This window comes from Nesoenas mayeri (assembly GCF_963082525.1).
Source record: "Nesoenas mayeri genome assembly, chromosome: 3".
Classification (NCBI taxonomy): Eukaryota; Metazoa; Chordata; class Aves; order Columbiformes; family Columbidae; genus Nesoenas; species Nesoenas mayeri.
In genome coordinates, this window is record NC_137544.1 from 109,653,438 (window position 1) to 109,723,809 (window position 70,372).

The following is a 70,372-nucleotide window of genomic DNA, read 5'->3' on the forward strand; positions in this document are numbered from 1 at the left end:
GCTCTTTCGATCTCTGTCACACTTTAGCTGGCTCTGGCTCTGGGCTTAGTTGGGTGCAGTCAAGTCCTGTCGAGTTCTGTTGGGCTCTTTCAATCTCGGTATGGCCCTGTCAGGCTCTGTCAAGCTCTGTGGAGATCTGTAAGACTCTGCCAAGTTGTGTCTGGCCCTGTTAGGCTCTGTAATGCTTTGTTGAGCTCTTTTAGAGTGTGTCACACTTCTTCAGCCTCTGTTAGGTCCTGCCAAGCTCTATTTTTCGCTACCAGGTGTTGTCAGGATTTATTTGGCTCTGTCAGGCTCTTGTGGGCTTTGTTGGGCCCTGTCGTGCTCTGTCAGGCCCTGTCAGGTTCTGTCAGGATCTGTCAACATCTGTCGGTCTCTCTCAGACTCTGTTGGGCTTTGTCAAGTTACTTTGGGCTCTTTCTACCCTACCTGGCTTCTTCAGGCTCTCTAAAGCCTTGTCATGCTCTTTCAGGCCTTGCCAGGCTCTGTTGGGTTCTATAGGGCTTTGTTGGGCTCTGTCAAGCTCTATCAAGCTCTGTTAGCCTCTGTCAAGCTCTGTTGGGCTTTCTCAGGCCCTGTCAGGCTCTGTTGGGCTCTGTAAGGCTTTGTTGGGCCCTGTCATGCTCTGCTCTTTATTCTCTGTCCAGCATGTTTTCTTGTATTTCTCTTTTTGATTGCTGGCTTAGCGGTTGTTTGGTTTTTTTTTGTATGACTAGGTACACCAAAAGATCGAGATAGCGTAGGAAAATTTGCCATCTACCTTCTTCAGTGCTTGAACCTAGTTGCTGTCCCTTCTCTTTGTCCACGTGCACACATAGGATTCCTCACCCAAAAACATGCAGAAACCTTTCCACAAGCATCCAAGTATGTGCACCCACCACACCATGAATGCATACACAGCTAGAGAAAAGCACGCACATTTTCACACACTGACATATTAAGAAAACCTGTGGCCACACACATGCACACTTCCGCAAGCACGCCCTCTCGCATCTATTTACAGGAGGACGTACATGAAAAATGCACTTTCATGCTTGAGGGTAAACACGTCTGTTGATGGCTGGGATAGTGCACACAAGTTTAAATGGCTGCATGAGAATTCACTTTTGGAGGGTACCTGAGATATGAGCACGTTCTTGAACGACCCTGTGTGTGTAAGCATCTGTGCTTATAAATGCTTGTCTGTCCACATGCGTGTGCCTTGTTGTAGGTTCCTTTCATGTATAAGCTTGAGTGGGTGTACAGTTTCCACGTATGTCTAGTTGCACAGTCCTGCATTTCTCCTGTGGACAGATGCAAGGGAGCTATGCTAGTACAGAATCAGAGACAGACATCGGCAGAACTGAGTGCTGTGCCATGGTACTTCTCTCGCATGGCAAACACTTCACTGTCACCCAAGGAAATATGCTTAGCAATCAATCTACAAGAGAAATGAAAAAAAACCTTGTCATAATGAGCAAGAGCAGCAGAGCATCCCTTCACAAGCTTGTCCCGATATATAGCTGAGGGCAAACACTTGTGTGCTTGTGTGAGAGCCAGTGTCTTTCTTGTCACTGTCTGGTAGTTTTGCACAGTTACAGGTGGTGGCACTACTATTAACATCTAGGATACCTGCAGGCTTGACCCAGTGCAGGTAGAGACAGTGTCCCTGAAAGCTGGTGTGCAGAAGCACCTGCCGAATCTATCCTTGTCTCCTCACGCATGTGAGTACATGTCTTTCTCTCCACACGCATGGGTGTTAATTTCATTGCCTATGTGCATCTGCACTGGTGTTGGGCTCAACTGAGTCCTTTTGTTGACACTTTGTGCGTGTTGCTTGTGTCTGTGTGCAGCAGAACAATCATGACACCTCAAGTGAACAGAGAAAATGGGAATCATCTAGGTAGAGGCAACAAAAGCAAAACAAGGCAGATTTGAAGTGTGTTTGATGTAGACGGTTTCCCTGCGCTGACTTTTCACAGTCATACCAGAAAAAATCTGAGAGGTAGATCTACCCGAGAAACGCTTCCAAAGAGGTCATTTAGCGAAAGACCAGCAGAGCCTGTGTGATATGGCTGCATGTGTAGTCATTCGTGTATCAAACATCTGCATAGAAATGTGTCAGTCTGCACAGACATACATGTGATTGTATGTTTATTCATGATGGTAGGGGTGCAAACTTTTGGACATGGTCCTGTGTTTGTACACGCTTGTGAGACCTTCCATGGGGTGTATAGGCTTGTGCGGTTTTTTTGGAAAGTTTTTTATACAAGTGCTGTAGCATGTGCGCAACTGTGAGTTTTTAGGGAGGAATTTCTGCATATATGGAGCTGACCTCTCCCCTGCTTGCATGTGGACACAGAAGCAATATGAATGGCAGCTGCTAAAGCAATGTAGACTGTTGATGAGGTACAAAGGACTAACCCATCATTAACCAATGACAAGATAAATGCTTTCTAACCACCTGCCTAACGAAGGGATATTTTTCAAATTTTAGATCCTCCCGTGTGACAAGCTGGACACAGAAGATTAAGTTGTATAGAAGCAGGGTTCTTAGCTTATGTTTGACTAGAAATTAAGAGATGTATTTTATGTAATGAACTAATCATTTACTCCATGTGTGTACCAGTTGCGCTTCAGAGGAGAACTGCCAACGTGGAGAGGTAGATCATCAGACAGATGAAAAGAGACAGAATCTCCGCCGAAACAGACTGAATGTTCTACAATTGACGCTAGATGGAAGCAAAGATCGTGAAATAACTAAATCTGTCTAACCCCGTGATACAGGGAATTCACCATTAATTAACTAACAATTAACTTACTAACAATTAAAGACACTTAGACAGTTAACCCTTTAACCTACATCACTATTGCCTAGCCTTGCTTAGTTTTGTGTAACTTATTGTACAAGAAACAGGACTTCCCTGGTGCCTTGCAAAGGTAATATTCCTTGGGTGCCTCCTTGGTGCATCCTTGGGTGAAGAAGAGAGAAACTTGGGCACAGGACAGGAGATACGCCAGTTTTAACCAACTCAGCAGTCTGAGATCTAACCAAGTCATCACAATGGACCAAAGGTGAATGTGTACAGAGAAAGTGATCATGGGTTCACCATCATTGGGCAGCTCCAACCAGGGGGAGACGGAGGTGTAGACTATTTATATGGTCTCCCGGAACTCATTGTAATATGAACCACCTTCTTGGGAATAGGTTATGAATATGTATAGGTGTTCCTAAAAACTTTCATGAGTATGTAACACTTTACTGTATTCAACCAAGCTCACAACTACTGTAAAACACACACGCATTTTGAGTGAAGCTATTCCCTGTGTGTGTACGACGTTGTAAAATACATACCTTCCTTACAACCTCAAGGGTTGTAAGGTCATTTCCACGCCTCATTTTGGTGAGCCAGCCAGGAGGGCATTGTGCTTGGCTGCTTGGACAACTGAGGAGCTCGTCTTAGGCGTGCCCCAAGGTTTTTTTTTGAAAGATCTCCACCTCTGTTGTTTATTGTGGGAGCAGACAAAAGACCCCCGGCCACGACAGCAGTTAAGGTATGTTGTAATAAAATTGCATTTAATTGCATGTGGCGGGGAGCCAGTAAACCGTAGAGAGACGTCTCATGCGTGGCCAGAGTTTCCGCAGTGGGAAAAGTACCTGAGTGGGAGCTGCTGTCTGTTTGTGGGCCAGCTGCAGCTGCTAGGGTTGTAAGGTCATTTCTGCACCTCACCTGCTTTATGTAATTCTTTCTTACTGTAGGTGATTTGTATGTTAAAAATTGCCCCAAATTAAAATGAATATGCAATAATTGTGTGAATACAAGCATCGCAAGAGCGTCCATTCCTTGGAGCACTTATGGAGCGTGACAAAGCCAGACTGAGCCTGACAAAGCCTGCCAGAGCCCAATAGAGCCCAAGAGGGCTTGACAGAGCCTGAGAAAACTCGACAGGCCCCGACAAATCCCAACAGCGCCTGACAGACACTGAGAAATTGCGACAGACACTAAAAGAGCTCAGCAAAGCATTGCAGAGCCTGACAGGGCCTGACTCAGGTTGGCAGAGACTTATAGATCTCCACAGAGCCTAACAGAGCCCAAAAGGGCCAGAGAGAGATTGAAAGAGTCCAACAGAACCTGGCAGGAATTGACAGGGCCTGAAAGAGCCTGATAGGGTCTGAAAGAGCACAACAGGGGCTAACAGAGCCTACCAGAAACTGAGAGAACCTGCCACGGCATGACAGAGCCCAGCAAAGCCTGAGAGAGACCAATAGACCTCACCCAAGATTTAGAGAGCCCAACGGAACCTGAGAAAGCCTGGCAGAGCTCAACACAGTCTCAAAGGGCCCAACAGAGACCAACAGAGCCTGAAAGAACCCGACAGAACTTGACAGGGCCCGACAAATCCTGACAGCGCTTGACAGCAAACAACGGAGTCTGGCAAAGCCTGACAAAGCACGACAGAGCTCAACAAAGCGTTACAGAGCACGACAGGGCCTGACACAGCTTGACAGTGCCTTACAGATCCCAACAGAACCTGACAGAGCCTGACAGGGCCCAACAAAGCTTCAAGGAGCCCAACAGCACTCAGTGGGGCCTGACAGAGCTGCATAATATTCAATAGAGCCCGACAAAATCCGACAAATCCTGACATGGCCTGGCAGAGCCCAATAAGATCCCGAGAAAGCCCGACAGAGCCCAACAAAGCCTGAATAAGGGCAAGAAAGCCCAACAGAGCCCAGCAAAGCCTGACTGAGTTCAACACGGATCAAAAGAGGCCAACAAAGCCTGATACAGCTTGACAGGTATTGACAAGACCTGACTAAGTCCAACAGTGCCTGACAAAGCTTGACAGGTGCCGACAGAGCCAGACAAATCCTGACAGAGCCCAACAGAGACTGACAGATCTCCACAAAGCCATAAAGAGCCATCTCATTCAGGCCCTTTCAGGCTCTGTCAAGCTCTTTTGGGATTTGTAGGTCTCTGTTAGGATTTGTCGGGCTCTGTCAGGCCCTGTCGAGCACTGTCGGGTTCTTTTGTGATTTGTCTGACCCTGTCAGTCCTGGTTGGGTCCTGTCAAGTACTCTTGGGCTTTTATGAGTCATGTGTCGATCTGTCTGTCTGTGTCGGGCTCTGTAGGGCTTTGTCAGATTTGTCAAAAATTGTAAGGCTTTTTCGATCTCTGTTGGGTTTGCTGGCCTCTTTCAGGCTTAGTCAGGTTCCAGCTGGCTCAGTCAAGCTTTGTCTGTCTCTGTCAGACTCTCTCAGGCTCTGTCCAACTCTGTACGGTTCTGTTAGGACCTGTCATGTTTTGTCAGGCTCTGTTTGGCAATGTGGGACTCTGTCCAGTTTTGTTGGGCTCTGTAGTACTCTGTCAGGCCCTGTCACACTCTGTCGGGTTTGTCTAGCTCTGTATGGCTTTGTGGACATCTGCCGGGCTCTGTCAGGATTTGTCTGGCTCTGGCTGGGCCCTGTCAAGCTTTGTCAGGCACTGTTGGGCTTAGTCGGGTTCCGTCAATACTTTTCAGGCTCTCTTGGGCTTGGTACAGGTACCCTGTTCCTACATCCACAGCCATCATATACAGCCATCAGTCCTGCACACATCAGAAGTCACACAGCATTAGGACACTTCTTTGAAGGTCGCAGGATCGTTTTGAGCCTTTAGCCACTATATATAATGAGCACTACTTATATTGTTATACTACTAATAATATGTAATATATATATAATATTATTACAATAATATATATGATATTTTTTATTCTTTATTTAGAAAAGGCAAGCAAATCCACTACATGGAGCTTCGTGTGAAATATGCTTGTGTTGATCACATTAACAGGGTCACAGGCATAGAAATACAGGCATAGTTACACACTAGGTAATCTGAATCAGAGACGAGGTTGATTCAAGGAAACTCAAATATGTTTGTAGCATCAAGCTAGGTTAATGTCCCATTCCATGGGGACAGGATGCATAAATACTTTTGTGTTTACTGGGGTCTTAGCTCCTATTTTTGCTAGCTCAACTCACAACCCTCAACCAAACATTCAGACTTCTGGGAACTAAGACCATATTTGATGCCAAACCCTGGTTCAAGTTTAGCAACAATATATTTAGGTTGTGGGAAAGACTGTTGTGAGAGAGCCTTTAAGCTAAAGCAATGCCAGAGAGGAAATCTAAAAATGTAAAGTAAAAAGGAACAAGAAAAAAAAAAAAGCAAAGGTAAAATCGTTGAAATAATGCCACTGTGCAGCACAAGAACTCACAGACAATACCCTCAAAAAAAAGCAGTAGAGAAATTGAGGTGACAACTGAGCAACAGGAGAATGAGCCTATTTCAGGAAGCCACAGAAGCCGACAGCAACTTACCAGAAGACGTCTGCTGTGTGCCTGCCACGTGGCTGCGAGTTTATGAATGTTTGGACAAGTAATGTGTTTGAGCCCTGTACTGCGTACATCAGGCTACAAACGACAGCTGTCTCCTTGTAGGCTGTGTCTAGTCCTGCCTGCAGAATCTCCTGTGTTCAGTAAAGGTACCTAAGTGAAGGTGATGAAAGCGTATGAACTTACCAATTGATGAAAATGAGCTTTCACGGCTACCCTGTTTCCCCTTCCACCAGTCCTTCCCAAACTTGGTAAGAAACTATACTACACATACCTGAATGTGGTCTGCACACAATAGCCACCAGGCAACGTGCACATGGTGAAATTACTGTTGTAGGAGTGTAGTCATTATTACTAAAAATGAATCCTGCCAGCAACTGCTACCCTAAAGACAGGTAAATCCTCTCAGTTTTGGTCAGTCTGCTCCTCTAACAAATGTAAGAGTAACTTGCAAAATGCCTAATCATGAACTACAAAGAATACTGTCCTTGCAGTGCAGATTGTCTGGCGCCAGCACAATTAGTTGAGTCTTAACATGTATCTCAAAACTCTTAGCTAAAGTGTCATTTAGCTGAACTTTGCTCATTCTATGCTCATTATAATGGCCAAGAATTTTGCCATGCAGTTGAACCGGATCATGGTTCCTCGGTCGCAGTTGTACATTCTGTTTGCAGTGTGTAAACATTCTGCAGCCGCTTTCATAAAGAATGCAAAAGAAGACAGGTAGAGAGATTTAGCCTTGGGAACCAGTCACATTTTCAGGCAGGCAGTACCAAGGAGTGAAGTCGTGTTTCCAGGCCTAAAGACTTCGTCAGACTGTGCCAGAGGCAAAAGAAAATGGCATGGGTGCACCAGATACAATGTTTCTGAGTGTAGAGTCACATGCTATCATGTTAAAAGGCAATATACACAAATCATCCGTGTTTCCAGCTCCAATTCCTGCCCAGAGAAGCAGCAGCCCAGGTCCCAGAGCACAGCAGTGTTGCTGACATTGGTTTTCACACACACAGGGCTCCTTGCCTAAAGCCCCGCGGTTCTGCAGAGCTCCTCACACCATCTGCAGGCGACAGTTCAAGAGCCTCTGCCTTGCAGCCCTACGGTCATTTAGCCAAGCGCTGAGTGAACATCAGCCCCTGCGTCCTTGCAGCGACCCCGTGTCAGACCTCAGCCTTGCAGCCTCCTCTAGTTTAACAGCTAAGACGAGTTCTCAGCTTGGTACCTAACAGGAACCCACCTCTGGATTTGTTGTGGCAGCTCCCTTCCTCCTTTTAGCACAGAGGGCATCATCAATACATACTTCAAACCTGCTTACCAGACATTTGCAGCTCCAAAAATAAAAGGGATAATGTTCTTCCTTATAACCTAGAGCACCAGTCTGCATGATAGAGGGTCTGCTGCATGAGTTGGTGGACAAGTCTGCCTCAAGCTTTGTAGAAAACCAGGAGGGCTTCAAGCCCCCAGCCAGAAAGGGACTGACCTGCAGGGAGTACACAGTGACTTCGAAGACAAGATCTGCTTGAGGAGGTAAAATTAGGGACCAGGGGAGAGGAGAGTCATGGTGTACAAACCACTGTTATTTCCTGGGATCCTGGCTATGCTTGGGGTCACGGTTCACCACAGTGTTGCAACCAGGGCTATTCTCTGGCCTCACAAAGATACCAACCCCAATGCACATGGAGATGCTGCCAACCTGCCTTCAGGCCAACTGGCTCTGCTGTTACAATCAGCATGGTCCCAGCCCCTTAGAGTACAGCGACAGGCTGAAGGAGGGCAATACCACCATTCAGGGTTCTGCAGGAGACCATGGGAGCCAGCACACAGTGAGGCCATGGGCACCCACCCGGGACCCGTAGATAGGGAAAAGGGCCTGTACAGGAGCCCAGCTCACTGCTTTGCATGCAACTGAGTAGCTGGCAAACAGACAGAATCAAAGGTGGTTGCAAACTCCCAGGTGCTTTGTGAAACTAGCCTAGTGCTACTAGGGCATATGTATATAATGAGCACTATTTATATTGTCATAATAATACATATGATACTCTTTACTTAGAAAAGGCTAGCAAAGTCTCCTGCCTCTCACATATTCCAAAGACAACTGACTCAGAAATGTTTGCTACTGAAACACAAAGACTCCCATCTCAACAGAGCATTTGCAGTATCTCATGATAACTGGCAGTCCCAAAGACACTTCTGCTCCCAACACACAACCCCACAGTGCTCCTCCTCTCTGTTCCTACCACCCATGTACATGTATGCACAGACGCAGGCACGGTGGCAGCCTGTCTCAGGGGTCACCTCAAAACGCACACGAGCACAAGCATCTGCAGTTAGCCATGACAGATTCTGCAGCAAACACACTCATGGGGAACACATGTAGCGTCAGGCTCTTCACAGAAATTCCTGCAAACATGGAAAAGTGCTGAGAAGTCTGCTTCTCCTCCTCTTACCCCAGTTTCCTTTATTCCTCCTAGCCATTTCCTCTGCTTTGGTCAGCTCAGTCTTCTCTTTGATCTTCTCTTCTTTGCAGTGAAACAAGGATGCAGCTAGACACCAACAGCAATGTTTGAGCAGCCTTGTGTTTCCTCAAGGCTTGACGGAGCTTGCACACTATGTTTCATGGGCAGGGAACAATAGGGTTTTGCATCTCCTGCATTTCTGTGATGTGACAGCCCACCAAGTCCTGTGATGCCATACTAAATTGTCTGGCATACCTCAACCACTTAACCCTAACATCACAGACCTTGTCCCCTGCTGTCCCTAAAAATGATCTCCCATGTTTTCTCCAACTAGGGCAGGTGTCCTCCAAGCCTCCCTGCAAGTTGGGGTAAGAAGAAGAGAGGACCTGGAGGAGTTGTTGACCCTTTTGCTGGCCAGTTTAAACAGTTATGTTAACAGAGAGCATCACTGCTGGTCCACATGCCTGCCAGAAAATCCCTCCAGAGAGACACGCAAGAGGAATGGGAACTTCTGCAAGCAGGGTGTGCTGTGCACCCTGATGTCAGGCGTACCATGGGTTCACACTCACCACTGAGCAACTGAAGGGCAGAACCTTGAAAATCAGAGCCAGGGAGGAGATCCAGAGCAGCACCCACAAGGCAGGGGCTTTTCTGTGTCCCTCTGCTGACACCTGAAATAAAGATCCAGGCACCACTTGCTGCAGCACACTGACAGGGCTGTTAGCAGGGGGCTTGCAAGTATCCCTCTGACCACGTCTGCCAGAAAAATGCAGCTGTGTGGGACACCTCTTGTTACCAAATTCTTGAAGTCCACTTGACTGGAAGAGCCCAGCACTGAAACTCCTGTAAAAATAACGTCGGTGAAGGAATGAAAGAGGCAATGTGACACCCAACCAGGATCACAGCGTCGCTTGCTACTGGGAAGGAGAGCAGGTCTGGACACCCAAGCCTGTGGGACACAGGGGGACAGTCAGGCCCTGCAAGAATTACCCTTAGAAGCCTTTCAGTAGTAACAGCACCTGGTACCTCCTGCACAGGCTGTCTGGGGAGGAATCATTGCTGCAGTCAGTCAGCTTTCACTTCCATCACAGCTCTTTCTCATCAGAAATAACTGAGGGAGCACGCTGCTTTTGACACACTCTCCTGCTCCCCTCTGTGCCAGGGACAGCAGGGATGCAGGACTGTGCTGGATCAATGAGGCTGGTAGCACAACCACAAGGAGAGACAACTCATGCCAGGCCCAGATCTCTGTGGAGCCAGCTGCACCATTAGCCCAGCCCTGTCAAACAACACTAGGAACAGATGATGTTTTCTGTGCTGGAAATAATTCACTGGCTTTCTGGAATCTGTTCAGATGTCCACAGAGTACCCTGTTCTTGCAGCCACCCCATCACAGCTCTCATGCTCCTTTCCCCAACAGTTCCTGTAGATGTAAACAACTTCAGGATTCCTCAGATTCAATGGCCATCAGTGTAACTCTTTGTATATATGTTCAAATGAATCAAGGTTATTATTGTCCAGACACCCCTATCAAGCTTTGTTGTCTGCAAAGAGTAAATATGCAACTGTGGGGATGGGTGTACAGAACAGTCGTATTTTTGTTCTGCCTTATGCAAAACATCTTTTAGGCAAGTCAATGGTGCGGGATCCAAAGTATTTGGGTCTGGAGTGTTTACCCCTGCAAGACATTGAGAAAATTTTGTGGCTACAAGATCTCACCAAGCTCAGACAGGTATTAGTCACGCTGGCTTTCATTTTCAAACATTCTTAATTAGTCCGGGGGCTAAAACCTTGGTTAATTTATTTCTAGCGGAACACTAAGCTTCTGCTCTGATAATATTACTTGAAGAATACAGCCCTTGCTTTTACATTCCCATTGTTGTGTGGAAGAGCTGAGCACTGGGAAACACATAAACGTGACCTCCACAACTCAACCCACTGTACTCTTAGACAGAAACGCACAAGGTTCCCATGGCATGCCAGCAAACCTCCTCAGAAAGCAGCAGCTTTTGCCTGTGCTACAGGATAATTTCCCACCCTTCCCTGCAGGGGAGCTGTGGCTGAAACCACAGTGCCAAAATTCACAAACACCAAGATCATGACAATAATAGCACAAGGAATTTAGGTGCAAGGGGCACCTAAGCCAAAGGCATCCAGTGACTATTTGCATCTTCAGCATGGAGCTGTGTTTGGTGGACTATAGTCCTATGGCAACAACCACACTCAGGTCGAGAGGAACCACGCATGTTGGGAGGTATGGTCTCCACAGATCACAGTTTGGTATTGGAGACAGAAGCAGCTGCAGTGTGCTCCCTTCTACATCAATTAGCAAGCACTCTTGATTTCCCAGCAAGCTGCCCATACCGCCCTACTTCTATCTAACTATTCACCACAGAGGAATCTACTGAAAGAGCAGCCGTGTCGCTGAGCAGAAATGCCAGATGGCCTCCTCTGTGGGACACACTGGAGCAGGTAGCAAGACCTGCCTGTCTCCTATTCTCACCTGCAGAGGCATCTCTGGAAAGAAGACCCCCTGCTCCAGCCTGCCCCTGCTCTTATCTCAGCACACAAGGATGCATTCATCCTTCTTGGCTAAGCTGGTGACAATCCTTTGCTAACACAGGTGACAGGAAGTGAGCCAGCACTCAGGTAGATGGTGGAGGCCAAGGCTAGCATTTTCCCAGACACAAGAGAGGAGGGATCTGCTTGCAGAACAGGAGCCTTCCTGTCCAGCAGACCTTCCTCTCATCATCTCTGCTCCTCTTTCCAAAGCCAGGGTTGGTGTTGGTGACTGGTATTGCTAGAGAGAGGGGAATGCCTGGGGACGGAGGGGACTTAGGCACTAGGCAGGCTGCCTGGGTTGCTGCTTGGTGCTGTGCATTAGCAAGCGTGAGCTGCAGGCTGGATGTCTCCCTTGAAGAAGGTTCTGTGGCTCACATGCTCTCAGACCCTCGGGAGCTGATCACAACTGTGTGGGGTGAGAGTGTGTGAAGCATTGAACTACAGCTACTGCTATACACTTGTGGGTCCAGCACGGAAGGCTGTGCTGCAGCATCTCAGCTGTATACTATATGCTGAAGTTACCCAGGGCTGGCAGAAGAAGACCATTATCTGGCAGTTGCCTTACTCTCCAGGGACACTTGCTTTCCTTTGGTTGCTGGACTCTGAGTCTGGGTTTTTGCTCTTTGTTGCTTTTTGGCCACACCAGGAGAGGTCAGGGAATCCCCTGTCAGCCCCAGGGCCTGAGCTGCACGCTGAGGGGGAAGGAGAAACGCGCTGGAGAGCAGTCCCTGGCTTATGCTTTTGGCAGGGAGAAGAATTTTCCCTCCAAGGTGGCAGCAGGCTTCTGGGAGAAAGCACTGGGGTTTCTTGAAGGAAGGACAGGGCTCTGAGGGGCTCTGAGGGGAGATCCACAGCTGGACCTCCATGAGCTGCTCCGTGGAGGAAGAGAAGTGGAGCTCAGTGAAGGAGGAAGCCGACTTTGTGTCTGTGTAGCTCGCCGCTGGTTTGGGACACTTCCAGGTGGTCTCTGTGCCTGAAGCCTGCAGAGGAAGAGAAAAGGGAGGATGAAAGGGAATTTCTGCAAGGGGTTTAGGGCTCCTGGCAAGTTTGGCATGAATGTTGCTGAGCAATTGTAAGAAGTCTCCAGCACCAGGATGACAGGAGTTTTGCTGTGGACAAGACAAGGCACTGGTTTGAACACTCGTGCTGTTAACTAGTGTTGGCCCCGATGCTCTAGTACTCTCTGAGACAATGCACAGGCATGGTTTGGCCAATAGCACATATCTGTGACTCTTCTTGACATGCAGCATGGATGTAGCAACTTCTTTCAAGGTAGCAGGTACAATCTGGGAATGTGGGGATGAGCTGGATTGCACCAGCTGGCCTCTGACAGTAACTACTGGTAGATAAACCAACCCACAGGGATGCCCTCCTTTCACCCCACACCTCTGAAAGAGCAGAATTTGCTGGACCTGTGGCAGAGCCACATCAGCATCTCTGCTCCTGGGCTGGACTTCCAGACCCAAGTTCAGGAAGAAAAGCCAAACACTGCAGAATTCAGAAGGCTCACTTCCCCTTATATGTCTATGCTTACTTGATAGAGAACAAAGTACCTACAAAAAAATCCCAAGACACAGGGATATGTAGGAACTCGGACCATGTGGAGGTGGTCCGCGCTGTTCTGGGTCACTGACAGAGCCCATGCACGTACATCTCCCTCTATCCACCTCTTTGCATGCTGGCCATCTTCTGAGGCAATCACAATTGGCAACCTTGCGGCCCTTGGAGCTCTTATCACAATAGCCAGGTCAGTCACAACTGTGCCAAGTATGCTGCAAAACTGAGAGCTCAACATGGGAGGGCTCTGCTATTAGCAGGATCAGACCAAATGAACGAGCTTGTGGAACGGAAGAAGGCCTCAAAGCCAGGGCAAGAGAAGAGGGCTTTGGCCCTTTGGCCAGACTGAGCCAAAGAAGGCAGAGAGGTGGCAATTTCACACATCAGTGAGCTGAAATTACTGTAGGAAACAGGGATGGACCGCTTATTCAAGCCAAGTGAAAGGTAAAGCAGTAGGAGGTGAGCAAAGTCCTGGCTGCACCTCCTTAACAAGTCCAACATTTTGCATTGCTCAGCATTTTGGTCTTACCTGTAGGCAAGAGCTGCATCCTGTGGGGAGCTACATAGCATGGCCATTGCAACAGCCATGGAGCTCTCAGACTTTGCCGCCTCTAGCGTTGTTTTCACTGGTGTGATGGGCCGAGGAATTCTGCTCTTTGTGCTTATGGGTCTTTCTTCTTTCCCCAGGGGGGCAGCCTTCTCTTTCCCAGCCTTCCTTGGGACTGAGTCATCAGAGTCATGTGTGTCCTCCTCAGAACCAGTGGCTGAGAGGGTTTCTGAAACCCGCTGCCTCTCATCGCTGGAGGACGCTGAGGAGGAGGCCCCTGAGGCCAGCCGAAGAAGGCAGTTTTGCCTCCTCTCCGTCACGAAGCGAGCCAAGTCAGGTTGCTTTGCCCTCTTATAAAGCCTCTCTTTGGTAGAAAGCGATGTTGAAAGGTCTGAGCCAGTGTCCTCCTCAGAGAACAAAATAGGTGTTCGACCTCTATACCTGGAACCAAGAGGCCTCCTGGGGCCTTTATGCTGTGTGTTGAAGAGGATCTCTGCTCGTTTCAGGTGTTCTGCCACCAGTGCTGACTTCTCAAGGTCAGGATCCCTTGTCACCACTTTACCAGGCTCATCCAAATCCAGCGAGAGTGACACTTTGTCAGAGAGCTCTGGCTTGTCTTTGAGAGGCTTTGCTTCAGCATTGGGAAGGGGCAGCTGCTCCCCTGCTGTTTCTGAGGTGGTTTCAATGTGATTAGCTGAAAGCGCAGAGCTCTCTGTCTGTGCCCCTTCCAGTCCTGAATGTATGCTTTCATTCTCTATCTGCACCAGGTTGTCCTCCAGCTCTTCTTCAATAATGACCTCCTCAAACTGGCCCGGAGGGCAGTTTTCCTCATGCCTCATCAGCTCGCCACTGGAAGACATGACATGTAAGTGGGTCTTTTCAGCAATATGAACAAATGTGCGCTCAACTTTGGTAAAGGGGGAGGAAGCTGTAGCCACTGTCACAGGGGGCTTTGATTCAGATTTAAGGACTGAAGAGAGGGTCACTGGCTTGGATACATCCAGTTGGCTACCCATAGGCTGTGGCCGCTCACTCTGAGGAGTCAGTGCAGCAAGAGTGCCCAGATCAACTTCTGGAGCCAAGTCTGTGGTCACTGGAGACTCTTTCAGATCACCTGGCGAAAATAGCACTAGTGTTTTGGAGCCTTCCTCCAGCTCCAGGTCCCCACCAGCAGTGGAAGCACGACCCTTGGATCCCTTCTGGTCATCAGCCAGGAGTGTGGAGGGTGCACACTCCTGGCTGCGCTCTGTGCTTTTTTGACTCAGGCCACTGCTGGAACCATTGTGCATATCAATCTCATCCCCTTCCTCCTCTTCCTCTTCCTCGTCTTCTTCCTCATTGTCTTCTTCCTCCTCCTCCTCTTTTCCATTTATTTCCAGATAAGGTTCCAGAGGTTTGCAAGGAGCAGTCAAAACAACATTTGAGAAATCAACTTTCTTTATCCGCTGGGATACCTTAGGCTTTTCCCAGTAGTCTGACATATCTTTTCTGAAGTCTTGATAAGGCAAACTTAAAGGCTCTGCCTTGGGCAGACCATTCATTTCAAATGACTTCAGCATATATGCCTGCAAGAAGACACATGTGACAAAAGAAAAGGGTTAGTATTCAGACATAGCATGGACACAGACATCAGAATCAAGAGCAGTGGGAAGCATCAGTCGAAAGGTTCTAGTCCATGACACTTTCAAAATACATGCCTGAGCAGTGATCCCTCAATCATTTAATTCATACAAACCTTAGAGAGATTCACACATACTCATAAATGAAGGCAGAAAAATGTGCCAAAGGAGTTCCTTTGTTAGCAGCCTTTACCTGGACCTAAAAGAGATTTTTGCAAGCAATTCTTCAGGATTTTTTTCATGTTTACCAGTCTTCTTCAGTATTTATATATTTATTGCAATATTTAAATATTTACATATTCACTTCTTCCTTACTGGAACCATTCAGCAACTCTCTTTCATTCCTAGGCCATGGTGAACTCAAGGGGCCCCTCAGGGACAGCTACATTTGCTGATGACTTTCCCATATTATCCACCATTGTCTTGGGGGCAATACCCTTGTAGTGCTCCTGTGTTCCCCTCTATGCTATTCATCCCTCGCTCCTGCTCTCACATCCCTCCAGCAACTCATACTTCTGACTCTTACAGGCTCCTTCAGCTTTCACTAAAATGCTTAGCAAGTTAAGTCATGAAAGCTGACATATAAAGTATCATTATTAGACTCTGGGGTGTCCAAAAACTAAAAGCAATGGGAGGACAGAACAGCTGGTCTTTCTTGAGTAGCAGTCTGTGGTGGAGAGATGGCCCATAAGGCACCAGGGGTAGGTTGTGAATTGATCACAAGACCAACAGAAAAGCAGCAACTCACATACACATGCACACACTTGAACAAATAAGCAAAATAAGCAAAAAAATCGCAAAATAAATAGGCAAAATAAATGTCCATTGAAGTTTAGCCTAATTAACTATTAGTTGCAAATTAAAACCACAGAAGCATCACTCTGTAAAATGGATTAAAAAACCAAACCAAACCAAAACCAAATCCCAAAACATTTAAGTCACTCTTCTTTAAGAGGGCTGGGAAACAAAAGCCTCTCTGTAAACTCAACCAATCAATAATGCATCAGGTTACTTTTCAGTCCTAATTATGAACAGCAGGCTCCAAACATCGGTGTTTGCAAGTGGCATTTGACAGTATCAGAGGCTACGACTAAACAAGCACCCATTTAACTACCTGGGCTACAGAGCTGCCATCAGCCAGCACATTCATCTGGCTATGGGAACAGAACATTTTGTCTCTGAGAGGGAAAGAAGCCCTCAATAGCTTTTCAGTCCAATGACACAATTTCAAATTGTGCTGTAAACCTGCATGTTATTCTGTGCAGAGCAACTGCCTTATTAGTATGCCTGAAAAATGTAAGATCTCTATGCTCATGTATAACAGGGACATTTCAAATAGCTCAGTGGGCAGCATCAAGCTGTTATGCATGGTGAAAAATTGTTATCTATTTAATATTTCTTTTTATATCGTATAAATTAAAACACAGGCTGGTGTTGGCAATGCCTCTGGACTCAAAATCATTGTCTCTTATTTCATTAAAGCTGAAGTCTGGTGCTGAAGATGACCCTGTTAGTCGATTTAGTCTTTCACTGACCCACTCTACCTTTTCTCTTAGGATGACAGATTTGGGTCTTGAACTGGTAAGAGGGACTTACCACCCTTTGCAAAGGAAATTACCCACTTGACTTCCTCCCTCAGGCATTTTTTTGGACATTAGCAGCCTAAAATTGGCTTCTGCTTGTTGGCTGGATGTGGTTTTCCCAGGACATATACCTGCAGTGCTAGCCTGGAGTCTTAACCAGACACGCTTCCTCAGTGGAACTGGGACCTGATTAAAGAAGCCCTGACCAACATCTTGCCTTGTGCTGAGCCTCCCACTGGAAGGAGTACCTGATCCCCAATAACAGTTCACCTGCTGCTCTACTTCATCCCATTTTCTAGATGCTGTGATTGATGGTACAGCTTTGTGATCGCTGGTTTCTCTGCATATGTAAACTTTCATACATCCCGTCAGCTCCTACGAGCTTGTGTCATCTCATCTATTTCTGGTCAAGAAGAACTGAATCCAGTCCTGCAGTGTACATCCTCTGTAGGTCAGAGATACGGTTTATGTGTCCTGCAGTCTGCCCCACCAGCAGCCCTGTCTCCAGCAACCCCTCTTTCCTCAACAGCTCTTACCCTTGCAAGACATCAGAAGTTTTACTGAGATGAGATTCACATGAAGCAGTAAGATATGACACAGAGCTGGACATCATGATGTTGCTGTAATAAAAATAATGCTTCTTTCCTTCTTCTGCTCTGGTACCCCTTTGCTGTCATTCAGTTGTGCAGTAGATACCTTTCTAATCATAATGTACTTCCACCTCTGGCTGTACAAATTCTTTGTGGTATTTAGCAAATGAACTGCCCTTCTGTCTGTAATTCCCCATGTATTTTCTATTTCCCTGCATGGACATTGCACCCTAAGCACAACAGTGATTGTTTGGCTTCTGCCTACCTGTGGGAGACTTGGACTGCTTAACCTGTTGCATGCAATACCCCAAAATTGTCAGAATGCTTTCCTTAAAGAAGCCCGAAGCTGTTGTTGTTTTGCTACTGCAAATGCACCATGGAGAAAATCTGAAGAGCATAAATATGCCAAAAAATATGGAGGACAGAAGTTACCTACAAACTCAACTAATTTAACACATATTTTATTACCTTCATTGCTATCGTCACCTGAGGCTGTTAACAAGGAAGAATGTCCTAGGGCATCAAAGTATGAGATTGGCTTCACTGTTGAGTTAATGTAATCAGCAGCTAGCTGTAAGCAAACAGCCTGCCGGACCAGGTGTTCGCAGTTTGTCCTCTCTTGGCAGTCATCATGTGTCTTCTGTACTACAGGTCACTCAGCTGCTCTAGGACTTTTTCCCAAAAGCTGGAGAAGAATTTTTCTGTTCTGCTGTGCCAATGGGGAGGAACTGTGGGAAGATGCCAGAAGATCAAGAGTGGAGAGTCTTAGCTTGCATCTTAAAATTGTAGAATAAAAAAGGTGTAAGGAATCTCTGGAGGTCTCTGCTCCAGCCACTCCTCAAAGCAGGACTAACTCAGAGATGTCTGCTCCAGGCCCTGTCCAACTGAGTTTTGAGTATCTTCAAAGACGGAGATCTCACAACCTCTTTGGGACCCTGTCCTAGAGTCTGAGGCTTTTCATGCTGAAAAAGTTTTTCTTTATATCTAATTTCTACATCTAATTTTCCTTTTACCCAGCTTGTGTCCATCACATCTCATCTTTTCATTGTGATCCTCTGAGAAGAGTCTGGCATCATCCTTCCATCAGGTGATTCAAGGAAAAAATAAGATCCCACCCCAACCCTTCTCTTTTTAAGGCAGAACAAACCCAACTCTCTCAGCCTCTCTGTATGTCATATGTTCTAGTTCCTCATCATCTCGGTGGCCCTCTGCTAGGCTCACTCCACTATGAGAAGGAACTATGCCATGAGTTGAGGCAACCATCCCATTTTAAAAAGCTACCAAGACTGTGAGTGGGCAGAGCTACCCTGGATCTGGACAAATCTGAGTCCAAAAGACTGCCTTTACCTATAGCAAGCTCCGATCTCTGCCTATGTTCCTCACTTTCTCGGAAGACACATTTGCCTGTCTTTGGGCAGTGAACCATTTTTTTCCAACTTGCTTGGGCTTAGATCTTAACTCCTGGGTCTTTTGACTTCCCAGTCAATTGTCCAGGAATGCATATGGCTGTTAATTAGTCTGAGCATGTGTGCCCCACAAAGTCTCTGCATTTCACGTCTGTAACACTCTGTCTTTTCACTGAATTTAAATTAAATTTGGCTAGTAACTACTTTGGGCAACAATATGTGTTTGGAAGGCAATAAATATGCCTGCTTTGCACAGAGGCTACAATTAGAATATGAAGAGGAAGGAGAGTCAGGAGAGAAAAAGATCTACCTGCTTGTATTTGGTAGAGGCAGAAATCAGAGCCTTCAAGTCCATCTCTGTCCCCGTGCTCATCAGCAGCTACATGGAGTCTAGGGATTTGTCTTTAAACTGGTGGGGTTTCACATTAGCAGGATCATTGGCAATAGGACATCCTCAGAGGAGACTCACATTACCCAATATGGCAGCTGGAAAGTTTCTACATCCCAGTGATGCTGCAAATACTGCAAAAATCAGCAAAGGTGCAGTCTCCATGGAATTACAGAATAGTTGGGGTTCAAAGGGACCTCTGGAGATCATCTAGTCCAACCCACCTGCTAAAGCAGATTCAGCCAGAGCAGATCACACAGGAATGTGTCCAGGTGGGTTTTGAATGTCTCCAGAGAAGGAGACTCCACAACCTCTCTGGACAGCCTGTTGCAGTGCTCTGTCACCCTCAAAGGAAAGAAGTTTCTCCTCATGTTTACATGGAACCTTCTATGTTTCAATCTGTGCCTGTTGCCCCTCATCCTATTGTTGGGCACAACTGCAAAGAGTCTGGTCCTATCCTCTTGACACTCATCCTGGAAATATTTATGAGTCTAAATAAGGTCCCCTCTAAGCCTTCTTTTCTCCAGACTGAACAGACCCAGATCTCTCAGCCATTCCTCATAAGAAAGATGCTCCAGACTCCTAACAATCTTTGGAGCTCTCTGGTGGACTCCCTGCAGTAATTCCTTGTCCTTCTTAAACTGGGAAGCCCAGAACTGGCCACGGTACTGCAGATGTGGCCTCACTAGGACAGAGTAGAGGGGGAGGAGAACCTCCCCTGACCTGCTGGCAACACTTGCCACAGCAAGTTTACAACCATACATTAGAAGTTCCCAGGTCCTCTTGTCACCAAGAATGTAGCCAGATGTGTTCTTCTCAGACAGCAGCACAGAGCAGACTCATGCTGGTGAATTCAAGAGCAGTACCAGCATCCAGACTGTTAATGTGCTCTTCTGTGTCCTGCCTCATGCCAAGTCACGCACACTCTGCCCAGGTCCCTTTAGCAATATGGAGTGATGACAGCACTTGCCATGCCTGTATGGCTTTCTGGTGATCTTACAGCTCTTGAATACATAGAGAAAAGACCCTATAGCTTGTCTGTGCCTACACTCCCACAGCAGAGCAGTCTGTGGCACCGCACAGAGTGGGCCTGGCATTCACCAGAAAAGCCTGCCGTCTCCAGAAGCTCTGCACTGACATGGGGGAAAGGGAACAGTTTCTCAGGTGAGCCTAATCAATTTTCTCTTAGACTGTAGAATTTCAGATTATCATTTTTCTCCCATCTCTTGGTTTTAAACATTTTAAATGCAATAATTTGTGAAACAAAACCAAAACCAAAGCAAACCAAACCAAAACAAAGCACTTTGCGAGTTTTAATGATCTCTTGTAGGGATTTATTTTGTCCTGATCTTCTTGCCTCAAAAACAACATTAATTGCAACAAGATTCTATTTTCTGGACACTTTTCCGAATAACTTAAGTTTTACTGCAGCCACCATTGATTACAATATTTTACAAGATCCTCCTTCCTTATAATTCCGAGTGCTTTCCTAAGTTTTAAAACACCTCCTAATACTCATTTTTTAGGAACACTACTGAAAACAACTATTCCTGACCCCATCTTGCAAGTAAAAACCTTGAGAAGGAGTGGGGGGGGGAAGGGGGAGGAAGGCACAGGGCTGCTTGCAGTGAGAATGGGAAAAGTGGGAGAAGGTTTTACAGTGCACTTAAAAACAACTAGTAAAACAATTAACTCACATTCCTGACAAGCTGCTTGATTTTCAGAGACGCAATACACAGGAGCACATAAAGTGTACTGTAAAACTCGCAAATAACACGTTGATAGCAAACATTAGCATTCTCTACTGCTAATCTCAAGAGTAGTGCTTCCTTAGCTTCTAAGTTTTCGGCCTGCTTATTGATGGTGTCTTGAAGATGGTCAATAAATTGCATGTAATTCTCATTGGGACCCTGATGAATAGTTGTAAATGATTTGGCTGCTTTGTTGGATTCAGTCACCTGTCTCATAGCTTGATATGCCAGATCTGTTGACTGTCTCAGGATTTCAGAAACTTATCGTGTCTGTAGTTGCGGTGTGTCAATTAGTGTCTCTTCCAGGAGTTTTGGGATACCTGCCCCCTTCAACGAATCCCCATTGTTCTGTTCTAAATGATCTATAGCTGTTACATTTCACACAGTTCTTTTGACAAATTATCTGACTCCAGTTCCTTGGACTGCTTGGTCTCCTTAGGGTCGTGTGATGGTATGGAAGGCCATCCACTCGGTAATTTTCCTCCCCCCGCCACAAACTGCTGTATCAGTGCCGCCGGCACAACAGGGGATGGAGTGGGGAGGGGGTCAAAAGACACGATCCGGGTAAACTTCACAGTTATGTTTAGGTTTGTTATCAGGCTGCAACGTTGGAAAAATTCTGGCAACGGTAGCCCACTCAGCCTTAAAGACTTTTAAGGTGGAAATTTTAAGCTTCCATTTAGTCACTAGTGATTTAGTTGCTTTATCGTCTCCATTGCTGACCTTATTCCATAATTTCTGCCCTTTATCGTCCCGAAGTTAACGTTTAAAAGCCTTCCCGTTTTCTCCCGAGTAACCATTAATTCTATACCGAATTAATAGTCCACATATGTTACTTTCTTCTTATTTAAGTCCTCTCATAGAGAGAATAGGCAGGAGGAGTTTAACTATGGCTTCTTCCTCAAAGGATATATTTTGCCCCATAGCTTCACTCTTCCCTCCTCCCGCTCCCAGCCGCTCACCATTTACAGTGACTTCTTCAACAAAATGCGGAACATTCGTACGCCTCCGCCCGGTTTTCATTCCAGCTGATCCGCCTCCGGCTGGGCCGCTCTAGGCTTTTCCCCATCTTTCGTGGTACGCCATTCAGAGTATCATGTCGGGGTCACCATATGTAGAGGGAGATAAGGACTAAGCAAAACAAGTCGATTCAATGTGAATCACGCTAAGCCATTTATTACAGAAACAAGTCTCCTTATATACGTGACTATATTCTAATCACGCGTCCACGCTCCAAGCATGGATTTGTTAAATGAGTATCGTGGGCGGTCCGTGCGCTGGAGTCTCACTGATGATACGTCCGATGATTCACGTCACGCCAGGACCCTGCTGATTGAGGAAAGCCCCTCTTTCTCACAGCAGGCTCTGCACTCAGCTTCTCGAAGCGGCCTTGAAATACCTTTGAGCCTGACTAATCCAGCAACAGATCTTTATCTATCAAAACCCAACCACAATATCTCTCGTTGATTCTTTCCTAGCAGAGCTCCCTTGCGTCTGTCCACATGAGAAACGCAGGACTGTGCAACTGGACAGACGCAGAAGCCTTCCAACAAACACCACAGCTGTACACTCCTTCAAGCTTAAACGTGAATGGAACCCACAGCAAGGCACACGCATGTGGACAGACAAGCCTTTATAAGCCTTTCCCACACAGTTTCATCCCCAAACAGGAGCATATCTGCGCTTACCCTCCAAATGTGAAGCCCTGTGTACGTGTGTGTAGTGCCTCAGTCTTAAACCGACGTGTTTACCCTCCAGCATGAAAGTGCATTTGCCGTACGTCCTCCTGTAAATAGAAGTGAGAGGGCGTGCTTGCAGAAGTGTGCATGTGTTTGCTTATTATGTCAGTGTGTGAAAAGATAGGTGCTTTTCTCTAGCTGCGTAGGCGTGCCCCTTGTGGTGGGCGCATATACCTAGGTGCTTATGGAAAGGTTTCTGCATGTTTTTCGGTGAGACTCAGCACAGTCACAAGTGCGCAAGAGAACAGAGAAAAGGAAAATCTCCTAGGTAGAAGCAACAAAGCAAAACCGATTCAGGATTGATGTTTGCTCGACAGAGACGGATTCCCCGCGCTGACATTTCACAGTTAAACGAGAAGAAAGCTGAGCGGTACATCGACCGGAGAAATGTTTCCTCGTAGGTGATGTCGCGAATGAACAGCAGTGTGCGCAGCAGTCAGGACTGTGCCTGAAAAGTGCCAAAACCAGCAGAGCCTGTGTTCAAAAGCTGGTGGCGATGTGACTCTCATACTGAAGCACTTTAGGGGGAACATCTTTTTCCATATAGATTCTAAAGAAATATTTTTGCTCCAACCTAATGGCTTCATGTTCTGTCTTTAGATCTCGAATGGATTTACCTGGCTCTCCATCACGGCTTGTATGCTCCTCCCAGCCAGCCCAGATGCTGTCCATTGATACTGGCCAGGCTGATTGGCAGGCAAGTGGTAGGATGGATGTGTCTGCTTCGGTGGAACATGAAGCCCTCAGCAATGCCTTCCGCTCAGTACCACTTGCAGAGGAGGAGGACTTTGATAGCAAGGAATGGGTTATCATTGATAAGGTGACAGAGCTGAAGGACTTTCACCCAGGTGCTGAGCCGAGCACCTCTGGAACCACAGATGAGGAGCCTGAGGAACTGAGACCTATTGAAGACGGTGAGGAGAGAAAGCGCTTAGGAGGAGATGCTGCAGTCAGGCCAAAGGCGCATGATGGACGAGGTCGGGGTATGCAGCCTGTGACTGAGGAGGACAGTTCCCACAGACATGAAGGACCTTCTCAAACAGTATCTGACAGTAAACATGAACAGCAGATGGGAAGTCCAGCCCACTCTCCCCTACATTCAGCACCAGCTTTCCGACAAAGGAGATGAGAATCTGAACCTACTGGTCCTCAGAGACAGGTAAGATCCCTGGGTCTGTATTTTGTTGACTAGCATAGCATCATCTTAGAAAACCTCAGCTGTACTGGAGAAGTCTGTGACTCAAGCATGGATGCTTTTGTGAAACTGCTTCTAACAGTGCTTCTAAATGTTGTGAACATCTTAGAAGTGCTCCCTATAGCTCGTAACATCCCCTACAAAGGACACACTCTTATCAAGATCTTTCAGCTGATTTGGCACAGTGACAAGAGGAGAGCACAGCTGTGGTTGTAGGTATCTTAAATCAGTTCTCTTATTGCTCTACCACAGTGTTTTGTTAATAACCACTTAGCTGTATGCAAGTGTTGCCAGCCAATCTTCTCCACATAGTTTCTCAGCAGCAACAGCAGTGTCTGCCCTCTATACTAATCACACATCAGCACTGGGCACAGCAATGCAAATCATGAAATAACTCCCTGAGATTAAACTTTTCTCTAAATACCTAATAAAAAGCTCAGAGGAACCAGCACACACATCACATCAACATTACTTCTGTGATTGACATTGTTGTTACCAGAACTCACAGAAATGTTCTTTACCTACTCTGTTTGTTCCAGATAGTTGTAGAGGGCTTTTTTCTTTTGATTTTGCTTTTTTTCTGTGGTCCTCTGAAGATACAAAGAACTTCAGGCTGTAGTGGGAGGCAATTTATTAGATGACCTGGAAAAACATTAGATACTGTTGGGCTCCGAGTTCCTCTGTCATGTCTAATCTTCGTTTCTCAGACGTTCAGAAGAAGGCTGTCCCAGAATGTTTACTTCAAGAGACAATAAAATTGTTCTCCCGAGGGCTTTTTGTATTTGTAGGTTAATGAATGTGGGATCCATAAGAGCAGACAAGTCTCGGGTCATGAACACAGTGACATCCTCCTGTGGCAGGCGTTTGGGCAGCCTGCTTGTTCCTCTCTGGAAGCTGGTAATTCCATGTCCTATTCTCTCTTGAGCTTATTCTCTAAAGGAGTGTTCACTGGACTGGAGCATGTTAAAAGAGCATCCTTCTGTTCAGGCCTTGACCAGATTCTTCTCTTCTCTGGATCTTGGAGAGGTACAAGAAAAAAGTGCTGTTAATTTGGGCAGCAAAACATGACTGATGCAATAAACTATATGAAAAGAATCAAACCAAAGTGTTCCTTGCTGAGGTGTATGAGGCTGCAGTACTTACAGGAAGGACAGAAATACTGATAGCAGGCTCCAGTGGGACTGTCCTGCTGAGCATGGAATAATAGTAGTACATGCTTCTCAGGAAGACTGCATCCAGTTGCAAGGTTCCTAGGTGGAGGTGTTTGCTTGTAAGAAGCCAAGATGTTGGATGACACAGATATCTGGAGCTTGCACAGGCAAGATCAGCATAATTGAAAGGGTCTGTGTCTGATTTTGCTCTGTCTGAACACTTATTAGGCTGGTCAGTGCAAGATCTGCAAGTTGTGATGAACACAGCAAGAGCCAGCTGGTAAGAACCAGCCGTAGGAACCAGCAGGAACACTTCACTGATGTATTTAGCATAGCTAAAGAAGGCTGGAGATGCCTTCTTGGCCACCGCACCTAATACAGTTATAAGAAATGACTGGGCGAGTTGGGTATGACATAGTATGAAGGCTGCTAATTCCTGCACGGCGATACTTAAAAAGCAGGCAAAAAAGGTAAATTAATGGGATTGTGGATGATTACTGCTAATATATTAGACAGCCTTGGCTCTCCAGCTGACTGAACATTTTTTTGCTCCTGTATTTTGAAACACCCTCTGGTTACTCCTGGACCTAACTTTGTACATATAGACCAACACTGGACTTCTTTGGCTGGCCAGGATTCAGTTGTGCATCCTTTGAGTTCTGGACCCTTCAGTTGCTTCTATATACACAGCTTTGCAGTGTCATTCCTCTTTTTCCATTTGCTGTCACAGAGCCAACTGCCAACTCCGAAAGGAAGAATTACTTGGTGCCTGAAGGAAAGCATCAGCCTGTTCTCCTTAGGTGCGGCAGAGTTGGAGGGACAGTTGTTTGGGATGTTAATGATTTGACCAAGGAATTAACTAATGAAAATACTGAACGCCTCACTAGCAATGAGAGATATTTCCTATAGCTCAGGCTTGGGCTTCCTCTGGGTTTGATTGAAATTGTGAACAGATAGTGTGTGTGTGAGAAAATCTTCCTTACCTTTGGATATGAACTGAGCCTTTAAAATTATCACTAAATGCAGACCTACCATGATTAAGGTCCTAGGCCCTGTTGTACTGATTTGGGACCTCATTCTGGTCTCCCAGAAACTGGTGATCATCCATTGGTATCAGCAAAGTACAAACCGAGAGCAAATGGGTAATCCCTCCTCTCATGCTTTGTTCTGTTCCTCCATTCTCTGGCTCCAATATATAACCCATTACTTGTTGCTGGCAAAAAGACAGTCACCTCTGGCTTATCATAGAATCACAGCATGGCTGAGGTTGGAAGGGACCTCTGGAGATCTAGTCCCACTCAGGATTGCTCAGGAGGGCGTACAATCAGAATCTCTCTGAGGATGATGACTCCGCAACCTCTCTGGGCAACGTGTTGCAGTGTTTAATCACACTGATGGTAAAAAACCTTTTTCTTATGTTTAAATGAAATTTCCTGTATTTCAATTTCTGCCTATTTCTTCTTGTCCTTTCACTGGGCACGACTAAGAAGAGTCTGGGTCCATATTCTTTTTCCCATCAGGTATTTATAAATGTTGGTGAGAACCCCCATGAGCCTTCTCCAAACTAAACAGTCCCAACCCTCTCAGCATTTCCCCACATTAGGCCTCTTTTATCCCACAGGCAGCCTTCCACAGCCAGGAGAGTGCCACAAATAGAGTTATTTGAAGTTGTGCGTGTCTTGACCCTGAGAGGGCAGGAGCTGAGGAGCTTATGAGCCCTTCCCAGCCATTCCCCGCCATTGACTTCTCTGCTGAGAGATCAAGCAAGGATGCTCAGCATGAAGACCTGTGTTGGTAATGCCATGGGTAAGGCAGGAGGCAGTCAGAGGCACATTGCACAGGCTGCCTGGGACAGATCATAGAATCACAGAATCATAGAATGTCCTGAGTTGGAAGGGACCCACAAGGATCGTCACATCCAGGTCCCGTCCCTCCATTGGACAACCCCAAAATTGACACCACATGTCAAAGGGCATTGTCCAATCACTTCTTGAATAGTGTCAGGTTTGGAGCCGTGACTACCTCCCTGGGGAGCCTGTTCCAGTGTTCCACCTGGGAGTCCAACTTGACCTCTAATCACTGTTTTTCTTCCATAAAAATCTGTGCTGAGACCCTCACTGAGCCAAGAAAATATTCTCAGTTCAGGTGCTGAGCCCATGGGTGCCCCCACGCTCCTGACCTTCATCATTGCCTCATCTGAGGGATGCTATAGTTGTGATGTTGCCCAATACCCTTGGGAGCAGCACGGCTGGTTAGAGGATGTCCACTTCATTGACAACAGTATTGATGCTGTTCTCTTCCTCTGTTGGTTTGAGTTGGCGATGATTATTCCTTGGAAAAAGACACGTAGACACAGGAGAGGGCTGCCTCACAACAAGGACAGGGCTCAAGCATTTTGGGTGATCTGTAGAGCCTCTCTCTCATGTGTTGTAGAGCCCTGGATTGGCCCAGGTCTCTTACCTGGCTGAACTCTGATTTGCACTGATGACTGAAAGCTGAGCAGGGCTTTCTCTCGGTTATATTTTGGGCCTGGTGGCCTCTGTGTCCCCAGACACTGGAGCAGTGATAAGGGAAATCCTTGTCACTCCCAGAGTGCTGAAAGACAACAGGAGGAAAGGACAGAAACTACAAATTCACTGGCTCCAAGGCAGAAAGAAGAAAAGCTGGGTATATAAATATTATTTATACATGTTTATAGTATAGAAATATATGTATCATAGTATATTAATATGTATTGTGTCTAAATAATCAAGCAATGGATAGAACCAAAACACAGCAGGCTCTCAGGTTCATAACCATGGGCAGAAGAGGCAGGCTGGGGAAGAAGGCAACAGGAAAAATGCTATATGAAAAGGTGCTATGTGTCTTGGTGTCCCATTGTCCATGGGCTGCTCTGAGGAGACCTGAGGTACCATTTCTCAGTGGTGAGAAATGGGCGTTTGCAGAAGGAGACAGACTCTCATTGCCCCTCACTCAGTGTCTTTCCTGTTGAGCTGCACTTGGTGCCTGTTGTAGATTATGTGATTCTTTGATATGCAGCTCTTCCAGCTTCCATCCATGTGAGAAGAGCTTGCCAGCTGATGGAGAACGATCTGTGTAGAGTTGTCCTCTGTCCCTTAGGCTTTTTAGATTCAGGGTCCTTGTCCATCCATGTGTTAGGAATAAAGGATCAACAAAAAGTGATACTGTAAGAGAAGTAATTCTTATGTATGATCCGTATATACATACAGGTCATAACAATCGGAACTTCAAGCTCAGTAGAAATTCCTAATTACATTTTAAATCTTTTACATCTATGGAGGCCTATCAACATCACATTTTTCCAGGACTTCCCATGCTGCTCCTGTCCAAACAGAGCAGGATAGGCCTGATGGAAGGTGGTCCAACCTGATTTCTGCCAAGGGCAGAGGGATAGAAGGGCACAGCACCTCCAGCGTCGACTGTGCAATTTAAGCATGTCTGTAACCTGAGCTTCAGCCAAGAGGCAGCAATACCTAAGTGCGCTTGCTGATGGAGCACTGCGATCTGCCCCTTCGTGGCCTGGGCAAGGCCCTTGGTACTGTGCTGTGAAGGAGGTCCATCTGGGTAGCTGGAGTGATTAATTTTGATCTGAGAAGTCTTTACCACGTTGAGATGATACATTGGAAATCATGAAGTATGCTGAGCCCAAACATGGAGCAAAAAGTAATAAGAACAATTCTGGTATACTTAGCTGTGCAGCCTCCAAACAGTATACCCAGGACTGAATTTCTACAGCATCTATGGAGAGATTATTTGCTTTATGACAAATTATAGCCGCTGTCTAGAATTTCTTTGTCTCTCTCAAATACTTTGTATAACAGTATTACATCATTATTATTATCTGAGAGTCTGACCTATGCAGTGAAATGCAGTACATTTAGGACTGTAAATAATTGTTCTTCACGTTTAATGCCCACCACAAACTTAGGAATTTAAGATACCTGCCTCAAAGCACTGCAGAGATATTGAAGGTGACAGGAAAGAGATGAGACTGGATGAAGTTCAGTTCTTTTTCTCATATCATTTGCAAAGGCAACATCTCTAGTAAGATAAGGAGAACTGTTTTGGATGAAGAAAATACAATATTGCCTTTTCACATTTCCCAGTTACATTTTGAAACCTACAGAGACTGCCTGAAAAAAAAAACCAACCAAAAAACGCAGCACAAGGAAGGGAATGGATTTGAAAGGAAAAAGGTAATTCTAGGAAAAATGATCTGTTTTTGGAAACTGAGGTTGCTGACCCCTGTGAAAGTGCTAGTTTCATAGCAGAGGCAGAAAGAAGAGGAAGGACTTAGCATTTTCAGGGTGAAGAATCTGAAGTCATTCCTGTAACGTCTCTGTCTTCTAGTCAGTATGTAGGAAGGTAGGGACTGCAATCTCATCCTTGCACAAGTTGTGCTCTGTGAGTATATTTTCCTTGTTCTCCTGGCCATCCCATGATCACAGAAACAGAAAAGGGACCTAAGAATGCATCTTCTCCTCATGTCCTCCTGTGGCTCTGTGTTTTGTATTTCTCACTGAAAGAAGAATTATACTCTGCCAGCCTTTCCAGCTGCTGCCTTTCCCCGGCTTATCAAAACTAGAAGCAGGTACTCAATATAAAAGTGTATCAGGGGACCAGTAGTTTAAGTGTCAGAAAAGAAAAGTCCACCAACAGCTCCCGAAGTTACCTTCCCAAATCTCTGGAGCAAGTTTTATAAGACTTATTGGAAAAAAAAAAAAAAAACCAACTAAGAATCGTTCACTTTTAAATACACATAATCATTTTAGCACCAGCTGTTTCACCATTTCTCTTACACCTGGTTTCCAGGTGTGTACAGACTTTGACTGTTACCTGTTTGCAAGATGTATGAGTAGCTGAATGATGTGTCCAGATGAGTGATGCCAGAGGAACAGAGAGGTGAGGCAGGTAGCCTGAAGAGATAGAGAAGGGGACTGACATAGCAGAGCTTGACACTGCTGGTGTCGCTTGTGTCTGCATGTGGCTGGGGAGAGCAGGGCAGGCCTCCTGTAATGGCAGACTCCTATGGTGCCCATACGTGCCCTGGGAATTTACAGATGCAGAGCAGTAAGTAAGCCCCACTTAGGCATTTTACATCTGCTGGCGAAGATGCCTGCAGCATGCGCATCACAAACCAGGGGCGAGTCAAGTCTTTGCCTGACACCTTTTCCTCCACTCTTCTTGGTCTTTTTCAGTTGGAGGAGGACAGGCCTTCTCAGCACTCCCTCCCGAGGTACAGCCCCCTGAGAAGACTGGCGTCCTCCATTTTTTCCTCCTCAACTCTGGAGACAGAACACTACCCCCACTCTGGTGGCACTTTCATACAGCGCAGCCGTTCGGCGGAGAGCAGCCCCGTGCGCATGCCCCACCGCAGGCACATGCCCCTCACGGCAGGAAACCACAGACTCATGCCTTCCGTCCTTCGCATTTCCAGGTCCCAGCTCCAGCAGGTGTGGGCCCGCTTCACACACAAAACATAGCCTGTTCAGGGAAGCGGCAGCCTCCACAATGCAATAATAGATCCCCACCTGCCCACAGTGTGTCACCACTTAATGCAATACTGAATCCCAGACAACACCGGCCTAAGGTACTGTTACTTCCAAAGCCCTGGCAGCCAAACCCCACAGAGACTGAAAACATCTGGTTTTCTAAACCTCCCAGCAACCTGGGTGAGAGGCAGGAGCATGGCCGAAGATGAGAACACAGATGGTGAACATGTGATATATATGAAAGAGCTGAATGCCAGGGCTCTTCTCAGAGACTCGCTTGCATGTCCTGCAACCTTGGGGTAGAAAGTGCAGGGCTGCCTTGCCGAACACGTGCAATCAAGCCACAAACATTGTCAAATTATGACTGGAGTGGAGAGACTGTGGAGGTATCAGCAAGCGTTACCTTCACTGGGCGAATTGGTTCAAGCATCTTTGTTGGTGTCTTACTCTGGGCCAAATCTGTAGGCAGTTTTACTCCATGTAGAAATAGGCAGACTCCTACTGGAAGCTCACCTGAGGCAGGACCTCAGGATTTGTCCCTCTTATGGAGTTATGATCATGTATCTCTTTGTTGCTTTGGCTTTGGAAATCTCCTTGCTTTTTGTTGCAGTTTGGTTTCCATACAGTCACCACAAATTTCTGTCTGTCTGGTTTTGCCTCTGTTATGTGACAGTGGACCCATTTGTCTGCTCTCCACTCCTAAGCTGGATAGCAAGGATTTTCTTACCGATCCAGACGTATATTCCTTTGTTTCTAAATTCCAGAAATTTTAGGCACCTGCAGATTTTCAATGGCAGAGGAGCCCTGCATCATGGCCTTGCTTGGAAATGCCTGTGATAACAGATCTCACTTGAGAAATAAGTGGCCTAAATAAGCAGTTAGTATACAGAGCCCCTGTCTAAAACTGACTTGAGTCTCAAAGGAAAAGGGAGATCAAAGTTAATATAAATTGTTATAAGTATCCTTATTTCCCCAGATTGCAGGGCTATATTGCCCTTCTCAGTATAGCTGCAGTGTAAAACACCAGGTTGTATGAAGACCTGTAATTAAGTGAATGTAGTAACCATTTTCTACTGAAATGAGCCTTAGGACCAGTTTTCTGGGAGAAGAGGCAGTATGGATGTTAAGGTTAAAGAAGAAGGGGTCATTGCTGGTGCTCAGGGCTTTAGGAAAGTGCAAGTCCAAAATAAAAAATTCTGCAGGAAGCATATAAGCAGAGGATACAGACAAGAAAACATACAGAAAGCTCAGGCAAATGAGAAAATGGCATGGGATAAGTATGGGTGTTAGAAGAAAGTTGTGACATGGAGGTGTTACTGCATAAGTATGGTATTTCCAGTGGAGTTACAGTCTTCCTTCCAAATACTGACTTTTGTAGGTACATCTACCCTGCCTGAGGCTCCCTTAATCTTGAATTCACCCTTCTGTAAGCAACCCCAGAGAGTGCAAGCCCCTGACAGGGTGGGTGGTGCTGGCCGAAGCTCGTAGGACCTGGCCTGGTGGGTCTGTGTGCCGCAAGATGTGCTCAGGCACAGTCGTGCCACAGAGCATCCTGCTGGGTAGAGGGATGGAGATGGAGAGGGCAACACACCCTCATTGAGAAGGTTCAGCGTAGGCATGACTGGTCTCTTCCCACAGTCATTCTTGAATTTAAATTTATTTTGATTTGCTGCAAGAACATGAGTGAACAGGGCACTTTACTGCCCAGCCAGAATTTTTACCTGCAATTTGTTGATCAGTTTTATTTTTAAAAAACCCACTGGGCATTGCCAGAAATATGACTGAATTTACCAGTAGCCTAGTCTTATTTGGCAGTTCTTCTCTTGTCAAGCACAGAAACCAGTGTGTGCACAGGCACGTTGCAAGAAGAGCCAGAGGCCATGAATACAATTGTAAAGAGCAAGCTTTATTTTAGTTACTTCTCTGCTGGAGGATCTCCGAAGTGGCACCTAAGCTCCCATGCAGAGGTGAGACAAGCAAGGATGCAGGCGCAGCAGTGATTCAGCCCAGCTAGAAGATCACTAGACCGGCTGCGCTTGCCTATATTTCAAGGCTGAGAGCAGACACAGCCTCTTGCTGTGCTCTGCTCTTTCTCAAAACAATGCAGGAATCTCAGACATTATAAGGTGCCATAGGGTTTCTCTCAGGCCTGTGTTATCTAATACAGAGTTTCTACTTGTCAAGCACACAAGATCACCAAAACAATTAGCGTGATGTATGTGCTTTCTTTATACCCCAGCTGCAGGTCACTTGAGTGTGTTTATATTTCTCCTCCTCGCTCCATCTTCCGCAATTCCCACACACCAGAAAGAGCAGGGCTTTGCCTTTCTCAAAGCGACATGAGAAGGAATGATTTCCTTGAGTAGACTCTGCTCTAATGTTATTTTTTCCATGTTCAGTAGGGACTTAAATAGAACAGCAGATTCCAGAGAAAATGGAGTTTGTGAAAGAAGCAGATTTAAAATCAGTAAATTTAATAACTTTTAGTTCGTAGTCTCCAAAACACTAGTGTTCACTTCTCCTGATAAATTTTAAGGAATGAAGATTTCTGTTGTTTTATTTTTTAAAAATCCATTTTTAGTTTCACTAGCGAGAAAAGGCAACAAACTCTAAGCTGCCCCTTAGACAAAAACAATGACTAGCTGATAAGTTGCTCCATACATAAAATTTAAAGGGCAGTAATCTAATGCTACTCATTGTGTCTATATATAAAACTGTTCTTGCCAAGTAAACTTGAAACTCTTCTAAGTTTGAAAGTCTGATTGATAAAGATGGTTGATTTATATTGACTTCACTAAGACTTTCTTCTAGTTAAAGTTATTAATAAGTTGAAAACCAACTAACCAAACAAAATATGCTTATATGTTGCTATCTCTCAGAAGTGGTGATGTTTCTCATTAGGACTCCTGATCTCCTGCCCTTAGCTCAGCACTATTCTGTGCCTTTAATGGTTGTCAAGAAGAGAAAAGAAATCACTAAGGAGAAAGTTCGTAGTGGCAGGAAAATGGGTGGCTTCATAAAATAATGCAGGCCAGCTCTGCATAAAGGTCTGGATCATTTGATGAGTTGCATGCATTCAAACTGATTATTGCATTTAGCCAGGGACAAGGTCATGTTTTGAATACGAAGAATATGGGTCACATGCTCAAAGTAGGAGAAACTGTGCCCTGGGAGGTGCTGTCTCCCAAAATGAAGTGGGAGTTACTGGAAAAAATTACCTGCATGTAAGTTCTCATTATGTTGCTAAAGCAAAAACAAAACAAAACAAAACAAAACAAATATATATATATATATATATATATATATATGTATAAGCAGGAAAATTAAGATATGAGCAGAGAGGAGATCTTTTATACTGGTGAGCTCTCTACCAGGCATCGTATCCAAGTCTTGTATGGAAATTTTTTAAAAAATATTTTCAAAACCTAAAAAAGGAGAAGTGATGCAAAAATTTTTTGATTCTGTAAAACCTGCCTTGTAGAATGAGCGTGAAGAAATGCAGTCTGTCATTAAAGACAAAACTAGAAAGTGACATGGCTGGTGTTAAGAGTTACCTGAAGAGAGCAAGACCATTTTTTAATCTGCCAGGCAAAGATATGGGTCTAGTTGCTGGAAGAGAAAGTAACAAAGGTGTAGAGGGTTAAGATTGCAGGGTGACAATAAGACCCTGGCAGATGTATTGTTAACTCCCCCACTTCCCCTTTTTGCCCCTCCCTCTCTCCCCTTTCCACTAAGGAGAGGCAATTGGGAGGAAAAGAAGAACAGAGAGAAGATAGTTGCCGGCGATGCACTGTCGTGGTAGCAGTTGGCACTTGCTGATCGTCAACCATCAGCAGTCCTACAACAGAAGGATCATCTGAAAGACCAGGCAAATCAGACAGCTGTTCAATTTTCTCAGTGTCCACAGCTGCTATACTAAATGCCCACCTATACCCTTTTGGGTCCTTAAAATACCCTCTCTTGAGGTAGTCTATGCCAAGGATGCACGGAGCATCTGGACCAGTCACAATGGGATGCTTTTCCCAGTTTTTTCCAGTTAGGCTCATTTCAGCCTCTACAACAGTCAGTTCCTGGGATCCCCCAGTCACTCCAACAATATTGATGGATTGCGTTCCTTTATAATTAGAAGGAATTATTGTGCACTGAGCACCAGTGTCCACTAAAGCTTTGTACTCCTGGGGGTGTGTTGTACCAGGCCATCGTATTTGTACAGTCCAATAAACTCTGTTATCCCTTTCCTCCACCTGGTTGGAGGCAGGGCACCTCTAATTTCTGTTTTGCACAGTCTCTGGGTGTGAATTAGAGGTTCCTTCAAGAGCATCAGAATCTCTTCTGCTCCTTTTGTAAACTGGAGCAGCCACCTTCCTAGGAGTTTTTCCTTTGAACTCACGTACTCGTTCTTGAAGTTCTGAGGTAGGTCTTCCATGCCACTTATTCATATTTTCTCCCTGCTCATGTAGGAAGAACCACAGTGAATCTCTTTTTGTGGGCTGCCTCTGTCCTCTCTCTCGAGATTGGAAATGCCTTTTCCTAACAGCTGAAACATAGGTTTGTGCAGGTCGTGAATGGTACGTGTCTTCTCTGAGTTCTTTGATTTATTGCAATAGCTTTTCAAAACGGTCATCAGATTTTTCACACAGTTTCTCCACAGCAGAGACACAAGCCCGTAGAGAACCAGCAAGGCCGTCCTCAAAGTCACGGAGCTGCTCAATCACTTCAGTAATATCTTGTCCACCTCTAGATGACCAGAGCATTCCTGCCAATGACTTAGCATATGCAGGTGATGCACTTTGTACAAATTTGCGCCACAGAGGTCGTGAACAATTGATTCTATCTGGGTCTGTTCCCTCTTGGCTGTTTGGTCCAAAATAGATGATCTCTTGCACAGCTAATTCTCTCAGGAACTGAATACCTTTCTCCATAGTATTCCATTTCCCTAACTTGGATATACAATCTTCCTTGTAGGGAAATCTTACTTTCATAGCTGCCAGGAGTCGGGTCCAGAGAGTAGTGGCGTTAGACTCTCTTGAAATTGCCCTATCAATGGTGGAATCTCTTGACAGAGATCCCAGCTGCCTGGCTTCACCACCTTCCAGTTCAATTGTATCTGCCCCATTGTCCCAGCATCGGAGCAGCCAGGTTAAAATATTCTCGCCTTCACGACAACTAAAGTCTTTTCGCAGATCTCTCAGCTCACCTGGAGAAAAGGACCGAGTGGTGGTCACTTCATCTCCTCCCTGTCCTGATGGTGCCCCTTGGGTTGATGTTGGCCCTGTGCCATCATCTGCTGCACGGGTAGTCTTTCTAGTGACTTTCTTACAACCAGCAACTGATGCTGATATGGGTTTACCATCATTTGATTCATTTCCAGAGTCTGAATGACTGTCACAGTGATCGCTATGGTTACAGCAGCAAGAGTGCCCAGTGTGTGAGGAAGGGGGGGCTGCCTTTGAGGCTGCAGAATTAATGTTATGAGCAGCGACCTTGGCAGAGGAACTCTGCGGAGGAGCTGTAGCTTCAGCCTGCGAAGCCGCCGTTGGGGGGGCAGTGGTTGCTTTCGCTGTTTTGCTCTTTCTCGAGTGGCTCGGAGTGCTTTTTACTAAAGCTTCCGAAGACGCACCGCAAATCTCAGGACTACAAAGAGACGCAAACCTCCTGTTGAACGCCATTTCTCTTAACAGAAGCACAAACTGACACACTTTCAGCAAACCAGATAACACCATCATAGTTCTATCAAAACTCCAAGGATATTCAAAATTCTCTAAAACATTTGCAAACTGTCCTAGCAAAAAAAATGAAAGTATTGTTAGTCAGCCTTTCTAAAGATTCGCTTGACCAATTAGCAAACACAGAGCCGTACTGCTCTTTAATCTCTCCTGGAGGCTTTTCAAGGTAAAGCAGAAGCGAGTAGAAATTCATTAGTGGCTGCAGTATAATGAAACAAACCAGTGACAAACCACACAGTATGATCATGACCATTGTCCAGTTCCTTCTTGTTATATAATGAATACTTCAATTTAAAAAGAAGGCCCAACACAGATATGGAATCAGTGAGCACAATGTGGAAAATAACTGATACAACTTATGTCATAACATCTTTAAATCAGTGTAATTCACTTTGCCTTAATACAACCAAATAATATCCAAAGCAAACAGACGCGCGAGTCTCACAACTCTATGAGTTGGCACCATGCCAAGAAAATTGAAAGGTATGTCAGAGCAGTAGAAAAGCCAAAAAATCTCCAAATTTACCCCTTTCTCGTGCCACGTGTCGGGCGCCAATTTTCTGTCGAGGGTTAAGACTGCGGGGTGACAATAAAACCCTGGCAGATGTATTGTTAACCCCCTCTTCCCCCCCCACTTCCCCTCTTTGCCCCTCCCTCTCCCCCCTTTCCACTAAGGAGAGGCGATTGGGAGGAAAAGAAGAACAGAGAGAAGAGAGCTGGAAAAAATTAAAGATGTTTTACTAATGCTACTAATAAAAATAGAGAAAATAATACAAAATATACAAAACCAATCTTGAAAGCCTCAGCAACTGCAGAGCCGGCACCCAAAGTCCTGGATTAGACTCCACAGCCAACCAGAGCTGGATTCAGTCTCTCACTAGGTCTCAGTTCGCAGGGACGACTAGCAAGGTCCTCTCCTAATGTCGGCCATAAGAACAAGAGGAAAAAAGGGAAAAAAAGGGCCGAGATCCTTGTGATCTCCCATTTTATACGAAGTATTCACCTGAATGGAATGTTATACACAGTTGGTCAGTTTCTTGGTCACTTGTTTCTCGTCACCCCTCTCGCGAGATGTCCATCCATGCTTATCAATAAGTTTGCATTCCATTGCTAGGTTTACCAAAACATGTGTCTGGTTCTCCAGGAAAATGCAGTTAATATGAAGGCTTTAGCTGACAGGCAAAAATTCACTGAAAGAGAAACTTGTTTTTAACAAAACCAGGACACAAAGGTCAAACTAGAATTAGGATGCTTGTTTTAAAGATGTAAGTGGGTGGTAAACAGCTGAAATACATTATTAAAAGACACTGAATTCTTTGTCATTCAGATTCTGTAAGGTGGGATATTGATTTCTAAAGCCATCCTGTTAAACTATCCAATTTGGGCTGTATACCAAAATAACTGGACATGTTGCTGTCACCTAGGTTTAATGGAAAGTTTTATTTCATGGTCAATATGGCTTTCACAATTCAATTCTGAACAAATTAATTGGTGCTAAGGGCTGGAATCCTGATGTTACAATAGTCAATTTGCAGACTTTTTTAACATCTTCCTCTAATGCTGTAATGATTACTATGGAATCCACATATTGTTGAGGAACAGTTGGCAAATTAAATAAATGTGAAAATAGCTATCTTTCTTATAGATATGGAAAAGTAATAAATTAATATTAAAACTAGTTACAGTGCAATTCTAAAAGAACTCTGTAGATTACATTTATATTGCATTTATTGTGTTTCATTTATAATGACTGCAAATATAAATGTAAATGTGTCAAAAATCAGTTGCAAAAAAAAAAAAAAAAAAAAAAAGGAAGTAGCAAGGAAGTAGCAATCAGTCATTTCCCATTGAAGGCTATGCTTTCGTGGTTAAGGTAGGAGAACAAAAGTGTTGGTTCTCTAAGAGGTGCCCTCCTACCTCCACCCCATCCCATCCAGCCCTTTCCCAATGTTCATATGGCTGCATGGACCTGCACAGGGAGAAGGAAAGTTGTTTTCAGCTTTGATTCATCTCCTGCTTTGGTTCATCCTCCATTTGCATAACCAAAAACACTGGCAAGCCAGGGTCAGCAGGGAAAAAAACAACCCATGAATGGCTGTCAACAGGAAAAATTGTCATGGGGTTATGGGCTGAAACATTAGTTGCACTAGTTCCTTTTATGTTTGGGAAGGTTCCTGAAGTGCTTCTGCTGGGGTAAGTCAGTGTAAATCAATACTAGTGAAATAAAATTTCAGCATCAGACTTGTAGACAAATTGTGTTTATCAGAAGGGTCCAAGAACAGGGTTTGTATCCTGAAAGAGATGTTCCTGTCTTTACTTCCCATTGTACATAGCACTTGTTCTTGTCAGAATGCAAAATGAGGATTGAAATGAGCATCTGCCACTCCTTTATGATACAGAGATCATTAGCATCAGCACAGGTATCTGTTGCTGAGATCTCCTGTTCTACTTCAGTGAGCAAATGCATATCAGTTGTATATACATACAAAAGCCATATTTTTATATCTTGGTCTCTTGGCTCCTTTCACTTTCTTTGCAGAATGGGAGATGTTTCCAATGTATCACTCTCTCCCTGGCCTCCTTTCCACAGGAAGGAGCTACAGAGAGGTGATTTCTGTGAAAAGGAGGATTAAGCTGGCATGGATGGGGTAAATGTAGTTACGCTAGCACACATTCACTTTCAGTATAGAACATTTTGGTGGGAGGGGGATGGGTGAAAATAGGCTATAATGACAAAAGTGCAATTTTGCAGATGCCAGCGCATCTGCATTAGGAGTATCCTGCTGATATACCCATGTTGACGAAGTCCCTAGTATGAATCTGACTTTGTCTGCCATTCTCATACTTTTTTGCCAGTTTTGAGGGGCAGGTAAGTGGAAGAGTTTTGTTGCTTCTCCTCTTTCACTGTGTGAAGTCATTTTTGATGACAAAATAGAATAGAAATGCCCTGTCAGACAGCCATATAGATGATATAACCCCAGCCCTGCGCTACCTCTTCATAATGAAAAGCTTCTCTTGCTCTTCCACTCTTTCTCTTGGTTGTGAGTCTCAATCTGGACATTGTGGTGGTCAAGGCTGCTGCAGTTCTGTTGCTCTGAAGGGGACGAACTGGTTCAAAGGTTGTATTTGTTGGGCTAAGTCTTGGTGGTTCCTAGAGGCTTCCAACCTGCACTGTTGCTTTCCTTTCATGTGACAGATTTGGACTCCCAGACCTGTCCTTCAGCTCTTTCCCTGTAGTCCATGTGGTGATTCTTGAAGAGTCCCCAAGAACAGAGGCAGATCAACCCACCTCTCAAATCCTGTGTCCAAATGGCTTTTGAGGAGTATATAGGAAGCTTCTCTAGCTGCTTTTCAGTTACTAGGTACTCAGCTGAGGGTGGGAGTTTAAGGGCAGCTTTTCCCTTCCAGTGCATTGAGGCAGTAGGCACAACCTGAGCTGTGAAGGATGTTGGCAGTTGCCATCTTGCCAGCCCAGGATGAAGAAGCTGTGCTTGGACAGCTAGGCTCTAGACTGAATTTGAGGTAAGGCAGCTCACTCCAGGAATGGCTGACATCTAGCTTTGGGATCATATCCATGAGCAGAGATATTGCTGCTCAGCTGCCACCCAATTAGCTTATGTTGGTAGGCTCCACATACAATGTGGCAAGAAAGCAGAACCCCCTCATCCTAACCTCGGTGCTTGAGAACATCTCTTAGATCTAGTTGCCTCTTTGTTCTCCTTTGCCTGTCCTGGCCCTTCCCCATATCACAACATTATTTTTACTCCACTTGCCAGTGTGTGTCTCACTCCACACATTGACCTGCCCCTGAGGTTCACCTCCATTGCCATTCATGATGTCTTATCCCTCACATCCTTATTGCATCCCTCGGTACCCGCATTACCTCCTGCCTTTGCTGTTTCCAAGAATACACGAGGCTTGCTTCCTGCACCAGTTTCCTATGCATTGCATATCTCACGTTCATAGAATCATAGAATGTCCTGAGTTGGAAGGGACCCGTAAGGATCATTGAGTCCAACTCCTGTCCCTGCATAGGACAACCCCACAGTTCACACCATGTGTCTGAGGGTGTTGTCCAGCCTCTTCTTGAACACTGTCAGGCTTGGGGCCGTGACACCTCCCTGAGGAGCCTGCCACAGTGCTCCACCACCCTCTGGGTGAAGAACCTTTTCCTAATGTCCAGTCTAAATCTCCCCTGGCATATCTTCCTGTCATTCCCTCGGGTTCTGTCATTGGTCACTAAAGAGAAGAGTTCAGTGCCTGCTTCTCCTCCTCCCCTTGTGAGGAAGCTGTAGGCAGTGATGAGGTCTCCTCTTAGTCTTCTCTTCTGCAGGCTGAACAAACCAAGTGACTTCAGCTGTTCCTCATATGGCTTCCCCTCCAAAACCTTCACCAACTTCATAGCCATTTATTGCACCATACAGTCCCTGTAGAACTTTGATCAGCCTCTTGCTTTCCCTCCCTCTGATTTCCTTGGAGGATACAGTGGAAAATGGCACATTTTGGCACTTGGAGCAGTCTCAGCTCTACATGGAGTCTGTGTGAGGAATAGTGATCACGTTGTTTAAAGGCAGTTTGGTTTCAAAGATGACAGTGGAAGATACCATCCATTTTCAGGACAGTTTCACAAGTTTCAAATCCTGGAATCCTTAGGACTCATCAAACTCCTCAAAATTATTGTGTCCATGAGCAGCTGAATGTAGAGAACTGGCAATGCTCTTTCAGTTAATACACAGCTGCCATCTGTGATTGCAAACCATGTAAACAGCTGGTTAAACACCACTTCTCTTGTTGTGAGCTTGTGTGCTTTATTTTTCTGTGAGTCACTTCTCTCCTGTTTGACATGCGGGACCAATAGGGGAAGTCAGTGGCAAACAAAGCCTTTTCAGAACATGTAAAGATGAGGACAGATATGAGAGTTTGATTGTACAGAGAGAATGTCAGGAGGCAAAATATTATTTCATGATCTGGAAATTGTCAGGACAGTGGGTGGGACCTATATACCAAATAAAACAAATGTCATACAGGCATTTCTTTCACTGCAAATCACCAGGAACTTCACTTGCTCTCTCATGTAAAAATGCACTATTTGAATCTGATGCTGTGATTCTATGTAAATAAATTAAGGCAAGAAAATATAAACATTGCTAGTTTAGTCTTGTAAAATAGCTCAACAATAGGATGCACTATGAGACTGAAGATCAGAAAGCATGAAATGATATATCCAATCCTTTTCCTATTTTCTAATGTCCTTCCCTCTCACGCCTCCATCGATTAATCTTCCATAATGTGTATATATGGAATTTTTAAGTGCTTGGCAGTGGTACAAGATTATTCCTGAAAATAGAAGGTGATTTTCTACTGCTCATCTGGAGGGACTGATGACAGATACTCACTGTATTTGTCCAGAGGGTTTAGCATCTCCTCCTTAGGCTACATTCATATTACAGCAACATAATACTGTGTCAATGACTTAATTTATTTTTATTGCAAACTGCTGGGTTAGATGAATGACACATTTAATTAATGGTTGTCAGTGGAGATTTATTCACGCCACTCTCAGAACTTTACCTGGAGCTGAGACTATTTTGCAACTCTCACATTGAATAAGAAAGGGCTCTTTTATCCCAATCTACTCAAAAGAGAAGCTATTATTTTTATTTTACCTTTTCTGTTTTTCCTTTTGTGACAAATGGGAAAGAAATATTTGGAGATCATTGTCATATATATCTCTGCTTGGCAGTAACAGATGGCTTCAAAGAGGCTAGCTGAAGAAAATAAAATTGCATTTCCTGGCAGACAAGGTCTGAAGCCTTGGAAATCATGGATCCTGTTAGTGTTTATAGTGAATAAATTGCCCTGGATATTTCTCAGCTGGAGAACATGGTGTGCTTTTCTTCTTGACCCACTTCCCTTGTAGTTGCCAGCCCTTCCCTGGAGTGACTGGAGGAGATGATAGTTTCTGGAGAAGCTGACCAAAGTAAGCCAGATGTGTTTCCTGGTTTCACTGTTGTCCCCAAGGTGGTGTCAGGATGCTTGTTGTATGTGTGTTTAGATGTGTCCATGACCCACACATGAAATACAAATGGCCATGCATGGTCATGCCTTAAAGAAACCTTTCTGTGCCGGTAAAGGGCCACTTTGCACACATCCAAGTACTCAAAAGGCTATTGCAAAGAACAAATCTCAATCAGTTACAGAAATTATCATGTTGTCTGGTTCAAATGGCACACCTGGCATCCTTTGCATGTTGCAGATCTCATTTTGGCAACCTGGCCCAGCCCACTTTTCTTAATTCAGTGTCTTGTAGCATACCTATCCCTCCATTCACCATCTGCTGGTGGCAGAGTATTCTGGCGATAGGAACGGTGCTGCCACTTAGGACATAACTTATTAGTATGCAAACGCCTATTTTGGGTAATGTTAAAACATTAAATAAAATGTGTAAAGGCTGATCACTGCAGTACTACCTTCCTTTTTGTTGCATTTTTATATCATATGTTTTGTGTTTGGTTTGCTATAACACACACATTTGCAGTTCCTTGGGAAAGTGCAAAGATTAATTTCTGGGAAATGTTTCTAAGTATTATCTGATGTATTGCAACTCCTTTGTATTGAAAAAATGATGTTACAATGAATGTACATTTTGAACAAGCTGCTAACCGTGTAATCTGGGGATTGGAAGCAATCCGCATTTTACATTCACTTGCATGTCTTTTAGTGTTTGAAAAGAAAATGGTTTTATGTTTGAAGGGTTTTTTTTCATATGCAAAGTGTTCCAAGTTGGTTACCTCACCTAGTGCACCTGCCTCATAAGAATCCCCAGGGCTTCCTCCAACAACTCCAACAAGTTTCTCAGTTTAATTATGAGTGCAATTAATGATCTGGCAATGTGGAACACAGTAATGGCAGATTTCCTCTGAACAAGTCAGATAAGGAGGATTTCTGTGGGGCTCTTGCCCCTTCAGCTTGGTCATTCCTGAAAAAAAAAAAAAAAGCCAGATCAGGTTCTTATTCAGCACTGCTGACTTCTGGTTATTTTTATGACTAAGGAAGATGTTTAGCTTTCAGAATCTGCTGCTGCTTCTTCTTTCTTGCTGCTATTAAGTTGCCTTTACTATTAGGGACTAGAACAATTTTTGGATTATCATTTTCTTCCACTTTGTTCATGTCTGCTCAGAGAAGGAGCTCTGCATTGACTCTTGCTGGAGACAGTCATGGGTGCAGAGGTGGGAAGCTAAGTGGCAGGTATACTACCCTTACAGAGCTCTTGCTTCTGGTCAAGACGCTAGGAAAACTGGCATAAACCTAACAACATGTAAAAGCACAAATAGGGAGGGACACTTAACCAGCATAGGACTGGGCTGTCCTATTGACCTCGGTTGAAAAAAAAAAAAAAAAAAAAAGAGGGAAAGGCTATGCAGTGTTTGATGGTAAGATGTTGGAAAGAAGAACATCTCTCTGACATTTATGGTGCTGATTATTGGAACAACAGAGATCCCGTAAGCAAGTGTGGCAGCTCTAAGACCCCCGCTACTTTTACCTCATCTAAAACTGGTTTGAAGAAAGAGCTTCTTCAGAAGCTCAGATTATAGGTTTTTTTCCATTCACTGTTGTCAATCCTGCCAGATTTCCCAGTCCGAAACAGGCTTAGTCTATGTTGGCAGAGGACAATGTCACTTCCAGGATATGCTAAGGTCCTGATAGTATCCAAATCAAAGCTGCTACAGGGAAGACCGAACTACGGCTCTTGCTGTGTGTGTGTCATCTGCATCTCTCAGGACTAAGGCCTCTTCACATTCCCAATGGAACATATTGGGAACTTGATTTCCGCTTCTCAGGCTTTCCAGCTCCCATGAAGAATCTCAGGGACGAGCATATCCTTCCTTTGCATTACCTTGTGTTACCTGTTAGACTTCTGTTGCTGCTAAACAGGAGGTAGTCCAAACCATATTTATCCAATCGCTATTCAAGTAGGAGCTGAATGTGGGTTTCTGTAGTAATTTCTACTGAGAGGAGACAAAAGCTGTAGATAACCTGTTGTACTTCCTGGCTTGCTTGAGAAACTTCATCTGCTGAGAGTTGAGTTTGCTTGAAGCAGAGGATCTCAGGAACGTCCCTTTCAAGCAGGTCTTCAGGCTTGGGAGGCACAGCAGAAGGGCTTCCTCAAGTTGCTAGAAGTCCTCATCAGTTTGTTAGAGGCAGAAGATTTGAAGAACCTGTGGAAGTTTGTCTCAGGGGAGGGCAGCAGGGAGATGGAGCAGAAGCAGCCTGCTGTAGCTTTAAAGGCAATGCTGAGTAGGGAGCCATTTGGAAGGATGTAGTTTACTAAAGGGATCCAAAGCTTATTTTCCTTGAGTCTTTTTATTCTTCCTGTATCTAATCCCTTTAGAGCCTAAGGTCAACCCCTTTTTGTACTGCAATAACACTGTAATATATGCTTGCATTAATTCTTTTTGCACACTGAGCATGCAAGACCAATTTAAAGCTTTTTTCAGAAGAAAAACACTGTACGATTGTGTATATAGAAATACTGAGAGAGAATTTTAATTCTGTCTCCTGTATAAATGCATGCATTGATTACCTGTATGTAGACCATGCTGTAAATGCTGCATAGTACTATACATATGCTGCATAGTACATAGTACTGTAAAATCCTACACTTGAAACTACAATGAACAGGCAATGTAATCAAAAACAAACAAACAAACAGAAGAACAGAAGCTGTGCAATGGATTTTGTGCCTTTTTTAAATCCATGTATGCTAATCCAGACAATCCGAAGGAAAAAAAAAAAAAAAAAAAAAAAAAAAAGAAGGAAAGAAAAAAAACCCCTTGTATACTACCAAAACCTTATTAAAGAATTAAAGGCAGCACCTTGTTGATGGCTGGGTTTTTTGTTTGCTTTCTTGCTTTGTTTTTCTGCTCTCTTTGCTTTCCAGCTCTGGGCAGTTTTCCCCTGCTTATCCTTGGGTGCACCAGGTAGGAATATGAAAGAGCTCTGGTAGAACAGAGAGAGTTTTATTATTGTTTACTAATGTGATCGCTGAAAACTCACAGTTAAGACAGATCTGGAAATAGAAACAAAGTTCTGTGACTGTTGGAGATGTGTTTAATGTACTTTGGGAAGGCCACGCTCTGAGATCAATTTACATAAATTTAGGCTAGTATCAATTTCACTTGAACCCAGTCATATCACAGCAGCAGGTTGCAACTAGCCCGAACTTATGAAAGTTTTTAGAGCTCTGCCTTGATGGTTACCAGCATCCAAACTGGCTAAACTTAAGCTAGTACAATTCAACACCTATGAACACAGCAGAAACAATTTATCACATTTCTCTTGGTTTCTTCCACTGAGCATCCTCCACTGGCTGGCAGCATGGTCTGCACAGGGTGGTTGGATGGCTGTCTCCCATCAGCCATTTGACAAGGCATTTAAGAACATCTGGTAAACTTCCAGTCCCTCCACTCCCCGAAACCCCAGGGAAGCAGATGCAAAATTGTGGTTGTTCTGCAAGTAACATTCTCCTGCCTGGGCTGCTCAGTGGATCCGACCGTGCTGCTTTCATTGTGACTCACATCTGAAAGCAGTCGCCACTGAAGAGCGGCATGTGGTCCAACCCCTATTGCTGTTGGTCTGTCTGGCATCAGGTTGGAAGAGGAGACATGGTGACAGACCCTGCCTGCTTTGGTGTGAATTGCACAGTTACTAATTCAGTGTTTTTCTGAAAGGGGCTGGAGAGGGAGGCTGCAGGCAGTAGGTGCATGCAAAGGCTCTGGTACCTGTGGAAAGGGTGGTGGAAACCTTCCCGCTTGCAGAAGAAGTACAAGACCCCAACTCCTCACAGACAGAAAGCAGTTTGTGCAGGCAGGTGACGGCCTGGGAGGAAGAGCTGGGATTTGGTTGTGGTCTCTGACTTACAGGATTGTACAGTGTGTGAGTCTCTTTTTTCTCCTGGGAATTGTATGGAGAGTCAGGATTCTTACGAGTCTGCCTCTAGCAGGGTCCAAAGCCCATCTCCTCTGTGATAAACACCTTAAAGCGCATTTTGGTTTGCTTCTGTAAGACTGTTGGTATGTGGGACATGTGCATCTTTGAAACACTGCGGAAGGATGCATGGATGCCATAGAGCCATCCATGCCACTGGCACATGGATGATGCATGGATGCCACTGGCTGAGAGATGATTCAGAACAAGATCTGAAACAGAATGGCAGATGGAACAGATGCAGTATTTCCTAGTTTTATGTTAGCCAAATATTGTGATCTTTCTCTTGTACCAGGTGTTTTATTTTTTTTTTTTGTTTGGTTTGGGGTTTTTTTAGTTTTGTTGTTTTGGTTTGGTTTGCTTTGGTTTTGGTTTTGTTTCACAAATTATTGCATTTAAAATGTTTAAAACCAAGAGATGGGAGAAAAATGATAATCTGAAATTCTACAGTCTAAGAGAAAATTGATTAGGCTCACCTGAGAAACTGTTCCCTTTCCCCCATGTCAGTGCAGAGCTTCTGGAGACGGCAGACTTTTCTGGTGAATGCCAGGCCCACTCTGTGCGGTGCCACAGACTGCTCTGCTGTGGGGGTGTAGGCACAGACAAGCTATAGGGTCTTTTCTCTATGCATTCAAGAGCTGTAAGATCACCAGAAAGCCATACAGGCATGGCAAGTGCTATCATCACTCCATATTGCTAAAGGGACCTGGGCAGAGTGTGCGTGACTTGGCATGAGGCAGGATACAGAGGAGCGCATTAACAATCTGGATGTTGGTACTGCTCTTGAACCCACCAGCATGAGTCTGCTCTGTGCTGCTGTCTGAGAAGAACACATCTGGCTACATTCTTGGTGACAAGGGGACCTGGGAACTTCTAATGTATGGTTGTAAACTTGCTGTGACAAGTGTTGCCAGCAGGTCAGGGGAGGTTCTCCTCCCCCTCTACTCTGTCCTGGTGAGGCCGCATCTGCAGTACCGTGGCCAGTTCTGGGCTTCCCAGTTTAAGAAGGACAAGGAATTACTGCAGGGAGTCCACCAGAGAGCTACAAAGATTGTTAGGAGTCTGGAGCATCTTTCTTATGAGGAATGGCTGAGAGATCTGGGTCTGTTCAGTCTGGAGAAAAGAAGGCTTAGAGGGGACCTTATTTAGACTCATAAATATTTCCAGGATGAGTGTCAAGAGGATAGGACCAGACTCTTTGCAGTTGTGCCCAACAATAGGATGAGGGGCAACAGGCACAGATTGAAACATAGAAGGTTCCATGTAAACATGAGGAGAAACTTCTTTCCTTTGAGGGTGACAGAGCACTGCAACAGGCTGCCCAGAGAGGTTGTGGAATCTCCTTCTCTGGAGACATTCAAAACCCACCTGGACACATTCCTGTGTGATCTGCTCTGGCTGAATCTGCTTTAGCAGGTGGGTTGGACTAGATGATCTCCAGAGGTCCCTTTGAACCCCAACTATTCTGTAATTCCATGGAGATTGCACCTTTGCTGATTTTTGCAGTATTTGCAGCATCACTGGGATGTAGAAACTTTCCAGCTGCCATATTGGGTAATATAAGTCTCCTCTGAGGATGTCCTATTGCCAATGATCCTGCTAATTTGAAACCTCACCAGTTTAAAGACAAATCCCTAGACTCCACGTAGCTGCTGATGAGCACGGGGACAGAGATGGACTTGAAGGCTCTGATTTCTGCCTCTACCAAATACAAGCAGGTAGATCTTTTTCTCTCCTGACAATCCTTCCTCTTCATATTCTAATTGTAGCCTCTGTGCAAAGTAGGCATATTTATTGCCTTCCAAATACATATTGCTGCCCAAAGTAGTTACTAGCCAAATTTAATTTAAATTCAGTGAAAAGACAGAGTGCTACAGATGTGAAATGCAGAGACTTTGTGGGGCACACATGCTCAGACTAATTAACAGCCATATGCATTCCTGGGCAATTGACTGGGAAGTCAAAAGACCCAGGAGTTAAGATCTAAGCCCAAGCAGGTTGGAAAAAAATGGTTCACTGCCCAAAGACAGGCAAATGTGTCTTCCGAGAAAGAGAGGAACATAGGCAGAGATCGGAGCTTGCTATAGGTAAAGGTAGTCTTTTTGACTCAGATTTGTCCAGATCCAGGGTAGCTCTGCCCACTTACAGTCTTGGTAGCTTTTTAAAATGGGATGGTTGCTTCAACTCATGGCATAGTTCCTTCTCATAGTGGAGTGAGCTTAGCAGAGGGCCACCGAGATGATTAGGAACTAGAAATATATGACATACAGAGAGGCTGAGAGAGTTGGGTTTGTTCTGCCTTAAAAAGAGAAGGGTTGGGGTGGGATCTTATTTTTTCCTTGAATTACCTGATGGAAGGATGATGCCAGACTCTTCTCAGAGGATCACAATGAAAAGATGAGATGTGATGGACACAAGCTGGGTAAAAGGAAAATTAGATGTAGAAATTAGATATAAAGAAAAACTTTTTCAGCATGAAAAGCCTCAAACTCTAGGACAGGGTCCCAAAGAGGTTGTGAGATCTCCGTCTTTGAAGATACTCAAAACTCAGTTGGACATGGCCTGGAGTAGACATCTCTGAGTTAGTCCTGCTTTGAGGGGTGGCTGGAGCAGAGACCTCCAGAGATTCCTTACACCTTTTTTATTCTACAATTTTAAGATGCAAGCTAAGACTCTCCACTCTTGATCTTCTGGCATCTTCCCACAGTTCCTCCCCATTGGCACAGCAGAACAGAAAAATTCTTCTCCAGCTTTTGGGAAAAAGTCCTAGAGCAGCTGAGTGACCTGTAGTACAGAAGACACATGATGACTGCCAAGAGAGGACAAACTGCGAACACCTGGTCCGGCAGGCTGTTTGCTTACAGCTAGCTGCTGATTACATTAACTCAACAGTGAAGCCAGTCTCATACTTTGATGCCCTAGGACATTCTTCCTTGTTAACAACCTCAGGTGATGATAGCAATGAAGGTAATAAAATATGTGTTAAATTAATAATTGATGCAAGCAGCATTTCAACAAAGTTTCTTTTAGTTGAGTTTGTAGGTAACTTCTGTCCTCCATATTTTTTGGCATATTTATGCTCTTCAGATTTTCTCCATGGTGCATTTGCAGCAGCAAAACAACAACAGCTTCGGGCTTCTTTAAGGAAAGCATTCTGACAATTTTGGGGTATTGCATGCAACAGGTTAAGCAGTCCAAGTCTCCCACAGGTAGGCAGAAGCCAAACAATCACTGTTGTGCTTAGGGTGCAATGTCCATGCAGGGAAATAGAAAATACATGGGGAATTACAGACAGAAGGGCAGTTCATTTGCTAAATACCACAAAGAATTTGTACAGCCAGAGGCGGAAGTACATTATGATTAGAAAGGTATCTACTGCACAACTGAATGACAGCAAAGGGGTACCAGAGCAGAAGAAGGAAAGAAGCATTATTTTTATTACAGCAACATCATGATGTCCAGCTCTGTGTCATATCTTACTGCTTCATGTGAATCTCATCTCAGTAAAACTTCTGATGTCTTGCAAGGGTAAGAGCTGTTGAGGAAAGAGGGGTTGCTGGAGACAGGGCTGCTGGTGGGGCAGACTGCAGGACACATAAACCGTATCTCTGACCTACAGAGGATGTACACTGCAGGACTGGATTCAGTTCTTCTTGACTAGAAAGTAGATGAGATGACACAAGCTCGTAGGAGCTGATGGGATGTATGAAAGTTTACATATGCAGAGAAACCAGCGATCACAAAGCTGTACCATCAATCACAGCATCTAGAAAATGGGATGAAGTAGAGCAGCAGGTGAACTGTTATTGGGGATCAGATACTCCTTCCAGTGGGAGGCTCAGCACAAGGCAAGATGTTGTTCAGGGCTTCTTTAATCAGGTCCCAGTTCCACTGAGGAAGCGTGTCTGGTTAAGACTCCAGGCTAGCACTGCAGGTATATGTCCTGGGAAAACCACATCCAGCCAACAGGCAGAAGCTGCTAATGTCCAAAAAAATGCCTGAGGGAGGAAGTCAAGTGGGTAATTTCCTTTGCAAAGGGTGGTAAGTCCCTCTTACCAGTTCAAGACCCAAATCTGTCATCCTAATAGAAAAGGTAGAGTGGGTCATTGAAAGACTAAATCAGGCTAATACAGGGTCATCTTCAGCATCAGACTTCAGCTTTAATGAAATAAGAGACAATGATTTGGAGTCCAGAGGCATTGTCAACACCAGCCTGTGTTTTAATTTATAAGATATAAAAAGAAATATTAAATAGATAACAATTTTTCACCATGCATAACAGCTTGATGCTGCCCACTGAGCTATTTGAAATGTCCCTGTTATACATGAGCATAGAGATCTTACATTTTTCAGGCATACCAATAAGGCAGTTGCTCTGCACAGAATAACATGCAGATTTACAGCACAATTTGAAATGGTGTCATTGGACTGAAAAGCTATTGAGGGCTTCTTTCCCCCTCAGAGACAAAATGTTCTGTTCCCATAGCCAGATGAATGTGCTGGCTGATGGCAGCTCTGTAGCCCAGGTAGTTAAATGGGTGCTTGTTTAGTCGTAGCCTCTGATACTGTCAAATGCCACTTGCAAACACCGATGTTTGGAGCCTGCTGTTCATAATTAGGACTGAAAAGTAACCTGATGCATTATTGATTGGTTGAGTTTACAGAGAGGCTTTTGTTTCCCAGCCCTCTTAAAGAAGGGTGACTTAAATGTTTTGGGATTTGGTTTTGGTTTGGTTTGGTTTTTTAATCCATTTTACAGAGTGATGCTTCTGTGGTTTTAATTTGCAACTAATAGTTAATTAGACTAAACTTCAATGGACATTTATTTTGCCTATTTATTTTGCGATTTTTTTGCTTATTTTGCTTATTTGTTCAAGTGTGTGCATGTGTGTGTGAGTTGCTGCTTTTCTGTTGGTATTGTATCATTTCACAACCTACCCCTGGTGCCTTATGGGCCATATCTCCACCACAGACTGCTACTCAAGAATGACCATCTGTTCTGTGCTCCCATTGCTTTTAATTTTTGGACATCTCAGAGTCTAATAATGATACTTTATATGTCAGCTTTCATGACTTAACTTGCTAATCATTTTAGTGAAAGCTGAAGGAGCCTGTAAGAGTCAGAAGTATGAGTTGCTGGAGGGATGTGAGAGCAGGAGCGAGGGATGAATAGCATAGAGGGGAACACAGGAGCACTACAAGGGTATTGCCCCCAAGACAATGGTGGATAATATGGAAAAGTCATCAGCAAATGTAGCTGGCCCTGAGGGGCCCCTTGAGTTCACCATGGCCTTGGTATGAAAGAGAGTTGCTGAATGGTTCCAGTAAGGAAGAAGTGAATATGTAAATATTTAAATATTGCAATACATATATATAAATACTGAAGAAGACTGGTAAACATGAAAAAAATCCTGAGGAAATGCTTGCAAAAATCTCTTTTAGGTCCAGGTAAAGACTGCTAACAAAGGAACTCCTTTGGCACATTTTTCTGCCTTCATTTATGAGTATGTGTGAATCTCTCTAAGGTTTGTATGAATTAAATGATTGAGGGATCACTGCTCAGGCATGTATTTTGAAAGTGTCATGGACTAGAACCTTTCGACTGATGCTTCCCACTGCTCTTGATTCTGATGTCTGTGTCCATGCTATGTCTGAATACTAACCTTTTTCTTTTGTCACATGTGTCTTCTTGCAGGCATATATGCTGAAGTCATTTGAAATGAATGATCTGCCCAAGGCAGTGCCTTTCGGTTTGCCTTATCAAGACTTCAGAAAAGATATGTCGGACTACTGGGAAAAGCCTAAGGTATCCCAGCGGATAAAGAAAGTTGATTTCTCAAATGTCTGCAACCTTATCTGGAAATAAATGGAAAAGAGGAGGAGGAGGAAGAAGACAATGAGGAAGAAGACGAGGAGGAGGAAGAGGAGGAAGGGGATGAGATTGATATGCACAATGGTTCCAGCAGTGGCCTGAGTCAAAAAAGCACAGAGCGCAGCCAGGAGTGTGCACCCTCCACACTCCTGGCTGATGACCAGAAGGGATCCAAGGGTCGTGCTTCCACTGCTGGTGGGGACCTGGAGCTGGAGGAAGGCTCCAAAACACTAGTGCTATTTTCGCCCGGTGATCTGAAAGAGTCTCCAGTGACCACAGACTTGGTTCCAGAAGTTGATCTGGGCACTCTTGCTGCACTGACTCCTCAGAGTGAGCGGCCACAGCCTATGGATAGCCAACTGCATGTATCCGAGCCAGGGACCCTCTCTTCAGTCCTTAAATCTGAACCAAAGTCCCCGTGACAGTGGCTACAGCTTCCTCCTCCTTTACCAAAGTTGAGCGCACATTTGTTCATATTGCTGAAAAGACCCACTTACATGTCATGTCTTCCAGTGGTGAGCTGATGAGGCATGAGGAGAACTGCCCTCCGGGCCAGTTTGAGGAGGTCATTATTGAAGAAGAGCTGGAGGACAACCTGGTGCAGATAGAGAATGAAAGCATACATTCAGGACTGGAAGGGGCACAGACAGAGAGCTCTGCGCTTTCAGCTAATCACATTGAAACCACCTCAGAAACAGCAGGGGAGCAGCTGCCCCTTCCCAATGCTGAAGCAAAGCCTCTCAAAGACAAGCCAGAGCTCTCTGACAAAGTGTCACTCTCGCTGGATTTGGATGAGCCTGGTAAGGTGGTGACAAGGGATCCTGACCTTGAGAAGTCAGCACTGGTGGCAGAACACCTGAAACGAGCAGAGATCCTCTTCAACACACAGCATAAAGGCCCCAGGAGGCCTCTTGGTTCCAGGTATAGAAGTCGAATACCCATTTTGTTCTCTGAGGAGGACACTGGCTCAGACCTTTCAACATCACTTTCTGCCAAAGAGAGGCTTTATAAGAGGGCAAAGCAACCTGACTTGGCTCGCTTCGTGACGGAGAAGAGGCAAAACCGCCTTCTTCGGCTGGCCTCAGGGGCCTCCTCCTCAGCATCCTCCAGCGACGAGAGGCAGCGGGCTTCAGAAACCCTCTCAGCCACTGGTTCTGAGGAGGACACACATGACTCTGATGACTCAGTCCCAAGGAAGGCTGGGAAAGAGAAGACTGCCCCCCTGTGGAAAGAAGAAAGACCCATAAGCACAAAGAGCAGAATTCCTCGGCCCATCACACCAGTGAAAACAACGCTAGAGGCGGCAAAGTCTGAGAGCTCCATGGCTGTTGCAATGGCCATGCTATGTAGCTCCCCACAGGATGCGGCTCTTGCCTACAGGTAAGACCAAAATGCTGAGCAATACAAAATGTTGGACTTGTTAAGGAGGTGCAGCCAGGACTTTGCTCACCTCCTACTGCTTTACCTTTCACTTGGGTTGAATGAGCGGTCCATCCCTGTTTCCTACAGTAATTTCAGCTCACTGATGTGTGAAATTGCCACCTCTCTGCCTTCTTTGGCTCAGTCTGGTCAAAGGGCCAAAGCCCTCTTCTCTTGCCCTGGCTTTGAGGCCTTCTTCCGTTCCACAAGCTCGTTCATTTGGTCTGATCCTGCTAATAGCAGAGCCCTCCCATGTTGAGCTCTCAGTTTTGCAGCATACTTGGCACAGTTGTGACTGACCTGGCTATTGTGATTAGAGCTCCAAGGGCTGCAAGGTTGCCAGTTGTGATTGCCTCAGAAGATGGCCAGCATGCAAAGAGGTGGAGAGAGGGAGATGTACGTGCATGGGCTCTGTCAGTGATCCAGAACAGCACGGACCACCTCCACATGGTCTGAGTTCCTACATATCCCTGTGTCTTGGGATTTTTTTGAAGGTACTTTGTTCTCTATCAAGTAAGCATAGACATATAAGGGGAAGTGTGCCTTCTGAATTCTGCAGTGTTTGGCTTTTCTTCCTGAACTTGGGTCTGGAGGTCCAGCCCAGGAGCAGAGATGCTGATGTGGCTCTGCCACAGGTTCAGCAAATTCTGCTCTTTCAGAGGTGTGGGGTGAAAGGAGGGCATCCCTGTGGGTTGGTTTATCTACCAGTAGTTACTGTCAGAGGCCAGCTGGTGCAATCCAGCTCATCCCCACATTCCCAGATTGTACCTCCTACCTTGAAAGAAGTTGCTACATCCATGCTGCCTAAATATATTGTTGCTAAACTTGAACCAGGGTTTGGCATCAAATATAGTCTTAGTTCCCGGAAGTCTGAATGTTTGGTTGAGGGTTGTGAGTTGAGCTAGCAAAAATAGGAGCTAAGACCCCAGTAAACACAAAAATATTTATGCATCCTGTCCCCATGGAATGGGATATTAACCTAGCTTGATGCTACAAACATATTTGAGTTTCCTTGAAGAGACCTTGTGTCTGATTCAGATTACCTTGTGTGTAACTATGCCTGTATTTCTATGCCTGTGACCCTGTTAATGTGATCAACACAAGCATATTTCACACGAAGCTCCATGTAGTGGATTTGCTTGCCTTATCTAAGTAAAGAATAAAAAGTATCATATATATTATTATAACAATATTTTATATATTAGATATTATTAGTATTATAACAATATAAGTAGTGCTCATTATATATAGTGGCTAAAGGCTCAAAACGATCCTGCGACCTTCAAAGAAGTGTCCTGATGCTGTGTGACTTCTGATGTGTGCAGGACTGATGGCTGTATACGATGAATATGGATGTAGGAACAGGCTACCTGTACAAAGCCCAAGAGAGCCTGAAAAGTATTGACGGAACCCGACTAAGCCCAACAGTGCCTGACAAAGCTTGACAGGGCCCAGCCAGAGCCAGACAAATCCTGACAGAGCCCGGCAGATGTCCACAAAGCCATACAGAGCTAGACAAACCCGACAGAGTGTGACAGGGCCTGACAGAGTACTACAGAGCCCAACAAAGCTGGACAGAGTCCCACGTTGCCAAACAGAGCCTGACAAAACATGACAGGTCCTAACAGAACCGTACAGAGTTGGACAGAGCCTGAGAGAGTCTGACAGAGACAGACAAAGCTTGACTGAGCCAGCTGGAACCTGACTAAGCCTGAAAGAGGCCAGCAAACCCAACAGAGATCGAAAAAGCCTTACAATTTTTGACAAATCTGACAAAGTCCTACAGAGCCCGACACAGACAGACAGATCCACACATGACTCATAAAAGCCCAAGAGTACTTGACAGGACCCAACCAGGACTGACAAGGTCAGATAAATCACAAAAAAACCCGACAGTGCTCGACAGGGCCTGACAGGGGCCGACAAATCCTAACAGAGACCTACAAATCCCAAAAGAGCTTGACAGAGCCTGAAAGGGCCTGAATGAGATGGCTCTTTATGACTTTGTGGAGATCTGTCAGTCTCTGTTGGGCTCTGTCAGGATTTGTCTGGCTCTGTTGGCACCTGTCAAGCTTCGTCAGGCACTGTTGGACTTAGTCAGGTCTTGTCAATACCTGTCAAGCTGTATCAGACTTTGTTGGCCTCTTTTGATCCGTGTTGAACTCACTCAGGCTTTGTTGGGCTCTGTTGGGCTTTCTTGCCTTTATTCAGGCTTTGTTGGGCTCTGTCGGGCTTTCTCGGGATCTTATCGGGCTCTGCCAGGCCATGTCAGGATTTGTTGGATTTTGTCGGGCTCTATTGAATATTATGCAGCTCTGTCAGGCCTCACTGAGTGCTGTTGGGCTCCTTGAAGCTTTGTTGGGCCCTGTCAGGCTCTGTCAGGTTCTGTTGGGATCTGTAAGGCACTGTCAAGCTGTGTCAGGCCCTGTCATGCTCTGTAATGCTTTGTTGAGCTCTGTCGTGCTTTGTCAGGCTTTGCCAGACTCCGTTGTTTGCTGTCAAGCGCTGTCAGGATTTGTCGGGCCCTGTCAAGTTCTGTTGGGTTCTTTCAGGCTCTGTTGGGCTCTGTTGGGCCCTTTGAGACTGTGTTGAGCTCTGCCAGGCTTTCTCAGATTCCGTTGGGCTCTCTAAATCTTGGGTGAGGTCTATTGGTCTCTCTCAGGCTTTGTTGGGCTCTGTCATGCCGTGGCAGGTTCTCTCAGTTTCTGGTAGGCTCTGTTAGACCCTGTTGTGCTCTTTCAGACCCTATCAGGCTCTTTCGGGCCCTGTCAATTCCTGCCAGGTTCTGTTGGACTCTTTCAATCTCTCTCTGGCCCTTTTGGGCTCTGTTAGGCTCTGTGGAGATCTATAAGTCTCTGCCAACCTGGGTCAGGCCCTGTCAGGCTCTGTAATGCTTTGCTGAGCTCTTTTAGTGTCTGTTGCACTTTCTCAGTGTCTGTCAGGCGCTGTTGGGATTTGTCAGGGCCTGTCGAGTTTTCTCAGGCTCTGTCAAGCCCTCTTAGGCTCTGTTGGGCTCTGGCAGGCTTTGTCAGGCTCTGTCTGGCTTTGTCATGCTCCATAAGTGCTCCAAGGACTTGACGCTCTTTGTGGATGTCTGTTGCACTCAGTCGGGATTTCTCATGCTCTGTCAAGATCTGGCTGGCTCTGTCAGGACTTGGCGGGCTCTTTTAGGCTTTGTTAGGGTCTTTCAATGCGTGTAGGGCTCTATCAGGCATTGTTGAGATTTGTCGAGCTCTGTGTGGCTTTGTCAAGATCCATCGGTCTCTCTCAGGCTCTGTCAGGTTCTGTCAAGCTCCTTTGGGCACTTTCTGCCCTACCAGGCTTTTTCACGCTCTGTAAAGCCCTGTCATGCTCCATCAGGCCTTGTCAGGCTCTGCCGGATTCTGTCTGGCTTTGTCGGGCTCCATCTGGCTCAGTCAGGCTTTGTTGGTATCTGTTGGACCCTATCGTGCTCTGTCAGGCCATTTTTGACAATGTGGGTCTCCGTCCGGCTTTGTTGGACTCTGTAGTGCTCTGTCAGACCCTGTCACACTCTGTCAGATTTTGTCTTCCTCTTTAAGGCATTGCAGGGATGTGTCTATCTCTGTTGGGCACAGTAAGGATTTGTCTGGCTCTGTTGGCCCCTGTCAAGCTTTGTCAGGCACTGTTGGACTTAGTCGGGCCTTGTCAAGCTCTCTGAGGCTTTGTTGGGCTCTTTTGATCCGTGTCGGACTCTGTCAGTCTTTGTCAAGATCTGTCAGGTATTCTTGCCCTTATTCAGGAGTTGTCGGGCTCTGTTGGGCTTTCTCGGGTCTATCGGGCTCTGTTAGGCCATGTCAGGATTTGTAGGGCTCTGTCAGGTTTTGTTGGGCCCTGTTAGGTATTTACAAGATCTGTTAGGCTCCATTTGGCATTGTTGGGCTCTTTCAATCTTTGTTTGGCCCCACGGGGCTCCATTATACTGTACTGAACTTCCGGCTTTGTGGCACTTTGTCCTCCTCTGTATGGCCCTGGCGGATTCTTTTGTTCACTGTCATGCACTGTTGGCATTTGTCGGGGCCTGTCAAATTTTCTCGGGCTCTATCAAACCCTCTTGGGCTCTGTTTGGCTCTGGCAGGCTTTGTCAGGCTCTGTCTGGCTTTGTCATGCTCCATAAGTGCTCCAAGGACTGGACGCTCTTGCGATGCTTGTATTCACACAATTATCGCATATTCATTTTAATTTGGGGCAATTTTTAACATAAAAGCATCTACATTAAGAAAGAATTGCATCAATCTAGGGTTAAGGTTGATTTAGTTATTTCACGGTCTTTGCTGCCATCTAGCATCTTTTAGAGTACATGCAGTCTGTTTCAAGCGGAGCTTCGCGGGGGTTCTTTTCATTTGTCTGATGATTGACCTCTCCATGTTGGCAGCTCTCCTCGGAAGCGCAACTAGTACACACATTAAGTAAATTATTAGTTTCTTACTTACAATACATTTATTAATTTCTACTAAAACATCATATAAGCAATCTGCTTCTATACAACTTAATCTTCTGTCTCTAGCTCGTCATGCAGGAGGATCTAAAATTTGAAAAATATCCCTAGAAGAGGCTGTCTTAAAAAGCTAGTGCTTATGTGACTGCACGTATGCAAGTTCATGTATCTGTGAGTATACAGAGGTCAGCGTATGAATTTGAATGTTCACAAAAAGGCAAAGTGGTCCGCTTTTTGCTGTGTGTGCACACGGGATTACTTTGTCGATTCAGAAGAGCGACAACCTGTGCACATGCAAAACTCCGTGTTGAAACACGTCTGCATGTGTTCTGGTAAACAATCCAGTGTGCATGTTTAGAGAGTGGCATATATTCAGACGTGCCTACAGGTACACTTCTGAACGCCAGGCACCCAAGGGCTGAATGTCTGTACAAGCACTTGCACCAGTGTGCGCCATCACAAATTTAGATGGAAGCGTTTAATCTCACTCAAGCACCAATGTTTGCCTTCAACCACACGTCAAAAACAAAGTTGTCAACAGATGCTCTGCTATTCATTCTCTGTCCAGCATGGTTTCTTGTATTTCTCTTTTCGATTGCTGGCTTAGCGTGTTTTGTTTTGTTTTGTTTTGTTTTGTTTTTTTGTTTGTTTGTGGTTTTTTTGTTTTTGTTTTTGTTTTTTTTTTTGTATGACTAGGTACACCAAAAGACCGAGATAGCGTAGGAAAATTTGCCATCTATCTTCTTCAGTGCTGGAACCTAATTGCTGTCCCTTCTCTTTGTCCACGTGCACACATAGGATTCCTCACCCAAAAACGTGCAGAAACCTTTCCACAAGCATCCAGGTATGTGCACCCACCACACCATGAATGCATACACAGCTAGAGAAAAGCACGCACATTTTCACACACTGACATATTAAGAAAACCTGTGGCCACACACATGCACACTTCCGCAAGCACGCCCTCTCGCATCTATTTACAGGAGGACGTACATGAAAAATGCACTTTCATGCTTGAGGGTAAACACGTCTGTTGATGGCTGGGATAGTGCACACAAGTTTAAATGGCTGCATGAGAATTCACTTTTGGAGGGTACCTGAGATATGAGCACGTTCTTGAACGACCCTGTGTGTGGAAGCATCTGTGCTTATAAATGCTTGTCTGTCCACATGCATGTGCCCTGTTGTAGGTTCCTTTCATGTTTAAGCTTGAGTGGGTGTACTGCGGAGCTGTTTGTTGGAAAGTTTCCACATATGTCTAGTTGCACAGTCCTGCATTTCTCCTGTGGACAGATGCAAGGGAGCTCTGATAGTCCAGAATCAGAGACAGACATCGGCAGAACTGAATGCTGTGCCATGGTACTTCTCTCGCATGGCAAACACTTCACTGTCACCCAAGAAATTATGCTTAGCAATCAATCTACAAGAGAAATGAAAAAAAACCTTGTCATAACGAGCAAGAGCAGCAGAGCATCCCTTCACAAGCTTGTCCCGATATATAGCTGAGGGCAAACACTTGTGTGCTTGTGTGAGAGCCAGTGTCTTTCTTGTCACTGTCTGGTAGTTTTGCACAGTTACAGGTGGTGGCACTACTATTAACACCTAGGATACCTGCAGGCTTGACCCAGTGCAGGTAGAGACAGTGTCCCTGAAAGCTGGTGTGCGGAAGCACCTGCCGAATCTATCCTTGTCTCCTCACGCATGTGAGTACATGTCTTTCTCTCCACACGCATGGGTGTTAATTTCATTGCCTATGTGCATCTGCACTGGTGTTGGGCTCAACTCAGTGCTTTTGTTGACACTTTGTGCGTGTTGCTTGTGTCTGTGTGCAGCAGAACAATCATGACACCTCAAGCGAACAGAGAAAATGGGAATCATCTAGGTAGAGGCAACAAAAGCAAAACAAGGCAGATTTGAAGTGTGTTTGATGTAGACAGTTTCCCTGCGCTGACTTTTCACAGTCATACCAGAAAAAATCTGAGAGGTAGATCTACCCGAGAAACGCTTCCAAAGAGGTCATTTAGCGAAAGACCAGCAGAGCCTATGTGATATGGCTGCATGTGTAGCCATTCGTGTATTAAACATCTGCATAGAAATGTGTCAGTCTGCACAGACATACATGTGATTGTACGTTTATACACGATGATAGGGGTGCAAACTTTTGGACATGGTCCTGTGTTTGTACACGCTTGTGAGACCTTCCATGGGGTGTATAGACTTGTGCGTTTTTTTTGGAATGTTTTTTATACAAGTGCTGTAGCATGTGCACAACTGTGAGTTTTTAGGGAGGAATTTCTGCGTATATGGAGCTGACCTCTCCCCTGCTTGCATGTGGACACAGAAGCAATATGAATGGAAGCTGCTAAAGCAATGTAGACTGTTGATGAGGTACAAAGGACTAACCCATCATTAATCAATGACAAGATAAATGCTTTCTAACCACCTGCCTAACGAAGGGATATTTTTCAAATTTTAGATCCTCCCGTGTGACAAGCTGGACACAGAAGATTAAGTTGTATAGAAGCAGGGTTCTTAGCTTATGTTTGACTAGAAATTAAGAGTTGTATTTTATGTAATGAACTAATCATTTATCCATGTGTGTACCAGTTGCGCTTCAGAGGAGTACTGCCAACGTGGAGAGGTAGATCATCAGACAGATGAAAAGAGACAGAATCTCCGTCGAAACAGACTGCATGTTCTACAATTGACACTAGATTGCAGCAAAGACCGTAAAATAACTAAATCTGTCTAACCCCGTGATACAGGGAATTCACCATTAATTAACTAACAATTAACTTACTAACAATTAAAGACACTTAGACAGCTAACCCTTTAACCTACATCACTATTGCCTAGCCTTGCTTAGTTTGGTGTAACTTATTGTACAAGAAACAGGACTTCCCTGGTGCCTTGCAAAGGTAATATTCCTTGGGTGCCTCCTTGGTGCATCCTTGGGTGAAGAAGAGAGAAACTTGGGCACAGGACAGGAGATACGCCAGTTTTAACCAACTCAGCAGTCTGAGACCTAACCAAGTCATCACACTGGACCAAAGGTGAATGTGTACAGAGAAAGTGATCCTGGGTTCACGATCATTGGGCAGCTCCAACCAGGGGGAGACGGAGGTGTAGACGATGGATATGGTCTCCCGGAACTCATTGTAATATGAACCACCTTCTTGGGGATAGGTTATGAATATGTATAGGTGTTCCTAAAAACTTTCATGAGTATGTAACACTTTACTGTATTCAACCAAGCTCACAACTACTGTAAAACACACACGCATTTTGAGTGAAGCTATTCTCTGTGTGTGTACGACGTTGTAAAATACATACCTTCCTTACAACCTCAAGGGTTGTAAGGTCATTTCCACGCCTCATTTTGGTGAGCCAGCCAGGAGGGCATTGTGCTTGGCTGCTTGGACAACTGAGGAGGTAGTCTTAGGTGTGCCCCAAAGTTTTTTTTTGAAAGATCTCCACCTCTGTTGTTCATTGTGGGAGCAGACAAAAGACCCCCGGCCACGACAGTAGTTAAGGTATGTTGTAATAAAATTGCATTTAATTGCATGTGGCGGGGAGCCAGTAAACCGTAGAGAGACGTCTCATGCGTGGCCAGAGTTTCTGCAGTGGGAAAAGTACCTGAGTGGGAGCTGCTGTCTGTTTGTGGGCCAGCTGCAGCTGCTAGGGTTGTAAGGTCATTTCTGCACCTCACCTGCTTTATGTAATTCTTTCTTACTGTAGATGCTTTGTATGTTAAAAATTGCCCCAAATTAAAATGAATATGCAATAATTGTGTGAATATAAGCATCGCAAGAGCGTCCAGTCCTTGGAGCACTTATGGAGCATGACAAAGCCAGACAGAGCCTGACAAAGCCTGCCAGAGCCCAACAGAGCCCAAGAGGACTTGACAGAGCCTGAGAAAACTCGACAGGCCCCGACAAATCCCAACAGCGCCTGACAGACACTGAGAAAGTGCGACAGACACTAAAAGAGCTCAGCAAAGTATTATAGAGCCTGACAGGACCTGACACAGGTTGGCAGAGACTTATAGATCTCCACAGAGCCTAACAGAGCCCAAAAGGGCCAGAGAGAGATTGAAAGAGTCCAACAGAACCTGGCAGGAATTGACAGGGCCCGAAAGAGCCTGATAGGGTCTGAAAGAGCACAACAGGGGCTAACAGAGCCTACCAGAAACTGAGAGAACCTGCCACGGCATGACAGAGCCCAGCAAAGCCTGAGAGAGACCAATAGACCTCACCCAAGATTTAGAGAGCCCAACGGAACCTGAGAAAGCCTGGCAGAGCTCAACACAGTCTCAAAGGGCCCAACAGAGACCAACAGAGCCTGAAAGAACCCGACAGAACTTGACAGGGCCCGACAAATCCTGACAGCGCTTGACAGCAAACAACGGAGTCTGGCAAAGCCTGACAAAGCACGACAGAGCTCAACAAAGCGTTACAGAGCACGATAGGGCTTGACACAGCTTGACAGTGCCTTACAGATCCCAACAGAACCTGACAGAGCCTGACAGGGCCCAACAAAGCTTCAAGGAGCCCAACAGCACTCAGTGAGGCCTGACAGAGCTGCGTAATATTCAATAGAGCCCGACAAAATCCGACAAATCCTGGCATGGCCTGACAGAGCCCGATAAGATCTCGAGAAAGCCCGACAGAGCCCAACAAAGCCTGAATAAGGGCAAGAAAGCCCAACAGAGCCCAGCAAAGCCTGACTGAGTTCAACATGGATCAAAAGAGGCCAACAAAGCCTGATACAGCTTGACAGGTATTGACAAGGCCTGACTAAGTCCAACAGTGCCTGACAAAGCTTGACAGGTGCCGACAGAGCCAGACAAATCCTGACAGAGCCCAACAGAGACTGACAGATCTCCACAAAGCCATAAAGAGCCATCTCATTCAGGCCCTTTCAGGCTCTGTCAAGCTCTTTTGGGATTTGTAGGTCTCTGTTAGGATTTGTCGGGCTCTGTCAGGCCCTGTCGAGCACTGTCGGGTTCTTTTGTGATTTGTCTGACCCTGTCAGTCCTTGTTGGGTCCTGTCAAGTACTCTTGGGCTTTTATGAGTCATGTGTCGATCTGTCTGTCTGTGTCGGGCTCTGTAGGGCTTTGTCAGATTTGTCAAAAATTGTAAGGCTTTTTTGATCTCTGTTGGGTTTGCTGGCCTCTTTCAGGCTTAGTCAGGTTCCAGCTGGCTCAGTCAAGCTTTGTCTGTCTCTGTCAGACTCTCTCAGGCTCTGCTCAACTCTGTACGGTTCTGTTAGGACCTGTCATGTTTTGTCAGGCTCTGTTTGGCAATGTGGGACTCTGTCCAGCTTTGTTGGGCTCTGTAGTACTCTGTCAGGCCCTGTCACACTCTGTCGGGTTTGTCTAGCTCTGTATGGCTTTGTGGACATCTGCCGGGCTCTGTCAGGATTTGTCTGGCTCTGGCTGGGCCCTGTCAAGCTTTATCAGGCACTGTTGGGCTTAGTCGGGTTCCGTCAATACTTTTCAGGCTCTCTTGGGCTTTGTACAGGTACCCTGTTCCTTGGTTGTAGGATGTGTATACCACATCCATCGTATACAGCCATCAGTCCTGCACACATCAGAAGTCACACAGCATCAGGACACTTCTTTGAAGGTCGCAGGATCGTTTTGAGCCTTTAGCCACTATATATAATGAGCACTACTTATATTGTTATAATAATAATAATATGTAATATATATATAATATTATTATATATATATATACGATATTTTTTATTCTTTATTTAGGAAAGGCAAGCAAATCCACTACATGGAGCTTCATGTGAAATATGCTTGTGTTGATCACATTAACAGGGTCACAGGCATAGAAATACAGGCATAGTTACACACAAGGTAATCTGAATCAGACACAAGGTGGCTTCAAGGAAACTCAAATATGTTTGTAGCATCAAGCTAGGTTAATGTCCCATTCCATGGGGACAGGATGCATAAATACTTTTGTGTTTACTGGGGTCTTAGCTCCTATTTTTGCTAGCTCAACTCACAACCCTCAACCAAACATTCAGACTTCTGGGAACTAAGACCATATTTGATGCCAAACCCTGGTTCAAGTTTAGCAACAATATATTTAGGTTGTGGGAAAGACTGTTGTGAGAGAGCCTTTAAGCTAAAGCAATGCCAGAGAGGAAATCTAAAAATGTAAAGTAAAAAGGAACAAGAAAAAAAAAAAAAAAAGCAAAGGTAAAATCGTTGAGATAATGCCACTGTGCAGCACAAGAACTCACAGACAAGACCCTCAAAAAAAAGCAGTAGAGAAATTGAGGTGACAACTGAGCAACAGGAGAATGAGCCTATTTCAGGAAGCCACAGAAGCTGACAGCAACTTACCAGAAGACGTGTGCTGTGTGCCTGCAAGGTGGCTGCGAGTTTATGAATGTTTGGACAAGTAATGTGTTTGAGCCCTGTACTGCGTACATCAGGCTACAAACGACAGCTGTCTCCTTGTAGGCTGTGTCTAGTCCTGCCTGCAGAATCTCCTGTGTTCAGTAAAGGTACCTAAGTGAAGGTGTTGAAAGCGTATGAACTTACCAATTGATGAAAATGAGCTTTCACGGCTACCCTGTTCCCCCTTCCACCAGTCCTTCCCAAACTTGGTAAGAAACTATACTACACATACCTGGATGTGGTCTGCACACAATAGCCACCAGGCAACGTGCACATGGTGAAATTACTGTTGTAGGAGTGTAGTCATTATTACTAAAAATGAATCCTGCCAGCAACTGCTACCCTAAAGACAGGTAAATCCTCTCAGTTTTGGTCAGTCTGCTCCTCTAACAAATGTAAGAGTAACTTGCAAAATGCCTAATCATGAACTACAAAGAATACTGTCCTTGCAGTGCACATTGTCTGGCGCCAGCACAATTAGTTGAGTCTTAACATGTATCTCAAAACTCTTAGCTAAAGTGTCCTTTAGCTGAACTTTGCTCATTCTATGCTCATTATAATGGTAAAATACACACCCCTAGACCCAGGCCCAGCCTGGGACCCTTCCTCAACAAGTATGCATAGTGGTAAAATGATTATGCAACCCATATGCAAATATGTAACCAACTGGCTCTTAGGACTTGCCCTGAGGGTGTGAATGTAGCGAAAAGGTTTTGTATATAATGGCTTTTACTTTCCTTTCTGGTGTGCTGGCTTTATTTCAGCATCCAGACTTGCACAACTCTATAGTAAACACTATCTTGCCTAAAACTGGCTTATTTGCGTGCACGCTGGCTAAGAACCCTGGTTTTGGGATAACAAGAGCTGTCCTCAGCTTACATGTCAGACTGCCAAAGGGGAATAAAAGTCAAACCATGCCAAGTTACTGGTTTGCTTCTGTTCCACTTACAGCATATTAATGTACAGGTCCAACTGCAGCCCTAGCTGGCTGGTCTCAGCAAAGACTATAGATGGGGTCAGTAAAATATTGTAATGCTCCCAGTAGTGCTCAAATTCGGAAGACCATATAAAGCAGAAGAGTCCAGTCATGTAAAACACTGGCCCTGGCCAGCTCTGCAGTTCAGTGAAAATCCTCATGGACCAACCAGGTGTTGCTCCTGCAAACAGATGCACAAATGTTACTTGGCTGTGACATCTAGGCTTCAGAGAGCTCTAAGCTTTTGCATACCTATTTACATGCAAAAGGCAGGAGCCACATCATTGATGCTCCTCTTGAAAAAAGGGAAGGCTCCTCTTCCTTGTCAGATTGTGTTTTGCGGTTGGTTGCAGCCAACTGAGTTGTCGTGATGTAGAAACCTAGAGACAATCCTAGCCAATGTACCTTGGCAGCAATTCAGGTGGTATTTCTGTTTCACATGGCAACACTAACAAATGGGAGAAGACACCAATGAAATGGTAGACAGGTTTTTAATGGCATGATCAAGAATCCCCTTTTAAAAACAAAATTAATGACAACTGTGTCTGATATGAAGAAGAAATGGCCGCATCATTTATTGTATTTTTTAAAATGTGATCTGAAGTTATGACAAATGACAGGTGGATCTGTACACAGACAGGGCCTCAGTAATACATGCCAGATTTTATGGCCAAGAAATTTGCCATGCAATTGAACCGGATCATGGTTCCTCGGTCGCAGTTGTACATTCTGTTTGCAGTGTGTAAACATTCTCCAGTTGCTTTCATAAAGAATGCAAAAGAAGACATGTAGAGAGATTTAGCCTTGGGAGCCAGTCACATTTCCAAGCAGGCAGTACCAAGGAGTGAAGTCGTGTTTCCAGGCCTAAAGACTTTGTGCCAGAGGCAAAAGAAAATGGCATGGGTGCACCAGATACAATGTTTCTGAAGTGTAGAGTCACATGCTATCATGTTAAAAGGCAATATACACAAATCATCTGTGTTTCCAGCTTCAATTCCTGCCCAGAGAAGCAGCAGCCCAGGTCCCAGAGCACAGCAGTGTTGCTGACATTGGTTTTCACACACACAGGGCTCCTTGCCTAAAGCCCCGCGGTTCTGCAGAGCTCCTCACACCATCTGCAGTCGACAGTTCAAGAGCCTCTGCCTTGCAGCCCTACAGTCATTTAGCCAAGCGCTGAGTGAACATCAGCCCCTGTGTCCTTGCAGCGACCCCGTGTCAGACCTCACCCCTGCAGCCTCCTCTAGTTTAACAGCTAAGACGAGTTCTCAGCTTGGTACCTAACAGGAACCCACCTCTGAATTTGTTGTGGCAGCTCCCTTCCTCCTTTTAGCACAGAGGGCATCATCAATACATACTTCAAACCTGCTTACCAGACATTTGCAGCTCCAAAAATAAAAGGGATAATGTTCTTCCTTATAACCTAGAGCACCAGTCTGCATGATAGAGGGTCTGCTGCATGAGTTGGTGGACAAGTCTGCCTCAAGCTTTGTAGAAAACCAGGAGGGCTTCAAGCCTCCAGCCAGAAAGGGACTGACCTGCAGGGAGTACACAGTGACTTCGAAGACAAGATCTGCTTGAGGAGGTAAAATTAGGGACCAGGGGAGAGGAGAGTCATGGTGTACAAACCACTGTTATTTCCTGGGATCCTGGCTATGCTTGGGGTCACGGTTCACCACAGTGTTGCAACCAGGGCTATTCTCTGGCCTCACAAAGATACCAACCCCAATGCACATGGAGATGCTGCCAACCTGCCTTCAGGCCAACTGGCTCTGCTGTTACAATCAGCATGGTCCCAGCCCCTTGGAGCACAGCGACAGGCTGAAGAAGGGCAATACCACCATTCAGGGTTCTGCAGGAGACCATGGGAGCCGGCACACAGTGAGGCCATGGGCACCCACCCGGGACCCGTAGAAAGGGAAAAGGGCCTGTGCAGGAGCCCAGCTCACTGCTTTGCATGCAACTGAGTAGCTGGCAAACAGACAGAATCAAAAGTGGTTGCAAACTCCCAGGTGCTTTGTGAAACTAGCCTAGTGCTGCTAGGGGATATGTATATCATTAGCGCTATTTATATTGTTATAATAATACATATGATAGTCTTTACTTAGAAAAGGCTAGCAAAGTCTCCTGCCTCTCACATACTCCAAAGAAAACTGACTCAGAAATGTTTGCTACTGAAACACAAAGACTCTCATCTCAACAGAGCATTTGCAGTATCTCATGATATCCGGCAGTCCCAAAGACACTTCTGCTCCCAACACACGACCCTACAGTGCTCCTCCTCTCTGTTCCTACCACCCATATATATGTATGCACAGACGCAGGCACGGTGGCAGCCTGTCTCAGGGGTCACGTCAACATGCACATGAGCACAAGCATCTGCAGTTGGCCATGACAGATTCTGCAGCAAACACACTCATGGGGAACACACGTAGCGTCAGGCTCTTCACAGAAATTCCTGCAAACATGGAAAAGTGCTGAGAAGTCTGCTTCTCCTCCTCTTACCCCAGTTTCCTTTATTCCTCCTAGCCATTTCCTCTGCTTTGGTCAGCTCAGTCTTCTCTTTGATCTTCTCTTCTTTGCAGTGAAGCAAGGATGCAGCTATACACCAACACCAATGTTTGAGCAGCCTTGTGTTTCCTCAAGACTTGACGGAGCTTGCACACTATGTTTCATGGGCAGAGAACAGCAGGGTTTTGCATCTCCTGCATTTCTGTGATGTGACAGCCCACCATGTCCTGTGATGCCATACTGAATTGTCTGGCATACCTCAACCACTTAACCCTAACATCACAGGCCTTGTCCCCTGCTGTCCCTAAAAATGATCTCCCATGTTTTCTCCAACTAGGGCAGGTGTCCTCCTAGCCTCCCTGCAAGGTGGGGTAAGAAGAAGAGAGGACCTGGAGGAGTTGTTGACCCTTTTGCAGGCCAGTTTAAACAGTTATGTTCACAGAGAGCATCACTGCTGGTCCACATGCCTGCCAGAAAATCCCTCCAGAGAGACACGCAAGAGGAATGGGAACTTCTGCAAGCAGGGTGTGCTGTGCACCCTGATGTCAGGCGTACCATGGGTTCACACTCACCACTGAGCAACTGAAGGGCAGAACCTTGAAAATCAGAGCCAGGGAGGAGATCCAGAGCAGCACCCACATGGCAGGGGCTTTCCTGTGTCCCTCTGCTGACACCTGAAATAAGGATCCAGGCACCATCTGCTGCAGCACACTAACAGGGCTGTTAACAAGGGGCTTGCAAGCATCCCTCTGACCACGTCTGCCAGAAAAATGCAGCTGTGTGGGACACCTCTTGTTACCAAATTCTTGAAATCCACTTGACTGGAAGAGCCCAGCACTGAAACTCCTGTAAAAATAACGTCGGTGAAGGAATGAAAGAGGCAATGTGACACCCAACCAGGATCACAGCATCACTTGCTACTGGGAAGGAGAGCAGGTCTGCACACCCAAGCCTGTGGGACACAGGGGGACAGTCAGGCCCTGCAAGAGTTACCCTTAGAAGCCTTTCAGTAGTAACAGCACCTGGTACCTCCTGCACAGGCTGTCTGGGGAGGAATCATTGCTGCAGTCAGTCAGCTTTCACTTCCATTACAGCTCTTTCTCATCAGAAATAACTGAGGGAGCACGCTGCTTTTGACACACTCTCCTGCTCCCCTCTGTGCCAGGGACAGCAGGGATGCAGGACTGTGCTGGATCAATGAGGCTGGTAGCACAACCACAAGGAGAGACAACTCATGCCAGGCCCAGATCTCTGTGGAGCCAGCTGCACCATTAGCCCAGCCCTGTCAAACAACACTAGGAACAGATGATGTTTTCTGTGCTGGAAATAATTCACTGGCTTTCTGGAATCTGTTCAGATGTCCACAGAGTACCCTGTTCTCGCAGCCACCCCATCACAGCTCTCATGCTCCTTTCCCCAACAGTTCCTGTAGATGTAAACAACTTCAGGATTCCTCAGATTCAATGGCCATCAGTGTGACTGTTTGTATATTTGTTCAAATGAATCAAGGTTATTATTGTCCAGACACCTCTATCAAGCTTTGTTGTCTGCAAAGAGTAAATATGCAGCTGTGGGGATGGGTGTACAGAACAGTCGTATTTTTGTTCTGCCTCATGCAAAACATCTTTTAGGCAAGTCAATGGTGCGGGATCCAAAGTATTTGGGTCTGGAGTGTTTACCCCTGCAAGACATTGAGAAAATTTTGTGGCTACAAGATCTCACCAAGCTCAGACAGGTATTAGTCACGCTGGCTTTCATTTTCAAACATTCCTAATTAGTCCGGGGGCTAAAACCTTGGTTAATTTATTTCTAGCGGAACACTAAGCTTCTGCTCTGATAATTTTACTTGAAGAATACAGCCCTTGCTTTTACATTCCCATTGTTGTGTGGAAGAGCTGAGCACTGGGAAACACATAAACGTGACCTCCACAACTCAGTCCACTGTACTCTTAGACAGAAACGCACAAGGTTCCCATGGCATGCTAGCAAACCTCCTCAGAAAGCAGCATCTTTTGACTGTGCTACAGGATAATTTCCCACCCTTCCCTGCAGGGGAGCTGTGGCTGAAACCACAGTGCCAAAATTCACAAACACCAAGATCATGACAATAATAGCACAAGGAATTTAGGTGCAAGGGGCACCTAAGCCAAAGGCATCCAGTGACTATTTGCATCTTCAGCATGGAGCTGTGTTTGGTGGACTATAGTCTTATGGCACCAACCACACTCAGGTCGAGAGGAACCACCCATGTTGGGAGGTATGGTATCCACAGATCACAGTTTGGTATTGGGGACAGAAGCAGCTGCAGTGTGCTCCCTTCTACATCAATTAGCAAGCACTCTTGATTTCCCAGCAAGCTGCCCATACAGCCCTACTTCTATCTAACTATTCACCACAGAGGAATCTATTGAAAGAGCAGCCGTGTTGCTGAGCAGAAATGCCAGATGGCCTCCTCTGTGGGACACACTGGAGCAGGTAGCAAGGCCTGCCTGTCTCCTATTCACAAATGCAGAGGCATCCCTGGAAAGAAGACCCCCTGCTCCAGCCTGCCCCTGCTCTTATCTCAGCACACAAGGATGCATTCATCCTTCTTGGC

General features: G+C 45.4%; 2 protein-coding genes across 2 annotated transcripts; one reads left to right on the top strand and one right to left on the bottom strand.

Moving 5' to 3' along the window:
* Positions 1-11,919: 11,919 nt before the first annotated feature.
* Positions 11,920-17,744, bottom strand: LOC308038712 (tau-tubulin kinase 1-like; the record flags this gene model as incomplete). Its single annotated transcript, XM_080341487.1, is given in 5 exon segments — positions 11,920-12,076; positions 12,078-12,166; positions 12,168-12,354; positions 13,461-15,043; positions 17,739-17,744. Coding segments are annotated over 5 exon segments (2,022 nt in total).
* A 2,458-nt stretch (positions 17,745-20,202) lies between these two features.
* Positions 20,203-53,382, top strand: LOC308038713 (tau-tubulin kinase 1-like; the record flags this gene model as incomplete). The annotated part of the gene is given in 6 exon segments (XM_080341488.1): positions 20,203-20,228; positions 23,155-23,680; positions 23,684-23,713; positions 51,822-51,977; positions 51,980-52,409; positions 52,412-53,382. Coding segments are annotated over 6 exon segments (2,139 nt in total).
* Positions 53,383-70,372: the final 16,990 nt, after the last annotated feature.